This window comes from Pelodiscus sinensis, chromosome 9, assembly GCF_049634645.1.
Source record: "Pelodiscus sinensis isolate JC-2024 chromosome 9, ASM4963464v1, whole genome shotgun sequence".
Lineage (NCBI taxonomy): Eukaryota > Metazoa > Chordata > Testudines > Trionychidae > Pelodiscus > Pelodiscus sinensis.
Window position 1 is genome coordinate 3,268,447 of NC_134719.1, and position 71,831 is coordinate 3,340,277.

The window sequence follows — 71,831 nt, forward strand, 5'->3', positions numbered from 1 at the left end:
ATAACTTGATTCTTTTCCCCCTTGAAAAGTCTTTGTTCCTTTGCAAGATATGTTTGACACACACATGGTTACACTTTGGAGCTAACTGGACAACTGGTCAGTAGCCAAAAGGGCCGTCAATACTGTTGGAGAAAAAATACTAAAAAGTTACGTGAAACGGCAAAGACACATCTAAACGTCAGCAGCTTTATGACAGTCCTTCTCAATAGCTAGACAGGTTATGAAAGGTGTGGCTACAGATAGTACACAAAACATGAGATTAAGTTCCTGTAGGGTTAACTGATGTCTTTGTAAGACAACTTACAAATGGCTGTTGCACTGGAGTATATGTATTGTAGTCTGTCCAGACTGACAGGTCTATTTTTAGTATACTACAAATATGCTGGATTCTTGGGCCACGTTTTGTTCTCAGTTATGCAGATGTGAGTCTGGACTGATTTCCGTGAAATTGGTGGAATTACTCTAATCTTACATCAATACATTTGAGAGCAAAGTCTGGTTCCTCCTCAACTTTTAGAAGTACTAACAGCTTTTGTGCCACACGTCTCTTAGAAACCGATAAGATCTCATGCCACTGGCCTATCCGGAATCTTGTAGAAGCTACAGGTTGATCCTCTCCAGTCCAACACATCGGGATCTGACAGTCCCAAACAAGAGAATTCGCCAAACCACAGGAGGTCAATATTGTTTAGCAACATTATTAACACTTCTACTGCTTACTGGGCTCTTAGAAGATATTTAGAGCTAAGTAACAGCCCAGAACACTGAGAGCCAGGACTGGTGGCTGTAAACAAACTTTATGGGACCGTGGATAAGTGGACATCCAGCTATCTAAAATCATACTGAACCATGGACGTTAATGGACCAGAGAGCTGGACTAGAGAGGTTCAACCTGTACTGGGCATAAATCAGCACAGTTCCATTTCAGTCAGTAGAGATGCAACTCATTTATGAGAGTGGAGAATATGGCCTCTTGTTTTTAAATCAAGGTTAAAGTTTCCCTTGGAGTAGTGTTAGAAATCGGAGAATGAACGGAATGTTTCTGGCCATGCAGTCAGGGACAGAACAGGGGATCGGCAAAAACAATTGTTTCCTACATAGAATGTTCATTGTTACTAGATTGGGTTTTGAATCTGATGGAGAATCTTTGCCTGACTCGTAAATACGCATTCTTGTTTTCCCCCAGTCTATCATTGAGCTTTTGATTCGCGTGTGAGTCACTTAAAAAATAAACAGCTATTTAGATTCATCGAACTACAGGTGCTTATTGTCTCATTTCCAAGTAAAGTGTAAAGAGGAGCAAAGGGCGCACAAAGGGTAGTAAAACCAACGCAGCTTGTAAGACCAAAAGGAAAATTCTCTGCGTTCACTAGGTTTCACTCAATCTCACAGTCATTATAAATAAACCTTCATATCATGGTGACTTTGATTTTGTTTTTCTTTCAGAAAGGTTTTTCTTTTTTAAATCCTATTACACATTTAAACCCTAAAACCCATATTTTTGTCTCCAGTCTTTGTTAAAACTCATGCCAATAGGAGTTTGTCCCAATGCTCAAGGATAGAAAACAACCTCAAATTCCCCACTTATATCCCTGCCACTAGGGTGTTTTCCTGATCCAAGGTGCACAAGTATGTTTGGCTACCATGGTTTCAAGAACCTAGAACTGGCAGAAGTTCTTCAGACATTGACATTTTTAAATTAAAAAGAAAAAAATTGTTACTTTTTTAGCCACCCGTAGACCTGGCTGAAATGTTTCAAATTGGACTTCTGGACATTTTGGAAAAAAATGCAGATAAAATTTGCAACTCCTACCCCCTTTTATTTCACATGCAGGCATTTCAAAGATGGTTTGCAAATCGCCTGCCTTTGCCCTCCCAACCAGCACTAAAGAACCTTCTAGGTTAGCAGGCTCCATGACATTTTCCTTGCATAACAAGAAAGTTGGTCTTACTGCAAACTCTTAGGGTGTGTCTAGACTACCTAGTTTTGTCGACAAAAGTGGACTTTTGTCGACAAAACAATACCAGCGTCTACACTATCGCGGAGTTCTGTCGACATAACGTCGACAGAACTCCGCGGTTTTGTCGACGCTGGTATACCTCATTTTACGAGGCATAACACTTTCTGTCGACAGAACTCTGTCGACAGAAGGTGTTATTGCCTGTAACACTGCGTCCAGACTACGGAGTTCTGTTGACAAAGCGGCTTGCTTTGTCGACAGAACTCCATGTGTCTGGACGCAAATTGTCGATGGAAGTTTTGTCGACAGTATCTGTCGACAAAACTTCTGTCGACAAAACGCGGTAGTCTAGACGTACCCTTAGTCTGCTTTGTTGTAACCCTTTACATCCATATTTTTCTGAGGTGGAACTGATCCTATGAGGCAGAGTCTGGGGCTCTCTTAGGAGGCTCTCGGCAACTCTCAGGATAGGTTTGTATTTGGCAAATATAGTGTGAATGCAGAATTGTAGGTTTTGGAAAATGTGGTGAACTCCTTGCTGGAAGATGTGGTGAAGGCTAGGACTTTAGCAGGGGTCAAAAAAGAGCTGGATAGATTCATGGCGATTAGGTCCATCAATATCTCTTAGCCAGGATGGGTAGGAATGGTGTCCCTAGTCTCTATTTCTCTGGAGGTGGGTGATGGGAGGGATCATGTGAGGACTGCCTGTTGTGTTCCTTCCTCTGGGCATCTGGCATTGGCCACTGTCGGCAGACAGGATGCTTGGCTGGATGGACTATTGGTCTGACATGGGATGGTTGTTCTTATGGTGCAAAGGGAAGTTATGTGAGTAAAACCAAAGGAAAAAAAATCTCATGTCCATTGGGCCATTGAGACAGTCCCCAGGTACATATACTTTTCATGGCCCATGTAAAATAGAAGTTGTGGAGATTCTGGGGGTCCTTGCCTGGTTATCTTTAAGGAAGCCAGCATGTTCATTCCCAATATCTATGCTATGCATTTTGATCGGGGAATGTGCTTCCCCCAATCAAACGATTACAGACAAATTCATGTCTGACAGCTAAGCGTGGACGATAGAACACTGCTAAGTTTAAAAAAAAAATCACTCAGCCACGGAGCAGCATCACAGTAAGAGTGGTGGAAGCAAGGAGCAGCTTTGCTTTTTTATTTTAGGTGCCTGTCTATTGGGAATGCTAGGGAACAAGTGAAAAGCAAGGTGAAAATAGCACCTCTGAAAACAGATGGTGCTGTATCTGCCAGGATCATTATGCGGTCTTCTCCATCAGTGACGTTTTGTGCATTACGTAGCTGTGCTACGTGTGATGTACACGTTATCTGTCACATTTAATGAGAAGAAATGATAAAAGGAGGACAATTGTGACCATTTAGAAATTTCGACCATCTATGGATGGTATAAAATGCAGAGGCAAGAGAGCAAAATCTTTAATTTTTTCCCCACATAGTGGTTGTTTTTGTTTTTGTTTTTGTTTTTTTGAAATTCATCAAAACTGTGAAATTCAGTCAGCTTGGTCTAATAAAAAGAGCCAAAAGGAGAGGTGGTTTGGAACAGGGTCCAATTTATCCAAACACCTGAAATTCCTGCAGGATACAAGACTTGCCTTCCCTACCTGTTTATGGTTGCAATCTACAATGTCAAATTCAGCATGGACAGTCCTGGGAATTAACAAACATTTGTGACATGGAAAGATTCCTCCCCACATCCAGAGTGATGAAGATTTGAGATTCTTGTTTCTCGATCAGTGGCCGTTAAGATTAAAAGACCACGAGTCTGACTCACTGTGGTTTTATCCATGTGTCACTCTGTGGATTTTAATGGAGTGACATTAGCCTAGAAGGGAAGAAATACAACGGTGAGAACAGGACCTGTCTCGTGAATACCAGTACTATCTCCGGAGATAAATAGGATTAGACATGTAACGTGCATGTTAGGCTCATTGGATTTTGCTACACTGGGATTCTGGAAGGAATTTCCTCCTGAGGCAAGATGACTAGAACCTTAGGGAAGTTTCTGCTTCTTCGGGAAGATTGAAGGAAGTTTATTGTAGCGTCAGGTGGGTATGTCCACTCCACTCCATTTCCTGAGCTTGCTGAGGGCTACGGGGAGAGGTTGGATGCTGATAGTTTTGAATCCTTATGTTCTATGGTGTATCCCACAATATCATCTACTGTAACAATAGCACTGTCCTGACTTGCACAAGAATGTTGTTACTTCAGTCCTACAGTATCAGAACTGAAAGTCACGTCACTAAGGCCACCATTCTCAATGTCCCACCCTGTCACCGTTTCTGGTATGCCTGAAACTCTCATCAGGGAAGAGGGAAGAATTCAACATCTTGAGTAGCACATGGTCTCAGTTCCAGGAGCAAAATTTGGCTTTGGATGTTTAAAATGGTTTTCAGTTGCTCTGCTCTAGCAAAACCATCTGCACACCTACCCACCCTCATCCTTAGGGCAGCAGGAGAGCGGGAGGGGAGGAAACAAAATGGGAATGTGGGAGGAAATTCAAGTAAAGCTCATTTTGGGGGTCAGTGGTTTTGCGTGGCAGGCACCCATATGCTAAAAAAAAAAACCAACGAATAGTCTAGTAGCACCTTAAAGACTAACAAAATATGTAGGTAGTATCATGAGCTTTTGTGGGCAAAACCCACTTCTTCAGATGACTGGAGTATAAGGAGTCTAGATCCAAGAATAAATAAGGGAAGGGAGGGAGGAGGGGAAAAAAAAAAGAGGAAAAAAAAGTGTGGGATTTTCCAGAAGGCCTAAGAAAGGGTACCCATATGGTTTGGTTTTATTTGGAAGACCTCAGACAAAACACCCGTTATCGGGCTGCATCTTGCCGTGTTGGTGATGACATACATTATTCTGTCAATCACTTGAGCTGAATGAACATTTCCCATCGGAACGTTTGTCTGAAGTTTACGCACGCTTCTTTCCATTTTTGGTGAAAATGTGTCTTCCGTAGCTCACCTCCCCCGGTGAAAAAAAAAATCGTCTGAAATTTTTGAAAGACATTGAAGAGAAGTTTCCCAATCAGTTCTAGTCACCACTGGTAACTCATTGAGAGAGACTTTTTGCAGAGCAGCTTTTGACTGTTGCAGTAGAGTGGGTTGTATTATTTTTCCCACATTTAGAAAAGTACATTGGACATTATCTTCTGTACTCGTGTAATTGCATTGGTCATGGGACGGGGCTAGGCAAAATAGAAGTCAATGAATGCTTTTAGCTCAACAGATATTCTTGTTATATGTAGATAAACATACACTAATCTCATACAGGCCAGATTTTAGCTGGGGTAAACTAGCATAGCTCTATTAACAGTATCAGCTAAGGATCAGGCTCATAAAGATTTGAATAAAAAATGTATAACATCCCACCGGGCTGGCGGATGGCTGGATCTGGCATTTTGCTTTGGCTTTCCATCAAGAGGAATGGCCATTTGCAAAACTGAGATCCAGATCGCGGTTTGGATTTTAGTCATCTCCAAAAATCAGGAGCGTTCAGATATGGGTATTTGTTTAGCCCCACCTCTAGCCTATCTTTCTCTCGTTAGTCAGTTTCTGAGACAAATCGGGGAGCCCCCAGCGTTTGTGGTCTGAGGACAGAATTTGGCATGGAGACAATTTTCCTAAACACAGCTTGAACTAATCACGGTTTTGATGAACCGCCATATAATGCAAGTGGCGTATGAACGCAGCAGGAGTTCATACCAACTTTTTATTGTTCTTTGTTGTCCAAGTTAGACCAAAATGCTTTTTTACACATCATTTATAAATAGCAGAGTATACACTTCAGTGAAGAACAAAGACGCAGCAACCTCAATTAAAAAAAAGTCTTACGAATTTGACAAAATCTAGTGCTCTCATTTTTCCTCACTTTCTAACCAGCAGTGCAGGGTGGCAAATTCTTTGTCCTCTATCTTTGAAGAAGTGCTTTTAAAACGTTCCTACCCCACAGGAAGTGCTTTAACAGGAAATAAGCCTTTACATCATTTCCTGGCATTTACAAAATCTGTGTTAATGGAGACCTGGAGAAGATATGCTAATGGCATTCAGAAACGTTTCTTTCAATTGCTCTTGTGAGCCTTGTTTAGAACGCCAGTCAAAGAAGTGCGACTCAGAACTGGCAAGTTTTTTTTTTTTGGATTGTAATTTTGCTTCTAGTTACTATACATCTAAATCTGAAATACGTGGGGGAAGGGGAGGAAGCAAAGCAAAATGCTCCACATTTCTGCATAAGGCAACACTGACAGCAACACACAAAGTTGAAGGATGCTTTCAACAATGGAATCTGTACACAGTATGAAACTGGAGGTGGCGTGGGAATGAGGTTTTCCAAAGAACAAAACAAAACACAGTTGGCACTCTATCACAGTATCAACGAAAGAGGGATCTTTCCGAACATGACAGGTTTAACTCCTCAGTCCTCAGGATAGTTTTTTTTTGTTTGTTTGTTTTAAATCTAAGTACACACCCTCTTCCTTTCCTTTTTAAATGTTACCATGGAAGTAGGGCAGTAGCTGTATCTGATGTGAAAATGGAGCTACAGGAGAAGTAAAGGAGTTAAGTTTCCCCCGAAAGGGAGCACCTTGATCCATGTGGAGACCAGAGCTGTGCATTTTCCGTTTAGCTGGGTGCCTTCCCTTGAGGCCGACAGTAGGGTGGGGTTTTCCCTGCTGCCGGGCGATCAGTTTGGTAAGGTGTCAAGTCCAAGGGAGGCAGCGTGCTGCTTTGCCCGGAGCCTTAGATTCTCGATACTCGTCGTTTTACTGTTCAGCGTCGGCAGGGAGCTAGAAGCCTGCAAGATGGGCGAAGACCAGACCTGCTGGGCGTGGGAGAGCGACTGGTAATACGACTGGCAGTGGAGAGAGCTGAGGGGGGCCATGTTGACGTTCATGCCCAAGTAGGGCATGGTGGACGGGGTCCCCATTTCAAAGGAGGAGTAATGGACCAAGTTGTTAGTGGCGGCCATGTGCTGGCGGAACTGCTCCTGCAGACGGAAGAGGCTCAGAGGCGAAGAGGAGTAGGAGTGAGTCGGAGGCATGCCGCTGCTGGAGGAAGGTGTCACCGTGGCACTGATGGGAGACTCTGTGTTAGAAGACAAGATGTAAGGGTGGAAAAAGGGGCGGGGGGAAGAGTTATACTTATTGGGCAGCTGAGTAGAACAACAGCCTTAACGAGAGTGGCACAGCTGTGTTTGTGGCACACAGAAAAGGTGAGAGGAAGGGGTGCGTTGGGCCTTTTCTAGAGTAAGTTCTCCCAAGCAGGGACGGCATAGGCAAATCACCATCCACGTTAATTAACCGGAAGCCAAATTGAGCAAGGGGGTTGATAAATGAATTATCCGGATCAGTGTTTCTGTAACTGCCTCCCTTGATCCTTTCCAGGCAAGGCTCAGACAAAGGCTTGGGGCTATGACTGCGAAGACCCAACAAAACCAGATTTTTCCATCCTGCTAGTTCAGAGGAGACCTTGTTGGTTAAGTCCTAGAGTCATAGAACACTAGAACTGGACGGGACCTCGAGAGAACATCAAGTCCAGCCCACTGCCCTCTGGGCAACACCATGCACCATCTAGACCATCCCTAACAGGTGTCCATCTAACCTACTCTTAAATATCTCCAGTGATGGAGATTCCACAACCTCCCTAGGCAATTTATTCCAGAGTTTAACCCCCCGACAGGAAGTTTTTCTTATTGTCTAACCTAAACCTCCCTTTCCTGCAATATAATCCCATTGCTTCTTGTACTAAAGTGGAGTCTATGGTGGAGAAACCGTAGCAAGCAAGACTGGAGCCTTTTAATGCTCTTCCGAATGGTTTCACTGCAGACTCAGGCTACCTTTTCTCAAAATATAAGAACGGGTGAAGTGTCGGAGGTTAGAGTGGTAGTGGGTGGTAGGTGGTGGGGGAGGGAATGTCATTCCAGGACATTGAAAAGTGGCTCATGTAAATCTGACCCAAAAGGGAATAGTTTCCCAGAGCAGGCACAATTTGCCCTGTGGAACTCATTGCCACAAGGTCTCTCTGGAGCCAAGAGCTTAACAGGATTCCCCAAAGGACTGAACCTTTATAAGCAATAATAATTTAAAAGGGACATAAACTCTCATGCTTCATGTCAGCAACCAATCTCTATCTGATAAACATGAGGAAGAAACTTGCTCCGGGCAGATTCTTCTACAACTACCCATTGTAGGAGCTGGCCACCAGCAGAGTCAAGATTAGATGACACACTAGGGCTACGTCTACACTGGCACCCTTTTCCGGAAATGCTTAAAACGGAACAGTTTTCCGTTATAAGTATTTCCGGAAAAAGCACGTCTACATTGGCAGGATGCTTTTCCAGAAAAGCACTTTTTCCGGAAAAGCGTCTGTGCCAATGTAGACGCGCTTTTCCGCAAAAAAGCCCCGATCGTCATTTTCGCGATCGGGGCTTTTTTGCGGAAAAGAAATCTGTGCTGTCTACACTGGCCCTTTTCCGGAACCGTTTTCCGGAAAAGGACTTTTGCCCGAACGGGAGCAGCATAGTGTTTCCGGAAAAGCACTGATGATGTTACAGTAGATCGTCAGTGCTTTTCCGGAAATGCAAGGGGCCAGTGTAGACAGCTGGCAAGTTATTCCGGAAAAGGGCTGATTTTCCGGAATAAGTGGCCAGTGTAGACACAGCCTAGTTGAATCCAGTCTGGCAATTCCTATATTCCCCAGTAATGCTCATCTCTGTATCCCTGTGCCTTTCCAGTTCAGTCTTAAGAGGGTTTCCATACAAGGATGTATTTGGTCTGTGTATAGTAGGGAGATGCATTATCCAGGCAGGAGCAAACTTCCTGTCATCTTCTCTGAAGACAATAAACCTGGTGGTCTGTCTTGCTGGGTTTGTGGCATACTCACAGCAAGCCCATGTGAGGCTAGGATTAAACCCCTTCGCAAGCAATTGCAGTCCACCAAGAGAGAAGATTGTGATTCCGTAGGGTCACAGAAAGAATTAATACATTTGGGGCCTAAGAGTAAACCCATCTTGTCTCGAGTCAACCTCAGATTGACTTCAGTGGGAGTTTTGCCTGAGAAAAGGACACAGGCCAATAATGTCACAGTTGGGTGGTTAAGGGCAGGCATCGAAATATGGATTTAGGAACCTAACTTTTGCCTCGCCTCTTTGTAAATGTTGGTCCTGGCAAAGGCTGTAATGTTTGCGCTACCACGTCATACACAACCAGCATCTACCTCCATAAAAAGAACAAGATAAATTCATGGAGTTTGGGTCCATCAATACCTATTAGCCAGAGTGGGCAGCAATGGTGTCCTGGCCTGTTTGTCAGAGGCTGGGCATGGGTGACCGGGGAGGGATCACTTGATTCCCTGCTCTGTTCACTCCCTCTGGGGCATCTGGCATTGGCCCCTGTTGGCAGACAGGACACTGGCCTAGATGGACCATTGGTCCAACCCAGCATGGCCATTCTTCTGTTCTTAAAGTGCCGGCCAGACTTGTTCAGCAAGGAGGAACCAGGTTTCTTAGCACGGGCGTGTTCCCAAGGGGGCGTTTAGACTCTTGCCTAGCGGGGAACCGTGTGACCTGTATGCCTGTAAATGACATGCTGCCACTGAGCAGTGTCCTCCTCTAATCTAACAGGGGGATCTCTGCTTTCTTGGCAGTGGGATCCTAATGTTACAACCCAGAGGGACCTCTCTACAACCCACCTAGCCATAAAGAAAGGCAGAATGGTCATTGGACCCAATTTGCTTTCTTCCCAGGGGATTGTGACCTCCCCCTTCCAGGTTAGGGGAAGGCCATCTCTAAAATGTATCCTACAGTGCTCACCTCTGGCTCCAAGACCAGGGCCCTCCACAAGAGCCTGCACCCTCACCTGCTTTTGGACTTGCCCTCTTGCAGTTCAGAGCCTTGTTCTCAGTGCTGGAGCCTTTGTCTGCTTTGGCTTCCTCCAAGGAGTTCTTAAACTCCTCTTCTCTGTCCGTCTGGTCCTCTGCCGCGGACTCGCCGGCTGACTGCTCTGACAAGGTGAGCGTGAGCTCCGTGCTCACCTCACTCGGCTGGCTCGGAGGCTTCTCTACATCCGGGGTGGGGGTCTGGCTTTCCAACGCAAGCGCTTCCGTCTTCCCCTCGCTGTGGTTCCCTTCAGAGTCCTTCTGCTTCTGCAGCTGCTCCTTCTGGAGGCTGCGCTGTTTCTTCCGGAATTTGGCTCTTCTGTTCTTAAACCAAACCTTCGTGTCACAAACAGCAACAGAAGACAGGGTCAAAACCCCAATTAATGCAAAAAAAAAAAAAAATTAGACTGGGATTATCAAGAGAACCCAAGGTTGGTAAGGACCCAAATCCCACGGCATTTCAATGGAATGTATATATCTAACTCTCTTCGATGCTTTACAAATTCTCAGACATAACGCTGGTTGTTTAAGAAAACACAGCTCTGTTTAAAAAAAAAAATCACAGGTAAATAAACCACATTTGTCACCCACAGACATGAGATATTCAATAGGCAGAGAGCACGCTGCTCAGCTGGCTTGCTAAAGCCAGCCTATATTATGTTATTTTGTACCCAAACTATATAGAAACAGTCAGAATAAGACTATTATAGAGGACAGACATATGTGCTAATTATTTCTAATTATTTGACTTGAATGATTTGTTGAATGGACTTAAATAACCTCTGATGTAGAGCTTTTCATCTCAGTGTCTCTCGGAGCTCTTTAAAATTTTGTTCTATAGCCTTAGCCCCATTTTATAGATTGGGAAAACTGAGGCACAGGATGTGACTTACCCAAGGTCACCTGGCAGGCCAGTGGCAGAGCTGGGTGTCATGATTATGAGGGTTAGCCAGCAGCCTGGGGATTAAGGGGTTAACTACACCTAGCCAGGTGGAGTGACCAATAGGAATGTAGGTGGGACTTTTCAAACTGGGACAAAGGAATTTGGGTTTTTTTTTCTTTTCTCCCTTTTGTCTCTCTGTGAGCTCTCTGCAACTACAGAGAGGGACAAGCATGTCTCTCTCTCTCTCCAAGACACCATCCTTCATTTTCTGTAAGTAGGGTAAAGTTTAGGCTTCGTTAGGTTTTATTGTTTTAAGGATTGGGTATGGGATCTGAGATCTGGCACTGTGTAAAAGATGTTTTGGCTTTTCTTTGTAACTAAGTTCTAGGCCCATGGAGTTTCTCCATGAGTATATTTTGTTACCTCCCTATCTAGTCATTATGGTTGCAACAGGAATATTATCGTAATAATAAAAGTTCTTTCTTTTCTTTTTATTAACCTGGCAGTGGTTAATTGTGTGCCTTGATTTTTATTTTAGGGGTAAGATTTCCCAAATGATCTTTCCCCTGATTTCTTTATCAACATTTGGGTGGTGGCAGCGGAAGTTTTATTCCCAAGATCTAGGTTTTTAAGATCTTGGGGGGAAGTTTTATACCAAAGCCTGGTAGATAAGGCTTTGGAGTACACTTGCTGGCCCCCACTTCTGCATTTATCATGCCAGAGTGGGGAAGGAGCCATGACACTGGGAATAGAACCCACCTGTCCTGAATCAGAGTGCTCTGTATACTAGAATACTCTAGACCGTAAGCTCTTTGGGGTTGCGGCATAAAGTGTGTGTGTGCATGCACACATAGTAACTAGCACTATTATCTTGATCCCCGACTCTGATCTCTAAGCACCACCACAAAACAAATGATCAGCTTTGCAATTTGACCTCATTATGCACGTTGTATACAACCCCCTTCTGTGATCAATACAGCTCAGCGATGCTATTTTCTTGTTCCATGGCTGAACTGGGAATCAGATCTCACATGGTTTGTACCCCTGTTGGGCCCAATATGTATTATCTGTATGATGCCATATGTCACATTAAGATAACTGGGCTCATTTTTATATAGTCGAGAATTGTCTGATGTCACAGGCCAGGTCAGGTGGTAAGGAAGTTTCCTTGTTAGGAATTGAATCAATAACCTTCAGGAGCAAAATCAAAAGTTCTTGTTAGAAACAGGAGACTTCCTGTAATTTAATACTAGTATAATCTCTGTTCACAACTCCAAGTCGCTAGAGGGTGAGACCTTTTTGAACACGATACCCCAATGTATCTCAATTTGGGAATAAATTCAGAAAAAGACAACCTACTCAGGATTGTAATTTGTAGACTCCAAGGCCAGAACGGACCATTGGAATCGATATATAGTGCAGATCAGAGAACTCCGGCAAAATAATTCCCACAGCAGAGTTTTGAGAAAAACACCCAGTCTTGATTCAAAAATCAATGGTAGAGAATCTAACATAACTTTTGGTAAATTGTTCCAATGGTTAATTACTGTCACCCTCAAGAATGCCTTGTTTAGTCTGAATTTGTCTACTCTCAAGTTCCAGCTAGTGGGTTGTGTTATATCATTTTCTGTTACACTGAAATTTTATGTCCCTTTCCCATGGGAATGGGCGTCAGGGGAGGGACCGCTTGATGATTACCTATTTCTGTTCATTCCCTCTGGCTCTTCTGGCATTGGCCACTGCTGGAAGACAGGATACTGGTCTTGATAAACCTTTGATCTAGCCCACTCTGGCTGTTCTTATGTTCTTATTTGTCTCAGTTAAGGCTGGCCTGCTATCCTAGTGCTTTATATCCACACTGAGCTGTCTTCTGTGATATCAGTAAGTCATTCAACACATTATTTGCAGGGATAGGTGGGAAATTATTTTTCCCATCCCACAAGAATTTAAGATTTTGAAGAATATGTTCGTCACGAATTGCTACACAAAGTCAAATTCTGATTTTCATGGGCAAAAAAATAAGTTCAGATCAATCAAAATAGAATTGTCAAAAACAAAACCTTATCTTGGTTTTGATTTTTGTCCTTTCTGTTTTCCTTTTTTTTTTTTAAAACGTGCATTTCTCAACAATTTCTTCGTTGCATCTGACAAAGTGGGTCTTTGCCCACGAAAGCTGATGCTCCAATACATCGGTTAGTCTATAAGATGCCCCAGGACTTCTCATTGTTTATTTCTCAACAAGTGTCACTTTGTTCCATAGCTCAGGACTTCATATTTTGTTGCTTTGAAATTGTCCCATTTTGACAATTTCTAAGATTTTTTTTTTATTTTAAAGAATTCATAAGAACATAAGAACGGCTGTACTGGGTCAGACCAAAGGTCCTTCTAGCCCAGAATCCTGTCTGCCGACAGTGGCCAGCACCAGATGCCCTAGAGAGGGTGAACCGAAGACACGATCAAGCAATTTGTCTTCTGCCATCCCTCTCCAGCCTCTGACAAAAAGAGGCCAAGGACACCATTTTATCCCCTGGCTAATAGCCTTTTATGGACCTAACCTCCATGAAATTATCTAGCTTCTCTTTAACCTCTGTTCTAGTCCTAACCTTCACAGCCTCCTCTGGCAAGGAGTTCCACAGGTTGACTACACGCTGTGTAAAGAAGAACTTTCTTTTATTAGTTTTAAACCTGCTACCCATTAATTTCATTTGGTGTCCTCTAGTTCTATTTAGGGAACTAATAAATAACTTTTCCTTATCGGCCCTCTCCACACCACTCATGATTTTATAGACCTCTGTCATATCCCCCCTCAGTCTTCTTTTCTGTAAACTGAAATTCAAACTGAGAAACTCCTCAAACCCAACCTTTCCCTTCAGACAACCTCAGTTCTGATGAACTGGCATTTTCCATTGCAAAAAGGTTTGTGAAAAAATTCCGAACCAACTCTACTTATTTGTTTCACTGGAGGAGAACAGAAAATGTTGGACAGATGGTCTGAGATGTTATAAATATTGACATTGTTGAGAGAGAACAGCTGGAATTACTTGGGCTCCCAGGCCGCGGAGGATGCCAGAAAAACAGTCATCTACGTAAATAAATAAATAAGTCGACTTTTGTGGCCATTTCTAAGATATCCTCTTAAAGAGACTTAGAAACACAAATGAAAGCCAGGGCTACCCTCAAACAATACAAACCCTCAAAAATGTGTGTGGATTCAGTTTATTTTTTTTGTGGTTCCCCAAGTCTGAAGCAAAGATTTATGTCCAGGTTTTGCTGCAGAAAAAACCCTCTTCCTTTGGTTGCTATGAAAGTATCTTTAAAGAGCTACCCCTCGAGCCAACCTAGCGGACCCTCTTCGTATAGCTCTTAACTAACCCTATTGGAGAAAGCAAGGTAGAACATGCTGATACCTGTACTCTGGCTTCTGGTAGGTTGGTGCACATGGCCAGTCGTTCCCGCATGACCACATCTGGATAGTGAGTCTTCTGGAATGTCTTCTCCAGGGCTTCCAGCTGTTGGGCGGTGAAGGCTGTGCGGCTTCTCCTTTGTTTGCGATGCTGGGATCCATAACGGGCCTCCAAAATGATGTCTTGAAATGTACAGCCGTTGGAAGACAAGAAAAGTGGCCAATTTAATTATTGGAATTTGCCTGTGGACACCTGAAAGAAGACCTCCGGCACTGGCACCAAACAAGGAGGTGTAAAGGCAGAGCAGTTCTCTAGATGGCCTTGTTCTTGCTCTTATTGAACAATACTGCAGAGTCAGGCTCTGTATGAACTGATAGGGGAGAATGTGTAACTTGTAAAATATTTTTTGGGGCAGGGGTTAGCTTCAACCATTAGAAGTCATTAGAAGGACTAGAGGTCGCTTTGGCCCTTGTTGTCGCAAAGCACTAACTTGGAGAGCCAGACTTTAAGGAAGTGGTGGACAACCAGCAGACCACTTGTGGCCTATTGGGGTTCTATGTGTGGCCAGCCAAATATTCTGTGTACCATTGTCCAGGCACAAGGTTACCAGCTTCCACTGGTTTCTGTCTACATAGTTTTGTTCCTACCGGTTTTACTAAAGTGACATGCATGTAAAGCAAGCACACATGAAGTGAGGTGTGTGCTAAATGCACACAACATTGGTTGTGAGAGCGGGGTGTATCCTCTGCAGCCAATCAAAGCACTGCTATGGTTCAAATTGGCACATACCCGCAAATTCTAGGTGTGGAAACGCAGAGAGCAAAACTGCCCTATCCCAGGAAATTGTCTTGATTAGGACAATCATGTGGCCTAATGAGATGGAGACCCACTTATGCGACCCACTCACTAGCCGAGGTTGCCCATCACTGCTTTATGGTCATGGGCGCTGATTCAGAAAGAAACATACGCATATGCGTAAATCCCATTGATTTCAATGCACATGCTGAAGTGCTTTTTCTAAATAGGGATGCTTGAGTAAGTGAAAATTATCTTCTATATTTCCTCCGTCTCAGGTCCCTCCAGCATCAATGCATGGTCTTTGACAGGCTAACATGTCTCATGGATTGTAGGGAGCCATAGATGTCATATCTTGACTTCAGTAAGGCTTTTGATACTGTCTCATGTGACCATCTCCTAAACAAGCTAGGGAAATACAACCTAGATGGAGCTACTATCAAGTGCATGCAGAACTGGTTGGAAAACTTCCCAGAGAGTAGTTATTAGTGGTTTACAGTCCAGCTGAAAGGGCATAATGAGTGAGGTTCTGCAGGGATCATTTGGCTCAGTTCTGTTCAATATCTTCATCAATGATTTAGATAATAGAGAGTACGCTTGTGATGTTTGTGGACAATACCAAGCTAAGAGGGGTTGCATGTTCTTTGAAGGGTAGGATTAAAATTCAAAATGATCTGGACAAACTGGAGAAATGATTTAAAGCAAATAGGATGAAATTCAATAGAGACAAATGCAAAGTATTCAAAGGAACAATTAGTGGCATGCATACAAAATGGGAAGTGGCTGTCTAGGAAGGAGTACTGCCGAAAGGGATCTGGGGTCACAGTAAAACACAAGCTAAATAAGAGTCAACAGTGTGACACTGTTGCAAAATTGAACATGATTCTGGATTAGCAGGAGTGTTATGAGCAAGACACAAGAAGTCATTCTTCTGCTCTATTCTGCGCTGATTAGACCTCAATTGGAGTGTTGTGTCCAGTTCTAGGCACCACATTTCAGGAAAGATGTGGACAAACTGGAGAAAGTCCAGAGAAGAGCAACAAAAAAGATTCAAAGTTGAGTACGGGGATTCTCAAATTTCATTGCACTGCGACTCCCTTCTGACCAAATTTACGACATGTCCCTAGGAAAGGGGGACTGAAGCCCGAATCCACATGCCCCAAAATGGAGAGGCAAAGCTGAAACCCCCTCCGCTTTGAGCTTAGCCCACGGTGGTGCATCTTGGGTTTCAGATTCAGCCCGAAGCCAAAGCAAGTCTAAAACCAGCTTTGGCAACCCCATTAAAATGGAGGCACAACCTATAGTTTGAGAACTGCAACGTTTAGAAAACATCACATCTGAAGGAAGACTGAAAAAACTGAGTTTGTTTAGCCTGGAGAAGAGATGACTGAGAAGGGACATAAGTTTTCAACTACATAAAAAGTTGTTATAAGGAAGAGGGAGAAAACATTAAGCTTGTGAGGATAGGACAAGAAGCAATGGGCTTAACTGCAACAAGAGCAGTTTAAGTTGGACATTAGGAAAAACGTGCTAAGTGTCAGGGTGGTTAAGCACTGGAATAAATTGCCTACGACGGCTGTAGAATTTCCATCATTGGAAATTTAAGAGCAGATTAGACACACACCTGCCAGGGTTGGACTAGATCAGTGTTTCTCAACGTGGTCTGCAAAACCACTTTGAGGAACCTGCAAACCGTGGCCACAGAGCTGGAAAATCTGCACACCAGAGCAGCCAGTTAGCAGGTTTCTCAAAGTGATTTTTTCAGACCATCTAACACTGGTCTAGAAGGTGCTTGGTCCTACCATGAGTGCAGGGGACAGGACTAGATGACGTCACGAAGTCCTTTCTAGTCCTACAATTCATGCCCCAGACATATAAGACCAAGTGAGTGCTGATGGAGAAGAGCTAACCCATCTTCCTGGACTTGATGCAAAAGATGAATCAAAAGAGCTCCATGTGCACTTCGGCGTATCCCAAATTTGAGATTTTAATGGTTGTTTATTGAAGGCTGACAGTTCGCTAGAGAATTTCAAGGACAAAAGGAACTCAACTTTTAATCCTGGTCTCCTTTTTTAGGAGCCACGTTTTAGATGACTATCTCGAGTGTCTGTAGAGCAAGACAGGGGGAAGGAGACAGACCGTATCCTGAAGGGCTTACTTTCTAAGTAGATAAGACAAAGAATGGTAGGGGATACTGAAGTGACTTGCTGAAGTTTGCTGCTAGTAGAACCAGCTCTCTTGACTACCAATCCAGAACTCTAGTTACTAACCATATTACCTTTCCAGGCAGGTGAGCTAGTTACGTGTCTCAAGGACTCAAGTTATGCCTTCAATTTTTTGGTGCCCACAAAATTGGGAAAATAAAAAAATAAGGATGAGCTTGAAAAAAATCAGGCCTCCCAGTCCTGCCACAAAGAGCTCGCAAGAAACAAGAGGATTTTACGAAGCCGCCTAGGAGCAGATGTGTTTTTAGGGTTGGTTTTTAGAAAGTCAATGAAAACAGACTGTTTTATTTTCAGTTCTGCAATACTGAGAACCTAAACCCAACACTGCAGCGGCACATGGGAATCAGAGCTAACCGGAGTAGTAGTGATTCATGGTCTAAGATGAAGTGCAAAGAAGGTAAACAAAGAGCCTGAATGAGAAATCATTTGATTCCCCCCTTTTTAAATTCCAGCTTTCATATAGAATCATTTTTAATACAGCTAAGAATGCAATCTTTCAAACAGAGGGGGTACACACACTAGAAAGCAAACCTAATTTTACATAGCTGGATTAAAGCCTTTGTTTTGCAGCCGTTGCTATTTACGTGCACTTTTGTCGTAAGTCCCATGGCATGAATGTAAACAATAAAACAAAGCCGGGCTGTCAGGCCAATCCCAGAACCACACAGTTTGGTTCCAAATATGTTAGCTAACGAGCGTAGCAAATCAGCTTTGCGCTATTTGAATATTCCGGTTCCAAACTTCCAGCTGTTTCATTCTAGGCCAGATTCTTTGACACTTCCCCAGACTTTTGCCAAAGTAAGAGTGGTTGTGGAAACTGAGGGAAGATTCAGTCAGGCTAAAGGTTTCCAGAAGAATACATAACAAAGAAACCTCTGCATTCAAGGAAGCAAGAGGTTATTAGACTCTGGTAGCACAGCCACTTCTGTAGAAGGCAATAAATAGACCGTTTGGCTGCTTTCCTAAGAAAAGGAATCATTTTTGAGGACAAGCGATCCCTAAAATAGTTTGTAAAGTCCTATGGCATCTAACTTTAATTAATCCAATACCAAAACTAAGGAGGAAAAACATTGATGTAACATCAACCGGCAGGGAGAGTCCCAGAATTCCTCAGTGGAGGTTTTGAATGTGCTAGTGTCTCAGAGGCAGGGGGCTCAAATATTTAATTTGGCTCCTAACAAGAGCCTAGACAACAGTTATTTCAGCGCTTTCACAATGTTTTCAGGTTCAGTGCAAGAAGGCGCTTATAAACTGCAGGTGAGGCTTTGCGGTTAAAATTGGAAACCTCGGTGTTCCAATGGAAGGTTGTCGGCTTTTGTGCTGGCTTATTCTGACTGTCCCTGGAAGGCGAGCGTGATCTATCACAATGCACGAAAAGATATTCAGAGGTCACAAAATGTGAACAAAGTAATCACAGTAGGAGCCTGCTTGCTTCCATGTAAACGGGAGCCAGGTTCCTTTTGCTGCTCACCAGCTTGGTGGAAGGTATATTTGGATCCGAAGAGGACAGCTTGACTAATTTTACTCAAATTACCCAGATGAGTGTGTTCTCTCTCTCTCTCTCTCTCTCTCTCTCTTTTTTTTTTGTAAAAACAAGGGTTAAGGAAAAATAGTCAGAAATCACCCTGAATGTTTGCTCTGAATAGCAGGGAAAGGAGTGCAAATACCTACCCCTCCCAGGGCCAACTAATCTATTAGGCACAGTAGGCACAGTGCCTAGGGCCCACGATATTTTAGGGGCCCACGAAAATGTTTTAATTTCTTTTAAAATCAGAAGGAAAAAAATGAACTTTTAGGGTCGAAGAAAATGTTTTAGTTTTTTTTCTCACATCAGCAAAAAATGAAACTTTTAGGGCCCACGAAAATCTATTAAAGTTTGCCTAAAACAGAAAAAAAATGTGGACGTATTTAAAGTTATATCAAAAATAATGTTTAATATTTCGTTTTTTTATGGAGGAAGGGGCCCACGAAGGTAAAAGTGCCTAGGGCCCACGAAAGTCATAATGCGGCCCTGCCCCCTCCCCACTGTTTTCAGCCACCTCTGCATTGTCCTATTGATTGTGGCGGGTCTGTTGACAGGAGGGAAATAAAGGGGGCAATTGTCCTGGGGTCTGGAGATTCAAAGGGGCCTGGAGCTCCCTGCTGCCAGAGCCCTGGGCCCCTTTAAATTGCTGCTGGAGTACCAGCGCGCTGTTCTCCGTGGCTCTGAGGGCTGAGGGCCTGCCACACTCTGGGTGGCACTAAGGCCTGACTGCCAGAGGGCTGGTGCTTTTCATCCGAGGCTCCGCCGTCCCCCACCGTGCCCCGCCCTGGGCCCCACTGGGTTAAAGCGAGGGCCAGAAATGTGAAACTGCAGCCTGTGAGATTTCCTGGACAGAAGCCTTCCTGGAGATCCTTATTCTGTGTCTTGCAGTAGCACCTTGAGGCCTCCAAGTTCACTATGTGCTACATAAACACCTACTGAAACAGCCCCTGCCTCCCAAAGCTTTCGCGCTAAATAGACAAAGGGTGACAGGCAAAACAGGGATGGGTGACTTGCCCTAGGACACCAAATCTGGCCTTCTGTCTCGCAGTCCATTGCCCTATTCCAGTGGTGGGTAACCTCCGGCCCGTGGGCCACATGTGGCCCACTGAGGCTCCACTGGTAGCCTGTGGACCTCCCCCACGTGTCTCTGGCGCATTGGGGCACTGGAGTCCCTCATTGCCTACCCCTCCCAGCGCTTTAGGGGCACACCAGTCACTGGATTCACGCTCCACCCCTGCTCTTACCCCTCTGTCCCAGAGTTTGAACAGCCGCCAACAGCTGATTGGCGGTGAGCCAGCTCTGGAAGGGAGCGGGAGGAGCGGGGACAGAGCGCTAATCAGTTGGCTCTGCTGATTGGCGACAAGCCAGCTCTGGGAGGGAGCGGGAGGAGCGGGGACAGAGCGCTAATCAGTTGGCTCTGCTGATTGGCGACGAGCCAGCTCTGGGAGGGAGCGGGAGGAGCGGGGACAGAGCGCTAATCAGTTGGCTCTGCTGATTGGCGGTGAGCCAGCGCTGGGAGGGAGCGGGAGGAGCGGGGACAGAGCGCTAATCAGTTGGTTCTGCTGATTGGCGACAAGCCAGCTCTGGGAGGGAGCGGGAGGAGCGGGGACAGAGCGCTAATCAGTTGGCTCTGCTGATTGGCGGCGAGCCAGCGCTGGGAGGGAGCGGGAGGAGCGGCAGTGAAACGGGATTCTGGAATAAAGCTCTAAATCGAATTAGGTGGTATTCCTCGTGGAATGAGGTTTACCACCTAATTCGATTTAGGGGCTTTATTCCGGAATCCCGTTTCAATGCCACGTGTAGACGCGGGCAGTTACTTCGGGCTAGTCAATTTCTAAAATGGCGACCGGCTGGGAACATGCAAATCAAGTGTGGGATATTTAAATCTCGGGCTTGATTTGGAATTCCGGTCGCCCTCATTAGCCTCCCTAGATCGATCTAGGGGGCTAGTGTAGATGTACCCATACTCTTGAAACACGGGTCTGGGTGCAATTCCCCAGCAGCAGCCACTCACCAAGCCCCGCCTTTCTGTGCTGACCCCAATAAGATTCTAAATGTTTCAGGGCAGGGCTCTAGAGCTACCGCCAGACCGGGGCATTATTAGTCCTGTCAATGATTTGCATTGCAGCAGCAAGCGAGGGACCATGAGCCTGCAGGGCGTGTATACCACGTGATCCTTCCTCTACAGAGGTCACTTGTCTTATCTGCTTGCCCCTGCTAACTTCAGCCCACACCTCTGGCCATTCTGCCAGGCCAGTGAGTGGGGTGTCTTGCCCTGGGGTTGTCCTGATTGAGTTGGGGTTGGCCCTGCCTTGAGCAGGAGGTTGGACTCGATGACCTCCTAGGTCTCTTCCAAACCGGGTCTTCTGTGAATCTTTGCTGAGCTTCCATTCCAGCATTTCTACGGTGTTCTGAATGGACGCTGGCTACATGGGGACACGGTCCCTTCTCTGCAGCGCTTACACTCTAACATAGATGCCCCAAAACACAGAGCAACACACCAAGGAAGGGATGCTCTGGAGGGATCAGACCAGCCGAGTCTGATTGGGAGAGGAAGGATTTCAGGAGAGCAAGCCCTTGGTGGGGACTAGAAATGAGCGTCAAGTGCAAGAGGCAGCAGAGAACAGGCAAGTATCTAAGTCAGCAGGACCAAGTCACCACAGGCCCACAGGGGCAAAGTGGGTGAGGGAGTCTGGCTCTGCACCCCTGGAAGGGGCGGGGCCTTGAGTAGAAGGGGCGGGGTGAAAAGCAGCACCACTCAGACTGTGGCACATCCCAGCCCTCAGTCACGTGGAACAGCAGTCTAGGCTCTTTTGAATCTCCGGCCCCCAGGCCAATTGTCCTCTACATCAGGCCCACTGAGAGGGTTTGGGGAGCAAAGTCCAAAGGGAGACATTTACTGCAGGGCAGAGGTCAATGCACCATTCTGATCCCCGTTAAGCTCTGCAATAGATTCATAGAACATGAGAACTGGAAGGGACCTCGAGAGGGCATCAAGTCCCGTCCCCTGCGAAAGAGGCAAGACACGACATCCAGGGGGCATGTCCCCTCTGCCTGGGGTGAATTTCACTCTACGGGTGTAGAGGGTTTTTAGGGAGAGCCTATTTCTTTGCATCTGTGCACAGGGGAGGTGTCTCCAATTCAGCCACGTTGGTCCATGCAGCCCTACAGAGTTGGCTACAGCGCGAGCCTAGGCTGGGTGCCAGGCTCAATGCAAAACTCCGTACGTGGGTCTTACCAGCCAGCCTCTCCGCCAGCGTGAGGGCATGCACCGAGGGCCGGTAGTCGGGGGCGTGCTGGGCTTGCTGCGCCGCCTGCTGGTGAAGGTTGTACATGGCGCTCAGGGAATTCATGGCGTGAAGAGAGTAGCCGTTCACTCCGTAGTGCTGCATGGCGGCAGGCACCTAAAAAAACCCCCAGCAGAGAAAGCCTGGTTAGAACCTCACTTGGTCTATCTGGGGAAACATCTATGGGCTGCTGCAGAGGGTCTCGGGGGCCCTTTCTGAACAGTCTCATTCGTTAGCTCCTTGGAAGATTTATTTGACATGGAATAAACATAATGCACCTAGGGCCTGATCCAAAGCCTACTGAAGGACTGGCAGGATATGCTGCCTGTGGAGAGCTTTGGCACCAGAGACCGTGAGACTGAGGCTAACGTCTGCAATGACCAATTCATGACACCTCTCTTGAGGCCTAGCTGCCACCTTAGGAAACAGAGTCTGATTGTGTCCCCTCAAATAGGATTCAGAGATGGAAAGAACTTTTTTTTTCCAAATGAAAGGCAATACGTGTGTGTGTGTGTGTGTGTGTGTGTGTGAGAGAGAGAGAGAGAGAGAGAGAGAGAGAGAGAGAGAGAAATTTGTGGGCTGCGTCTAGACTGGGGCTGCGTCTAGACTGGCATGATTTTCCGGAAATGCTTTTAACGGAAAAGTTTTCTGTTAAAAGCATTTTCGGAACGGAGCGTCTAGATTGGCACGGACGCTTTTCCGCAAAAGCACTTTCTGTGGAAAAGCATCCGTGCCAATCTAGACGCGCTTTTCCGCAAAAAAGCCCCAATCACCATTTTCGCGATCGGGGCTTTTTTGTGGGAAAACAAATCTGAGCTGTCTACACTGGCCCTTTTGCGCAAAAGCTTTACGCAAAAGGGACTTTTGCCTGAACGGGAGCAAAATAGTATTTCCGCAAGAAGCACTGATTTCAGACAGTAGGAAGTCAGTGCTTTGGCAGAAATTCAAGCGGCCAGTGTAGACAGCTGGCAAGTTTTCCCGGAAAAGCGGCTGATTTTCTGGAAAAACTGGCCAGGCTAGACACAGCTGTGGTGAAATTGCAGGTATTTTGGGTGACTCCATTTCCCCATCATCAAGGACATGGTTTGTAGACCCCGCCCCCTTCCCCCCCCCCCACACACATCCCTACTGGTTTTCTCTGATATTTGTTCACTGTGGAACTCCTTGCCAGAAGATGTTGTGAAGACCAGGACTTTAGCAGGGTTCCAAAAAGAGCTAGATAGATTCATAGAGGTTAGGTCCATCAATGGCTTTAGCCAGGATGGGTAGGAATGGTGGCCCTAGCCTCTGTTTGTCAGAAGCTGGGAATGGGTGACAGGATGAATCAAACAATCTGAGGCGTCTCTGCGTTAGTCTGTAACTTTAAAAACAATGACTAGTCCTGTGGTACCTTAGAAACTAACAAATACATAGATTGTATCATGAGCTTTCCTGGGCAAAACCCATTGCCTCCGATGAACTAGAGCGTCTGATGATTGCCTGTTGTGTTCACTCCCTCTGGGGCACCTGGCATTGGCCACTGTGGGCAGACAGGACACTGGGTTGGCTGGACCCAGTCTGGCTGTTCCATGTGCTTACTGAGCAACCTCATAGACTCATAGAACATTAGAACTGGAAGGGACCTCGAGAGGTCATTTGAGGACTTCAGTATCTGAGATCTAGGTGAGAGGATTACTCCAGGAGTGGGTGGGTGAGATTCTGTGGCCTACATTGTGCAGGGGGTCAGACTAGATGATCAGAATGGTCCCTTCTGACCTTAAAGTCTATGGCTACGTCTACACTGGCATGATTTTCCGGAAATGCTTAAAACGGAACAGTTTTCTGTTATAAGTATTTCTGGAAAAAGAGCATCTACATTGGCAGGATGCTTTTCCAGAAAAGCACTTTTTCCGAAAAAGCGTCCGTGGCCAATGTAGACGCGCTTTTCCACAGAAAAGCCCCGATCGTCATTTTTGTGATCGGGGCTTTTTTGCGGAAAATACTACTGGGCTGTCTACACTGGCCCTTTTCCAGAACAGTTTTCCGGAAAAAGGACTTTTGCCCGAACGGGAGCAGCATAGTGTTTCCGGAAAAGTGGCTGATTTCTTACAGTGGATAGTCAGTGCTTTTCCGGAAATTCAAGGGGCCAGTGTAGACAGCTGGCAAGTTATTCCGGAAAAGCGGCTGCTTTTCTGGAATAAGTGGCCCAGTGTAGACACAGCCTATGAGTCTATGGCTACGTCTAGAGTGGCATGATTTTCCGCAAATGCTTTTAACGGAAAAGTTTTTCCGTTAAAAGCATTTGCAGAAAAGAGCATCTAGATTGGCACGGATGCTTTTACACAAAAGCACTTTTTGTGGAAAAGCGTCCGTGCCAATCTAGACGCGCTTTTGCGCAAGAAATCCCCGATCGCCATTTTCGCGATTGGGGCTTTTTTGCGCAAAACAATACTGCGTTGTCTACAGTCTCAATCAATGGTCTCAAACAATACCACAGTGTCTCAATCTTACATGAGATCGTCAGTGTTCTTGCGGAAATTCAAGTGGCCAGTGTAGACAGCTGGCAAGTTTTTCTGCAAAAGCAGCTGCGTTTGCAGAAAAACATGCCAGTCTAGACATAGTCTGTGAGTCCAGTCCTCTGCCCCCATGGTAGGATCAAAAACTGGCTATACCACCCCTGACAGGTGTGTGTCCAACCTGCTCTTAAATATCTCCAGTGATGGAGATTCCACAACCTCCCTAGGCAATTTAGTCCAGTGTTTAACCACCCTGACAGTTATGAAGTTTTCCCTAATGTTCAACCTAAACCTCCCTTGCTGCAGTTTAAGCTCATTGCTGCTTGTCCTGTCGTCAGAGACCACGGAGAACAATTTTCCCCTCTCCTCCCTGTGACACCCTTTTAGATAAATGAAAACCATTATCATGTCCCTTCTCAGTCTTCTCTTTTCCAAACTAAACAAATCCAGTTCCTTTAATCTTCCCTCATAGCTCATGTTCTCTAGACCTTTAGTCATTTTTGTTGCTTTTCTCTGGACCTTCTCTGATTTTTTCCATCTCTTTCTTGGAATGTGGTGCCCAGAACTGGACATACTACTCCAACTGAGGCCTAACCAGCGCAGAGTAGAGCGGAAGAACGACTTCTCGAGTCTTGCTCACAACACTCCTGTTAATGCCTCCCAGAATCATGTTTGCTTTTTTTGCAACAGCATCACACTGCTGACTCATATTTAGCTTGTGGTCTACTATGACCCCTAGATCCCTTTCCGCTATACTCCTTCCTAGACAGTCACTTCCCATTCTCAAAACAAGACCCTTTACCTCTCTGTGCCATACTTCCTCCATCTGTAAAATGGGTCTCAGTAGCAGTTTGATGTCTATATCTGAGGGCAAAAACTGAGCTCAAATCTCATCTCTGCATAGACCTGTTGTGTCAAACAAATTAGCCACCATTATTCATAGAATAACCAATTGCTTCTCTCAATTCACCTCTATCCCTGACAAGTTTTCATTTTCCCTTGCAGAGGATTTATACCACTGGGGAAAGACACTCAGTACAGAGTCAGGTGCAAATCCTCCATCAAAAGTCTCATTAACTGCAACCAGAGACCTTTTGTGCATCTGGAACCAGAAGTTATGTTACTTTCTATGGGACATGGCAACCAAGTAGGATGCTTAAGAGATCCTACGTACTGAGCAAACCAGGAGTTTTTCATTTGTGACCAGAATCAAGGCCAAATTAAGTTATGTAGTTCTTCTCCTATGTCAACGCAGGGAATGTTTCTTACCACAGAGTTATCTCCATGGGTTGGAAACATTCTTGTGGGTTTATATAGTGACAGAGTAATTTTGTGCAATAAGACAAAACAGTACGAGGACAGACAGGATTAACAATCCGTAGACTGGAAATAAGTCTGTTTCCCACCGAGCTCTATCCCTGTTCTCTCCACTGAAGGAAAGGCCTTTCTAATACCCTAGGACATCGGAACCTATATCCTATCCTAGCTGTGTCCTACATCCAGTTTCAGCCTGTATTGTAAGAGCCTCCGTATTCGGCAGTTCAACATTCCCTGCAAAACAGTTGTGTATTGGAAGGGAGTTAGCTGGCAGGTCAGACTATCTTCCACATCCCTCATGCTATGGGGCAAATTTCCCTCTTGCCCGGACAGGGCACACAAACTGTGTGCTATTTTAAGTCTTTCAAATAGAGTTTAAGTGGGACTTAAGCAATACAGATGCATCTTGCTTTTTTTCTTCATAGGGAGAAATTTTCTAGTATGGGCACTAGCGAATACAGAGCCAGACTAGAAGAACTCAGAACCCAATGATGTGGGTAGCAGCATCATTGAGTATTTGGGCCAGATTCTCGGTTGGAGTAAAAATAAATAAGAATTCACATAGTTCCACGGAAGTCTGGGGAACCCAGGTGGTTAGCACCCGCTACAGGATCTGACTTTGGGTGGCTTCTGCATTTGATCATCCAACTTAACATCTTGACCTGTATTTACGAACAGCTGGAAGCCAGGTTCGTGATCTCTATAGGAGGCTTTCAGAACCCTGGCTCGGCTCCGTTATTTTTAATGCCGTTTGTACGCCTTGGGCTGTAACTTAGAATCTCAAATAAATTAGCGTGTTTGGAAGCCATCACTGAAATGGAAATTCCCCCTGGAAGATTGAATAATGCACTCAGATCATTCTTGGAAGATAGCCCCATCAATGGCTGTGAGCCAAGATGGGCAGGGATGTAGCCCTATGCTCAAGCTGTCCCTAGTGTTTGCCAGAAGCTGGGAGCGGATGACGGGAGGGATCACTTGATGATTCCTTGTTCTAATCACTCCCTCTTTGGCACCTGGCATTGGCCGCTGTTGGAAAACAGGATACAGGACTAAATGGACCGTTGATTTGAGCCAGTGTGGCCATTCTTATGTGAGATTCCATAAAAACCCACCGTTTCCAAAGGAAACACATTTTCTTTGGTAAGCTGTCTATTTATATGGGTGTTAAAAGGCTGTTTTCGGTATTAAATTCTTCTTGCTGGCCTGGAGGAAAAGGCATACATTTGAAAAAGGAGATGTACAAATAGATAAGTATCAGACGGGTAGCTGTGTTAGTCTGAATCTGCAAAAGCAACGAGGAGACCTGTGGCACCTTCTAGACTAACAGATTTATTGGAGCATAAGCTTTCGTGGGCAAAGACCCACTTCATCAGATACATGTAGTGGAAATTCCAGAAATAGTTAAAGTACAGTAACATGAAACCAGTCAGGAGATGTCCCAATTTTCTCAATAACTGTCTGGACTGCTGCACTGGTAGATGACAGACGTAACGTCTCTGTAACTGTGCATGGTAAATGCAGAGTGATACGTAGGAGCTGGGCTATGGGTGGTTCGTGTTCGGAGACTATTTAACCTAGCAGACCTGAGTTAACAGAGATTGCCCACAGACTCGCTTGAGCTGTCGTTTACCTCGGTGTGCATTCCAAAACAGAATAAATTAAATATTTAAAAGACACCATCCGGCAATTTTTTTCCCCCGCTGAGAAGGCCATTCATCAAGCCGCCGCTGTGTTTCACAAGCTGTCGAATTGTGCTTACATTGGTTAAAATAATCTTTATATTTCATTAAGCAACCAAATAAGCTGATCCTCTCCACCGGCGGTATAGATGGCTTTAATTTTCAAAATCTGCAAATGCATCTTTTATGTCTCCCTGCGGCTGGAGGGGCTGAGTAATAACCACAGCCAATTGGAGAATAAAAAACCAGCCTTTGATTAGGTGTTACTTGGTGTAAATTAACGCCGGGTGGCAAAGGAACAGCAGATCCTAAGCGGTCATTGATTACATGGGGCTTGGACCTGCGTCCTCTCCTAAATAATCGGGTGTAGCTTGCCTGTCCTATGCAACTCCTGTGTGTGCGGGCCACAGATGCCAAGAGAGGTCTGAGTCATGGTAGAGATGGGGACGTGGGGAGAGGAGTTCTTACAAAGTAGATGTCTGCAGTGAGGGTAAACATTGTGGCTACGTCTACACTGGCATGATTTTCCAGAAATGCTTTTAACGGAAAAGTTTTCCGTTAAAAGCATTTTCGGAAAAGCGCGTCTAGATTGGCAGGACGCTTTTCCGGAAAAGCACTTTTTGCGGAGAAGCGTCCGTGGCCAATGTAGACGCGCTTTTCCGCAAAAAAGCCCCGATCGTCATTTTTGCGATCGGGGCTTTTTTGCGGAAAACACTACTGTGCTGTCTACACTGGCCCTTTTCCGGAACAGTTTTCCGGAAAAAGACTTTTGCCCGAACGGGAGCAGCATAGTTTTTCCGGAAAAGCACTGATGATTTTACATGAGATCGTCAGTGCTTTTCCAGAAATTCAAGTGGCCCGTGTAGACAGCTGGCAAGTTTTTCCGGAAAAGCGGCTGATTTTCCGGAATAACTTGCCAGTGTAGACACAGCCTGTAGGTCTCAGCCACGCATCCAGAACATCCATTGGACGTTAGGGTTGGGTCCTGCTGCTGGGTGTGGTGCATACTGTAGGAAACAGGGGGCATCAATGGGGGTTGTGCAGTGCAATAGGGCTTATTAAAAAAAATGGGGGTGGGCGGTTTTTTTCAAGGAAAGGCAGCTATGTACTTCCAGAAGGTCTGGTTGAAGCTCTCTAGCTAACGGAGGACTGCAAGATGCTCTTTGCTCTCAGCTCAGTGATTTCAGCTCATCACTTTGCAAGACTGGGCCCATGGGTGGTGGATGATGTAGGCCAGGGAAGGCATTTCTTCCCAAAACTGCTTATACGCCCCAACCACCAGGAAAGGCTGGGGCAGCGGCGAGGCTGGGGTTGGGTGGGGCTTGTCTCCACGGGGAGTGGGGGCGGAGAGAGGGAGAGGAAAGGGGCCTCAGGAGGAAGAGGCGGGGCTGGAGTTTGCCTTCCCCAGCTGGGCCTTCACCCACCGTCCATGATTGGACCCTAAGGGGATGCTTTTTGCTGGACTGATCCGACAGCCATTTTTCACCCCATTGTCGCTCCCGCATGCAAGTCCTCCCTTCTCAAGCCACTGGAATGGCTAGTGAGAGTAGGAACGGTGGGGGCAGATCCCATGTATGCAAACGACTATTATAGTAAGTGGTACGGTTTCACATGTCCGCTTCCCTGGAGGGTTTTGAGCCAGATCTGGAGCGTGTGGTTCTCTTGACACCAGTTAAGGATGTAGCCCCGTGTGTTTGTGCAAACGGGGAACTTTGGTCCGTACCTGTTGAACTAGTAAGTAAGGCCAGAGGTTCTGGGGATGTAAGCAAAGCTACACAGATTTACACAAGTCTGGCAAAATGGCCCTGCCTATTTGTTCAGTAGGCAGGGCCAACGTTCCCAATCTACACGGTTTTGGCATTGGATGCAAGTATCCAGGGGGATGCAATTCTGTCCTAAGTGCAAAATGTACAAAGAAAATGCACAAATGTCTTGCATCTTGGTTAAAAGATTTTGCCCTGGATTGTTGGTTTTTTCTTAATTTTGCAAAGTAACTTCTGAGGAGGACAGGAGGGGTAGCCGTGTTAGTCTGAATCTGCAAAAGCGGCGAGGAGTCCTGTGGCACCTTAGGGTGTGTCTAGACTAGAGTTTTGTCGACAAAAGTGGACTTTTGTCGACAAAACTATACCTGCGTCTACACTACCGCTGAGTTCTGTCGACATAACGTCGACAGAACTCAGCAGTTTTGTCGACGCTGGTAAACCTCATTTTACGAGGCATAACGCCTTCTGTCGACAGAGTTTCTGTCGACAGAAGGTGTTATTGCATGTAAACTGTCCTTTGCGTCTACACTACCATGTCGACAAAGCAGCTTGCTTTGTCGACAGAACTGAATGTAGTGTAGACGCGCTTTGTCGACAGAAGTTTTGTCGACAGTATCTGTCGACAAAACTTCTGTCGACAAAACCCTGTAGTCTAGACGTACCCTATGAGACTAACTGCAGTGTAGGAGCATAAGCTTTCGTGGGCAAAGACCCACTTCGTCAGATGCATTCTGGGGAGGAGAGGAGGGATTGCAATAAAAATAAAAGGTCACGATTTAAAAACATAAATACACCGTTCATCAATATACTGTCCATTGATAAATACCCACATTGTAATACAGCATCACTGAGATGTTCTTGAGAGCATGAAGGAAAGCCAGAACGAATGATTTATTACATCACCAGCAAAACTGAGTGTAGAAATATTTTGTACGCATGCATTTATTCATCATTTGAAGTGCCCCCTTTGTAGTCTGAGTGAGCAATCCATATTTAAAGATAATTTACATGGACCTGACAAAGAAAAGTCATTGGCACCTCAAGCAAAAGTTTTGTCTACAGAGAGAAATGGACTGAAAAAGCTATCGCAGAACAAGGCCTTTGTATGGAGACTATTCTGGTATCACAGTTGTGCTGTTTGGGAACAGTTTCTCCACTTAGGAAACACACTAATTATTCTAGAATAGTGGGGAGGTTTATTCCGGAATAGAACGTTCCCCTTTGGAGCTATTCTGCAGCAGCTTTTCTGATTCACTTCCCCATGCAGAGAAGACCTGAGGCAGGAGAAATTTTTGTCATACACCCTAGAGTTAGATGGGAAGGAAGGTCTTGCAAATAAAGCACAGTGCTATGAGTAGGGCAATCTGGCTGTGGAGGGTCTTGGAGCAGTCCCTTTACTTATATGCCTCAGTTTCCCTTTCAGAACAGAGATGGTCAATACTTCCCGAGCTCACAGCAGTGCTGTGGGGCTTAATCCATTGCTATTTGCTAGCTGCTCTCCTGCTACAGTGATAAGTGCTATGTTCACACCTATTTAATAAGTTTTGAACATTACTTTTGGGTGCTCCTGGAGCAATGGCAGGAATCATGCCGGAGTCAGAGGTGGACTCGTGTTTCATTAGTGGTGAAAGCATCTCAGGTGAGTTCCTTTAAAAGGAGAGGAGGCAAACCAGGACCAGAACCGTAGATCTTTGTAGGTTAAAAATGACCAGGCTGGGTTGCACTTCTGAGCAAAGTGCAATCTACAGAATTGAAAAAGCCAATGCTAAGTGTGAACGTACTTTACGGAGCATCAGCAGGAGCAACCGGGTGTAATCCACCCCAGCTGGATTTTCTTAGGGTTCTCCAAAGGAAGTGCAGATCACACTGAAGGATAATATTCAGTAGGTGACAAACAAGGATCGCGTTGGCCTCTGGGAGAAAAGGCTGCAATTCCCTCGCCAGATGGGGATGATCATTAAAAACACCCACCTACTTCCCAGCAAAGCAAAAGCTTCTTGGTTTTTGTTGCTACGGGGGGAATCCAGGAGCAGCCTACAATCCCTCAAATCGGGGACATCACTAAAGGCACAGGTAAATGAGCATTAAAATATGAAATTTCAGCTTGGATCTGTCATCTCTGCCTGTGCCAAAGGCCATTGGAGTCAGGGAAAAGTTTCCATTAGATCAGATCCTCTGTGTATTTATACCATGCTCCTCACTTGGGTATGAGATAATATAGCCACCTGTCCCTGATTAGTTTACAAAACCTCAGCAGTTTCAATAGGAGATCCAGGCGCTGATTGAGGGCTCGTAAGTTACAACGAGAGACAGTCTAAGATGTGCTGTTCTTCCACAACAGAACTGCTCCAGGTGGGAGAGAACGGTTTGCTTAATTCACTGACAAAAATTAGCTCTTGATGGATTTATTTTGGACAGCATTCACACTGCAGGATAAAAGCAGCCATCCGAGAGGCCGTTTAGCTTGACTGGTGCATCGCAGACATGATTCTTAAGATCCCTCACTAAAAGGGCACAGAAAAATCCATTTGTTCACACAGTACTCAATAACCTGATATTCTGGGTCAGCATTGGGACCTGATCCAAAGCCCATTGAAATAAAAAAGATATTTCCATGTTAACGATACTTTGGCTGCAATTGTGACATCAATAAGGTGTACTGAAAATAAAATTATGGTAAGAAATGGGGACTATTCACCCATTTTTTACTAGCTTTGCCTTTTTTAGGGCTTAAGTCAGTGAGACAAATAGTGAATCTCTCTGCTTATATTTTTTTGATAAAATATATGCCAAAAGGCACTTTCTAACCACAGACATACAGTTTTGTATGTCTGCTGCTGGATGCATTATATGTCTAGGGAGCGCTAAATAAATGACCCATGAGAGATATTTTCTGCAATTTCTTCTTTTATTTTTAAAATCTTTCGGATCCAGATGATCCAAAATTCACATCATATAATAAATAAAGTCTTCAGTCAATTTTGTTGGTCTTGTGAGAGTGTACTTGAATGTCTAAGGAAAATTTTTTTTTTGCGGGGGATGTAATATAAATAACTTTTTGAAATATTGCAACACCATCATTTTCTTCATTCAGTCTTTGGAGAGAGAGAGGGTTATGCAGCATAAAAAATGAGATTCAAAGGATTTTGTTGAACTACTGGAATAAAGGTGTTATTGAGGACTGCTCTGGAAATCAAGGCACACCATTCTGATTTACTTGCAATATTTTTACTTCTGTATGAGTCCCAGGACTTCAACTAAGTTAATCTCCCAATGTGCCCTGATGTGAATGATTCCAAAATTAAGCATAGTCTGTTTAGTGAAGTGGAAATGCACAGAAAATAAAAACAGATTTCCACCTGGATTTTTATGAATTCTATTCAGACTTCTAGCTGATGATGTCTGAATAACCACCGCATCAGTTCCCTTTTCATAATCTCTTTCATTCCCAAGGTCTCTTAAAACCTTGATGCTATTTTTCGTTTTAAGAAAATAGTGAGATCTTGAAACATGTTAGTGAGCAAAATTCTGAATTATTTGTCTGTGTCTAGAACAGCAGTTTCTTGCATATAAATATATGGAATAAATTATTAGGGAGATTTTCATCTTAACTATATTGTCCAATAGTTTTTAGAATGTTGACTAAGGAATGCCGTAGCAAATACATTTGTGATGCTAATATTTTTCATTCTATAAGAACTAAGAGAAACTTTGCACAAACCTTACGATACCCTTATGAGGCAGGGGACTCTGATTATATTGATTTTACAAATCCATATGCTGGGATGCAAAGGAATGAGAAAACTCGCAAGGTCGTCCAGCCAAGGTTTGCCAGCCCTCTCAATGGGATCAGGAATCTCATGATTGGCATTTTTTTCAAAGGCCCAGTTCCTGGAGCCATGTGACTATGGAAGAATCGCAGCTTCCATTTAAAGTAGAGCATTTCTAGTGTGCTCAGCTGGGAAGAAACATGGCTGTGTGGCCCAAGGCAAATAAAAGGAATCTACAAATATAATTTTTAAAAGGTTTGATTTTTAGCCAATCTCATGATTCCAGGAGCCGGGTTCCTGACTTTCAAATGTTTATGTTTGGCGATACTACATAGCGAGTCACTTCAGACTAGAACCCAAATGGTATCTTGACATCTACTCTCTGGTTTTGACCACACCCGTTGTAAACTGACTATTTCAATCATGTTCATGAGCTGTATGGAGTAGAAATCCATCAAGCTAAATACAGTATCTTGCAAGTATCAGAGGGGCAGCCGTGTTAGTCTGAATCTGCAAAAACAACGAAAAGTCCTGTGGCACTTCGTAGACTAACAGATTTATTGGAGCATAAGCTTTCATGGGCAAAGACCCACTGCATGTGATGAAGGGGGTCTTTGCCCACAAAAGCTGATGCTCCAATAAATCTGTAAGGGTACAGCTACATTTGCTCCCTAGTTCGGACTAGGGATACAAATGTAGGCGACCGAAATTGCTAATGAAGCGGGGATTTAAATATCCCGCACTTCATTAGCAAGATCTCGCCCGGCGTGCTAGTCCGAATCACAGCTGATTTGAACCGGGAAGCGTGCTCCCGGATGCAATAGTTCAAACCAAAGCCCTAACATTACTCATTTTTTGGTACGAACTACCGCATCCCGGCATGCAAATATTTAAATCCTCACTTCATTAGCAATTTTGGTCGCCTACATTTGCATCCCTAGTCCGAGCTAGGGAGCAAATGTAGACGTACCCTTAGTCTATAACAGGGGTGTCCAAACTTTTTTCAACGAGGGCCAGATTTGATGAAGTGAACATGCGTAAGGGCCGACCATTTTGCCTGACATTCTTTGAACCATTAAAATTAAATGCAAATTAACTATTTTATGCAAAGTTTATTGCAAACGGCATACTTTTCATTTCATCACATGGATGACAAACCTAAACAGGTGTTAAATCACTCTGCCTTTCATATCTGAAGGCCAGATGAAAAAAAAAATCCAGGAAGCTGAAATATATGTCAGGAACATTGTAAAGTACATTACATATTATTGGTAATAAAGGTTGTCTGTCAACTTTTAAGTTCAAAAAATATGAACAGGAACATAACACCAAGTATACACATTGTGTCCAAATATATTTATAACTGATTTAGACCAACTGACATTAACTGAGATTTTACAATGTATTCATCTCAATACATATGGATTCGTTGGGGGCCATAAAAGATAGATATTGCCAAATTACCTGGGGGGGCGTATTAAACCGGAACACGGGCCGCAATTGGCCCGCGGGCCGGACTTTGGACATGCCTGGTCTATAAGGTGCCACAGGACTTCTCGTTGTTATTTCAATCATGTGTTTACAGTTTATATAAATGTGTATTTTATGCCTCCCTTTCCTACTCTTTTATTCTTACCCTAAAAACAAAGCCATATAACTGGGAAAAGGTGTCCATATAGTCTCAATCTTTTTCAAAGCTCTTACAGTCAAAGGAGCAAAGATTCCTTATCTAACAAAGGACACATTTGGAAGTCCTATCTGCTTCCACTGAGGTCAACAATAGAGCAGCCACTGAAGGATCAGGTCCAAACTGAACACTTGAAGACCGTTTTTAAAGGATAGTGGTAAATGTGTCATGATGGAAGTTAGATCGGTAGCTCTGATCTAGTGGGTTATAATAGAGTGCTTGCAACGGAACATTTAATGAAGAGTGTTGTGGTTGAAGTCTCAGGTTTCATGGAGCTAAAACACAAAAGCACCAGTAGCCAGCTGGGTTATATGAGTCACCAGTATGTGTGAAGGACCATAGAACTCAAGTCATGTGTGATGGGGTGTACCAGCCCACCACTGGGCCGGTAAGGGCTAACCAGATCTGCCTGTCAGAGAGCTCCTCCCCCACAACCCTGCTGGGCATGCTCCAACAGGAGGACCAGTATAAAGTCCAGTGGCACAGCTCAGTCAGGACTGACCACTCCATAGGAAGGAGCCGCTGACAGAGCTTGGGAGGAGGAAGTGCTGCAGAGGCTGGTGGAGACCGACTGTGGAAGTGCCCAGCCCGGAGGACACAAGTGGGGAAGCTGCAGACAATGGTGAATTGGGTAGGAAGTAGCCCAGGGCAGGGAGCTAGAGCCCGAGAAGGCGGATTCCCCGCTGAGCTAATGGTGGGACATGCTCACCACTGACAGGGCCCTGGGCTGGGATCTGGTGGAGAGGGAGGGGCCGGGTCCCCTATTCCACCCTCCTTATACCTGAATGGGACATTACCGCTGGGACTATCGTCTTTGGGCCACCAGGCCTGATTACCCTGTGAATAGGGGATTGCTATTGACTTTAGCCACCAGGCCTTACTGCCCCATGAACTGGGTCTGTTATGGACTTGGGCTGCTGGGTCCTACTTCCTGCGCATAGTGGCTTGTTATTGACTCAGGCCAGTGGGCCCTATAGCCCAGTGAACCGGGACTCCCCATGGACTCGGGCGGCCAGGCCTTGCTATTGACTTCAGCCATTAGGCTGCACTCCTGCATTGGGGTACCTGGGATTGGTATCAGTCACGGGGTGAAGTACATATCGAGGGCCGGGATAGACTCCATGCCCTGCATCAGAGGGAGCTGTGCGTACCCACCACGTGACACCACGTTCCATCTTTTCAGCTTGAAATACGACCTTGGATCACAGCTATGGTGTTCTTTAATGTTAAAGCACTGTGCAATCAACTGACAGACAATGTATAAGCAGTTTACACATGTAACCTGACAGCTTATATGCAAAGAACCAAACCCATCAATGGGTTTCTGGCTGGTGTTTCACAAGTCTTGGTTACACGTGGTTTTTCTGGCTCAAGCCTGTCACGCCACGGATTTCTGTAAAATGGGTTTATTTAAAAGGCAAGCGATGTGACTGGTAGCGCTTTCAAAACATAGGTAGGTCTAGACCTTTTCAAAGCTGGCAGTTCTATGTGGCGACTGACATCCAGCATGGGCAAAGCTGTGGCTAATTTTCCATCTGTCCAGCAGTTGTGGCTGGAACATATTTGGTTCTTGTTAAATGGAAGAGCAAACCTGAGTGTTATCTTAGGGTTTGATCCTTTGACATGTCATCCTGATCTCCATGGGAGTTCAGAACGCCCTGCCAAGATCAGTACCATAAAGAATTGGGCCCATAGACACTTGCGATTTAGATGACTGGGTACTCACATTTGTCTGTTTCTGTGCCACACTCTGGTATGGAATTCGGTGCTCTGCTTGAAACTACAGCCCTCATCTGTGGTAAGATAGCTCCTGGAGAAAAAATTCTCAGGGCTGCAGACTAGGGGTTCTGATCTTGCAATCATTTAGGTAGCCTCACTGATTCATTGTATTACAGTGGTCGTGGTAGGGATCTTTTTCCAGTTGTTCATAGCATCAGAAAATAAATTATTTGTGAGTTGACCCTTCTGTCAACAGTCAAAGAGGTGAATTCTTGGAAAGCATTTGGACATGAGAATTCAGACTGTCTACTTTGAATGTCTAGCTTTCCAATGTACAGGTTCCCCATACGTTTGAGTTAGCGGACGTGTGCACAAATGACTCACCCAGAACTGAAGCAATTTTGTTTAAACTTGGCTTGTTTTCTAGATCTCAATGAGATCTAAAGAATATGCCAGTTTTGAAGAAATCTGGTTCCGAAGCCTAGAATTTAATGAGCACAGAGATGATTTTTTTTTCTCCCTGCATGTTCAGCAGAGTAATAGGCTTAACACTTTATTTTGGTCTATAACTTCTAATAATGAAATTGCAACGCACAAAGAATGTTTCTGTTTGATATTTCTGCTCATAATAAGGCATTTTGAATGAATTGGGCGTGATTAAGTGCTTTACCTTATTCTAAACTTGCAAAGATGTGCCAGGTACCAGGTTACCTAGGGAAGCAGTGGAACCCCATTTTCTCCCCTTTTTAGAAGATTTTTAAGAGCAGGTTAAACAAACACTGGTCAGGGATGGTCTAGGTATAATCCTGCTCAATAAAGGGAGCTGGGCAAGAATGAAGTCTCTTTTATCTCTACATTTCTAGGACAAAGTCCAGCAATGCTTATGACTCCAGGAAAAGGAGCTTTCATACGTAACTTCTTTCTTCACTTTTTGGGGCTTGATTTCACAGTCTCGAGGTTGGCTTAATACTAGCTTCCCTCTTGCCCATGGAATAATCTTTCAGCCATTTCGGCTATGGTCAATACTCCAGTTCAAGAGGGGGGAAATAAGAAAGATTGTGGCTATTTGTGTGACCTTACTTATGGGAATAATACTTTAAAAGAGAACAATCTTGAAATGGAGAAGATGGAGATAACAGTAACTTCATCTCATGTGTCCCATTCCTCTAAGCACTCACTGGGGTGAACGCAATATAAGAATCTATCACAGGAGGGTAAATTCGACCCATCAGTAGGCAATTATGTAAGACGTAATGTATACCAGGCATGACGGTGCTATGACATTCATGTCTTACAAGGAGATGCACGGTGCTGCTTTCTCCTTAACAGATACGTGTTTGGTTTCTTTAGCACTACTGAATTTAGGGCGGATCTACATAATGGGGCAATGTCAACCGGAGGTACGTCTACACTGCACGGCTATTTTGGGATATCAGAGGTATTCCGAAATTGCTAACTCCATGTCTACACAAGCTGCTTGGTATTCTGAAATATTTTTCAAAATAATGGGCACATTATTTCACCATCCCGGTAAACCTCGTTGCATGAGGGTTAAGCGATGGCTCGAAATAGTGTGTTATTTTGAAATGTGGTGCTCTGTAGATGCACCACATTTCAAAATAAGCTATTTCGATATAGATTCAAAATAAGATATGCAATTTGCATAGTGCAAATTGCATATATTATTTTGAGTGTAGGGTGTTGAGTAGACACATCCTGAGGTACACAACTCCAGCTACATGTATACTATAGCTTGAGTCAATGTACTTTAAGTTGTGTTGCTGTGGGGTGTCAACTGCGAGGGGGTCAACAGGAGAACTTCCCTTTCACTTCTTGTACTGGTGGAATACTGGAGTCGATGGGAGAGTGATTAGTGGTCAATATAGTGGGTCTAGTAAAGATCAGCTCAATCAACCCCCGAGAGGGGATCGATCACCACAGGGCCGATCTCCCGGTAAGTATAGACATGCCCTTAGAGACGGAATAAATTTGAGACCCATCAGTGCAGTATTATCACTTACAGAGCTTTTATACAACCTAATTTTAGAAGATTTAAACCTATGGGGTTTTCACACCACTTCCTTTGGGAGACCATGCCAGGGCCTAATAGACTAATTTGTTAGGATAATTTTCCCTCCCTACCCTCACCTCGTTCTTCTACTTTGTATTTCATAGGGTCTTTTAGGTGATTGTAAAGGATTCCTGTTTGTGCTCTCCAAATATTAAGAAAAGAAAACTAAGTTAAAGATCAAAGTGATGCTACCTGCCACATTCTTCTCCCTGGCTCAACTCATGAGGCCAAGTCACATCAGAGATGCATCGCTGTATAATGGTGAAGTGGTATTATAAAGTACGACCCGACACACATCAAAGCCAATGGAAAGCCCCTCATTGATTTCAGAGTGCTTTGGATCAGGCCCACGGAAAAGAGAAGAGTTCGGATTCACTCAACATAAACCCAACAGTTAAATTAATGTAATAGAGATGTAATTGCTTTTAAGAAATGGCAACACTGCACTTCTGGGGTTAGTTTTTTAGGTCCCTGTTTTTCTCTTTTTATAGAAGCAAAGCGAAATGGTTTATTTCCCTTCCTCTGTTTCTTCACAATAATCCGACTCCAGTGGATCTCAGAAAAGTAGGTCTGCCTTTACACTAGCTATCTAACAAGGGAAACATTTTGGCTTCTTTCAGTCTCCTAATTTTGGTCTGCATTTTCTGAGTAACCAAGTCTCTCAGGAGTATGTTTTAAAGGGCTTTAATAAGTGAAAGTGTAACTGTGTACGCAGCTAACCAATGAGTCTAAGCTCCTTGGTTAACGTTCATGCTTACATGAAGGCTCCCGGTTTGCATGGGGAGGCGGCTTAAACACCAGCTCCTGGTACACACTGACTCCTGAGGAGCTGCCTGCCACTATATTCTGCTGCCTCTGTGGGGCAGCGGGCAGGAGCTGGTGCACACCAGGAGCTAGCTTAAAATCCAGCGCCCAGAGCACACTGGCTCCCATGGAGCTGCCTGCTGCTCTGCATGTAACCATGTGTCCACTGAAATTTACTTAATTATATACATTTTAACATCCCTAGGAGGTAATGATGTAGCTGTGACTATTCCTATTTCGCACACCCTGATTTTTTTGGCATCTAAGTTCATCACTGAAAATAAAATGTTTTATTTACCCCCCAAACATAGAAAAGTTTGGTCTAATACTATTAATGGGGGAGAAATAGCTCAGTGGTTTGAGCATTGGCCTGCTAAACCCAGGGTTATGAGTTCAATCCTTGTGGAGGCCATTTGGGGCAAAAATTTGTCAGGGATGGTACTTGGTCCTGCTGAGAAGGCAAGGACTGGACTCAATGACCTTTTAAGGTCCCTTCCAGTTCTAGGAGATAGGCAATCTCCATTAATTTATATTGCTGATACATTTTTTTAAGCTTGTCTCAGCTTTGATCTGTGTGGTCTCAACCCACAGGCCAAAGCAGAAGGCAAGAGAAGTCCCCATTTAGGTCTGAAGTCGCCTGCCCTCGTTCACCCCCTTTGCCTTGGTGCGCTGGATGTTCAGGCACCATCGGTGGCTTTGGGAACTCCATCCATTGCAATCCTCCACCAGCTACAAAACCAAATGCTGTGCAAAACAGGCCTGCCCTGCCCTGCCACACTCCCTACGTTCCTCTCACGCACCAGAGCCGAGGGGGGCCGAAGTTAGTAGATTTTGTGTGTTCCAGCCCTGCGGTGGAACAGCAGAGGGGGGTGGAGCTTGGCTCCCCCAGTGCTGGGGGACCCCTGAGCTTTGGGGGCTGGATCCAGGCAAGCTGGAGGCTGCATCTGGTCCCACCTCTGCTTTACAGCAATGGAGAACGGGGCTAGTGCCAAGGTGAGAGTGTGCCAAACTTCCATATGAAATGGACAGAGCTCTGGCTGCCCATTGACTACGGTAAGATTCATTGGCACATTATCGCAGGTACCACGTGACTCTCCCGAATGGTAAGGAGGACTCCTTTTCGGGACACTTGACGATTTAGTTAGATCGATGAGCTATTATGGGAAAGAGCCACTTTGCATAAACTCCAGGCATCAGTGACAACACACAAGCCCAGCAGAAATCACACCCTAACTGCAGCAACACAATATAATCTCCACATCTGTCAGCAAGGTGACTTAAAACCTCCAGTCCAGCCTTTCCCACCTTACATTTCCAGTTATTTATATATTGGTGAGGGGGGAGAGCGTGGGGATTCAGAGAGATTCAGGTCCCTGATCCTTCTCTCTCGCAAGGCAGCATCAAGCATCACTCCATTGAAAACAATCAAGCGATACAGCTAGAAAGCTAGTGCAAGGCAGCGATCTCTCCGGCAACACCACTCCTGCCCTGAGCTTCTGGGTACTTGGGTGACAACAGTCACCTTGATTTTGATCAGGGCAATGTGAGCCATTACGTGGAAATAAGATCGGTCACACTAGGTCCATCTGGGCCAGCAATCTGTCTTCCAACAATAGCTGGTACCAGATGTTATAGAGGGAATGAACAGAACAGGGCAATTACCAAATGATCCCAACTCCAGTCGTCCAGTTCCAGTTTCTGGCAGTTGGAAGTTTAGGGACAGCTGTGGCATGGGGTTGTGTCCCTGGCCATCTTGGTTATGAGCCTATCCTCCATGAACATATCCAGTTCTTTTTTGAACATATTTAGGTTTTTGGCCTTCACATCATCCTTAAGCAAGGAGTTCCTCAGGTTGACTGTGTGTGTAGGAAGACATACCTCTGTTTGTTCCAAAGCTGCTGCCTATTAATTTCATTAGGTGACCCCCTAGGTCTTGTATTATGAGAAGGGGTAAATAACACTTCCCTTGTCACTTTCTTCATGACATTGACGATTTTAGAGACCTCTGTCATATCCCCCACCTTATGTGTCTGTCCCTTTTCTAAACTGACATGTGGTTTTAATCTCTCCTCCTCTGGAAGCTGTTCTATTCCTCGAGTTGTTTTCGTTGCTCTTTTCTGCACCTTTCCCCATTCTAATGAATCTTTTTGGAGTGGAGTTGGTAGAAACACATCAAGAAACTGCCACCGGATTCTGGTCTCATACTAGTAAAGGATGGCAAGCAAACTCTCCAGCATGTGTACAGCAGTTAAGCGTATGCGTAACATTAAGCATCTGCTTTAGTTCTACTGATTTCACAACCCAGGGTAGGAAAACAGTTTCAAGAGGATGTATGTCTGCTTCAGTGTTGTCCCAAACAGACTCCAAATGAGTTAAAACTCCACTAAAAAAAATCAAAGTAGTGCAAACAAACATAATGAAAGTAAAAAAATCAGATTCCGTTCTTTGTCATATAATCTGGCCTTTTCTTTCCTTACCTGGAATTGTAAGATTTGGAGTGTGATGGAAACAATGTAAAATCAGGAGAGGGTGACACTAAAATAAATTTAGGGAAGGGATTTTTAAAGGTCAGGAGGAAATTGGGGGAGATGAAATCCAAAAGTGGAAGCAGAATGAATTTCCAACAGACACCTTTGACGATCCATTGTAGAATTTCTAGCTACAAGGAGTCTGATTACAGCCAGCAAACCTGCCAGTGCCTCTAATCTGTGTACAGCCTCTGCGGATATTTGCTGTTAACCTGGTCACGTCTGACTGAAATAACTTCACCCAGTGTTACAGAACAGCCAGGGTAGCCAAGTGACTTGGAAGATTTGTTCCTGCAATTTTGCCTTCGTATCTTTCTCGCTCCCTGTTTACATCCGACCTCTCAAACCACTAACTCCGCCTTGAAAGAAATTCCCCCAAGCCTTTTCCATTATGATTGATCTCACTGAATCAGCTAATAACAGATTTATTTCCTCATTTGCTTTGTGCTGCCAGCTGAAGTAAGAGAAAAGAGGGGAAAAGACACCCTCCTCCCGCCTCCAACCCTGCCTTTGGGGAAGCTGGAAGCTACTTCCAGACAAAACTGTTATCCATTAACATCCAATTATCACTTGGTCCAAGCCATTAATTATAAATCAGCCTCCTAATTGGGATAATTAGCTCTCTGCTTCTTAATGTGGTGTGACTGATGCGTTTGGAAAGAATGTAATCACTCCATTTGTTTAGCGTGAGGCGGAGAAATCCAACTCTCATGGTTTAATTTTAGCCTGATCCTTCTCATCAGCAGCATTAAAAGCTCTTTACGGCCCTATTAATTGGTGGAGAATCATGCCTGGGATGGAGACCTGCCAGTGTATTGTTTTACACCCGAAGGCGATCGCTTTCCAAGTACTTTTAAAATCGGCACTTCCGAGCGAGTGTTTCACACTGCAGCTCCAGGTGGTCTTGTTTGTTGTGCGTTAAGCAAAAAGGGGGCTGCTTATGTTTTTCTGCCTCTTCTGCAGTGGACCTGCGCTGTTTTGTCTAGCCTGATTTTATTGTGTCTACTCTCCCCTTAATCCTTCGCTTACCCCGTTTGCAAAAGAAAACCGATTTCCCCAATGTGTTCCCAGCAGATGGGGAGAGTATCTGTAAATCTTCCTCGAAAAAGAAGTAAGGTCTGGAGAACTGGGGATAAATGGATGTGTTAGAAGTTGCTTGCTGTGCAGGTGTTTCTAAGAGTCCTAGTGATGATCTATAATCTAGTTTTTATCAAGGCTGCTTCTCTGTCTACGCCCAAAGAAAGCTGCTTTGTCTGCATACTCGGTTCCTACTCTAGAAGGGGAAACGAGCCACGCACCACAGTCCCACGTGAGCACTTTCAGGTTAAAAAATAAATTAGGAGGCACTGCCATTCCGGGCCGTTTTCGTTGTCCTCCTGTGACTTTGCAAACGCGGTTTCCATCATGTCTCAAAAAAAAAAAAATCGTTTACCGGAGCTACAAAACTTTTCCGTGACTTGATGTTTCATTAATGAGGGCTGCGCAGAGAAGCGACGATAGCTGGGGGGCATGATTAGATATTTATTACTGTCATTTACATGGAAAACTTGAGCAGCCAACCAAGTGGAACCGAAAGGGGTTTGTTGATTATTATAATTGTTACGTTTTAACAATAGAAACCGGTGCAAAGCTCAGGAAAGTGCCCGAATGTTGCGTCACACAGCAGGTGTGTACGTGTGTGGATTTTTGGAAAGGGTAGGGGCTTTTTCAGAGGTGTTTTCATATCAGAATAAAACTTTGGGAGCTCACCCTCAAATCGTCACATCATTATTGTTTTCCCCCATTCACCACACGCTTTCCCCTGAATTTAGTGAAACAAGGAGAAAGGGGGAGTTTTTTCTGCACAGATTTGCATCCACAAAATGAAATTGACATGCTGGGGGTCGAGGGGGTGATGGACCCGAAACCATCCGCTAGTCACATTCTTCTTTTTCCTTCCCCAAGGTTTTATTTTTGTTTTTAAATGGCAACAAAGTCGGAAGTTAACCTCAGTTGAGATTAGTTCGGAGGCTTTTGTTTTAAAAAATATTATAGGTGTGTCGTTCTGCCTTAACTGGGCTCCTAGCTGTAAGTCACACCAGAGGATTAATGGGGATATCAAGTTCAAACACGCTAGCAATAAAGCGTCCTGTTTTCGTTTAAAAATGAATCTGACTCTCGAGTGAAATCGCTTTAAAATAGTGTCTAGAAATGTGTGTATCCATATTTTGCATCCGTTTCCGATCATTATATAACGCCTCCATTTCGTCTTACTTCCAAATCGATCTGCCCAGAAATACGTACACAATGACAGATGGAAATAGGGGTAGCTGGAGAAAGATTAAGTATATTCGAGCTTATGGGTATATGTCTACACATTCAGATGAGATATTTGCGGCTGCATTGTCCAATAGACAAAACGTGCCCCAAAAGTCTTTAGTTGGAATGCTTGAAACCCATCGCCATAATACAAGGCTATATTACAAAGACTTTTTTTCCCTCCCTATTGGAAGAGGATTCCTTTAAAGCAGAAATTCCAATAGAAAGCGTTTACACACACACCGTCTTTGCCTCCTCCTTTCGAATTAATGCTCAAGGGTGGGAATAACTTACGCCACATTTGGCCTCTGTGGGTGTGTTAGAGGTTGCAAAGTTGTGAGCTCTACCGTCGATTTTTTTTAAGTCGTTCCAATTTTGAAGTGAAAACAGAACTCAGGGTCATAGATTCATAGACTTTAAGGTCAGAAGGGACCATTATGATCATCTAGTCTGACCCCCTGCACAGTGCAGGCCACCGAATCTCATCCACCCCTCTTAGAATAATCCGGATCGGCGTCTCCGGGGGCAGCGATGTGTCCTGGGAACAGCCAGCCAGCGCATGCCCTTTGATTAATAATGGTCTGATGGCTATCGCCTCAGAGGGGAACCCCTGGCTGCCACCTGATAACACTAAAGCAACGCAGGTAACAGGCTGCCCTTCAGAGGCATCCGGGACCTCTCGCAAGACTCTCTGAAGTTTGCCAAAGTTTTTCGGAAGTCGGCTCACCTCCGCAAGCCGCTTCCCCTTAGGGACAAGGACACAGGGACGAGATCTCCAGGCATCTCCCCCTTCCCACTTTCAGGATTTGCACCAAGAGAGGCGCGTTAGCTGCTCTTCGGTACCCCATTTTCCTCCCCATTGTTACTTCCCACGCTCGCATTCAGGTGCTGCAGTTGCAGTTAGAGGGGTGCGGGTGTGGGTGTGTTGCTCCTGTGTGCCGGTGGTGTAACGTGGCTTGCAATCATCACACGTGGTGTGTGTTTGGGGAGAGACGTGTAAACACCTTCTCTTCCCCCCTCCCCCCCTCCCTCCCCTCCCCCCCACATATGCATCCAGCACATTTTGGCTGTGCGGAGCGGGCTTGCATGGCCGATTGTCCAGGCAGAAGGGACTTGGCTAAACATTTACTTTCCTGCCTAAGCAGGGGGCGATACCCGTGTCCCTCCCCCTCTCCGTTATGCCATGGCCTGAGGGTGGAGTCTGGCGGAGATGCATGAGGTGCTTTCGCGGTTAAATATTCATGCGGATCCCCATTTGGGGCGCGGTATAATGGAGGGGCAAATAGGTTTCGACAGCAGCGTCCTTCATGTATCAGCCCAGCCTGAGCATGCAAGTCCTGCGTGGATGCGCCCCCACGTAGGAGTCAACTGAAATTCTGTGCCGGATAAGGCAGGGAGAGCTTCCCCTTTCTCCCCCGTCGGTCTCGCTAGAACCTCATTCAGTTGTGCAAACCGGTACGGAACAGGCGTGGGGGGAGGGGGAATTTGGCGCTGAACTTCCGATCCCTTTTTGTGTCTCATCTAATGTCAGTCTAATCCGTATTTTCACTCCCACTCGTTTGCCCGCCTCCCAGAAGATGCCCCCTCCACTCACCGCTGAACTTTAGTGGCACTGGCCTATGGGATTATGTATCCAGTATCAGGAGCTTTCGTGGGCCAAGCCAGGAAGTGGGTTTTGCCCACGAAAGCTCAGGATGCTCTCTATATTGCTACAGTCTCTAAATTGCTACAGGACCACTGCTTAAAGTTACAGGCGACCAGGGCTACCTCCCTCGGAGACTTTCATTCACCTATGGATCCTTCGCCCTCTTTTCTTGTGCAAAGGTCTTTTGTCTCTTCCCAGAATCGGTCTGATTTTTGCCTCCGGCTCTCTCTCACTCTCTCTCTCTCTCTCACCAGGCCGTTTGGCTTATTAAAACATCATTATGTAAATGGCGTGAAATTTACAGCCTCCTACTTCGATGCGCATAAAGGGAGAGATGCGTTGTTAGCTACGGATGCCCTTTGGCGAAAGAGAAGAAAGGGAGGGGCAAAGAGAAAAGTGTGTTGACAGCCCCCGCCAAACCTAAACCCACCTCTGTCCCTTTTTCTGATCGTGTATCCGGAGCGCTCGAGTGGGACCGGCCCGAGCAGGGAGGTTGTCAGAAGTTTGGGGCTAGGAAAGGAAGCGTTAAAACCCTCAATGGGACACTCTACTTGCATGCCCAAAACCCGAACCTTTCGCAAAACGAAGCAGTGTGCCTGCCTGTTATCCACGTTAGCCATCTGCTCAAAGTTATATTTTCAACTCTATAAGACGTTTTTTAAACAAAACTTTTTTTTTTTTGGAGAAAGCTAATCTCTTCCAAATGAAGCAAAACCAGAACAAACAGAAAGCGGTTGTCACTCACAGGGGGAAGCGTGAAAAGACTCCGAAACAATCGGCCAAAAGGCCATATGACCATATGGCCAAAAAGGGTGGGCTGGAACTGGAAGACCGAGGGGTCCCCCACACCCTGTTTTCTCAGCCACACATCTACAGTGGATTGGCTTCCTTCGAAGGATTGCCGAGGGCCCACGATACAGCGGGAGGGAGTTGAAGCATCTCGAAGGAGAAAAACGGTGCACTTGTCCTAAAACTGCATTGCAAGAGAAAGGAACCAACAGCCGGGCATCCTCTGCCCTGTATAAGGCTCCTTGCAAGGGGACTATCCCGTTCCCAGCCCTAGCCAAAAGGCCTCCCCCCAAACAAACTTTCCGCGCGTACTGATCGCCCACGGAGGCAAAAACCAGGCGCTCTGGGCAACTGCGAAAGTTAACGCGCCTGGTGCTGTTTCCTTTTCCTTGGGGGAGCTCAGAAAGCGGCTTACCTTGGGCGGGCTGGCCAGGGCTCTTCCGTAGAAGCGGTCAGGCAGAGGGTGTCCAAGGCTCCCGCTGCCGTGTGGACAGAGCAAGCGGATTCGGAGCGAAGGGGCTGAGACAGCGGAGCGGAGTAGCCAGGAGTCTGAGCGCTTCCCTCGCCCTCCCTCCCTCTTCCCTCCGGTCTCCTGCCTTGCTCCCAAGTTGTCTGCGGGTCCAGCGAAGCTGCCATCTACCGGGGGAGAGGATTGAGGAAGGATTTTTAAAAGGAGCTTCACACAGACCTAGCTGCTACCCTGCAAGATTGTCAATGGTCCTCCATCCTGTCAATCAAACTAGGGCTTGCTGATCCATTTCTCTCCCCCCCCCCCCTTCTCGCTTTTTTAATAAGACTTCTTACCAGTCATTTACTCCAAGTCTAGTCAGGTGTAAACGCCTAATTAAATCACTGGGAAATAATGGGAAGCCAGTCGTGGGAGGAAGGGGGGGCGCCCTATCTTGTACAGAGTCTGAGAGCTGCCTGGGGAAAAGATGGGGCATAGATGTGGGGTGGAGAAGAGGTGTACACATGTATAAACGTGTCTCCACACACTCCCCCCCGCCCCACTTTGGGCTGAGGGTAGGGATCAAAGGGACTTCGAAGGTAGAGTCCGGCTTTATAGGGATCAGTCCAAATCTAAATCTGCAGTGTGCACGGCCTCCGATCTGAATTCGGTTTCTTTCCTGGCAGGATCGCAGTGGAAACCACACTTGCGAATACTTCCCTAAAACCCAATGAACCGCGTTTCTCTGGCGTCCCAGATCGCGAACGCATCGGCCGTGGTTACTCTTTAAAGCGAAGCCGATGCCCGGATAGGCGCTGGGGTGTAAACCTCTTTGCTAGAACCCAGGCCCGAGTCTGTCCTCCCATGGATCTGGGTCCACAAGAGCTCAGGAGAAACCAACCGGATTTCTGCTAGCGATGTGAAAAGCGAACGATCCAGCGTATGTGGCTCTAAACTCCGCACCCTGTTACCCGTGCAACTTTCTAGCTGCCCCATGGCTCAGCAGGGAACCCCCAGCCCCCACCCCAGGAAAGTTTGTGGCTACGTAGATGTGGATCTGTCCAGGGTGTAGTCCACGTTTTTAGTTTTGAATAGTCTTTCTTGCAAAGGAAAACAAAAGGGTGTGGGGGAGAAGGGAATGAACGAGCACACTCGAAGCAAGGTGAAGGATGTGTGGTTTAAATGCAGGCCACTTCAACGCAACTCCCCGCGTAAGGGAAAGAAAACCAGACTGAGCGCGCTCTGGTTTTCACAACTCAGCTGTCCAAAGTGGGGGAAGAAATACGTGAAACAGGAGAGGCTTAAGGGACTGGCTATGAAGGAATAAATCCCAATGAATATTTTCTCCCCCCTGCGTTTTACTCCCGGTTTTTTCTGAACCCTCCTGAACTCCAACTTCGCAGGTAACTTCCACTCTGTCTGCAGCCTGGAGGCAGCCCCGGGTCCCGTTCTTTGGCCGAGTTGACTAACTGGAGCGTTCGTTCTATTTGCTTTTCAGCTTTGTCATGCCTTTGCAGCAGAAAAGAGCAGTTGAAAGCCTGCAGAGGGATTGCTAATAGACGCCAGGGTACTTGCCTTTAGAGTCGCTCCCAGCCCCGAAGGATTTAGGATGGAATTGAGGAGACAAGACGCCATTTCAGGCCCCCAAACACCCTGTTTTAAAATGACTGCGGGTAAGAGGATTAAAACAATAATGCTCCTCTTGAAGAGTTTTCTCCCCCCGCCTTCCCTCCTATAGAAAAGATTTTTTCTCCCAGAGCAAAACCGTTTAGGCAAGGGAATTAAGGGAACAAGAAAGAAGGGGTGTGTGTGTGTGTGCGTGGGGGGGGGGGTACCTTTTAATTTAAGCTTGCATATTTTGTGTACATTCTGTCAAAAATAGGGGGGGGATGTCTGTTAGTATATGCAGAGCCACAGAAGGGTCATTTTTGCCGGGAGGTGGGAAGGCGAGTGAATGCCCCAGAAAGAGGGAAAACAATCTATTGCAATGCGGCCACATCATACAACCCGTGCTGGAAGAGGGCAGGAGATGAATGGTGCGTAAAGGCAAAGCAAACCGCAGCCGGAGGTGTGTTAGGTGGGACACTGGAGTTTCGCCTCTGTCCTCCCTCCCCGTCGCAACTTCCAACTTGGGGAGGGGGGGGGGGGAGGAGGGAGATGTGCGAAGAATACATCTGTCCCGCATGCCTCGGATGCAGAGTTTTGCAGGGGAAAAAGCTCCACCTTTCCCATAGGATTTACTTTTACATTTTTCTTCCTGGCCAGGCGGATTCCGAATGCGAAATAAAACTGGGGGAGCGCTTGGGAGAAGCTAGTCAATTGCATGTCAATTTCACTCTTTCATACACGTGTCCCCCTAGAAGGCATGCCGGGCGGGTTTGCATTTGACAAACAGTTTTCCAGAAAAAGAGAATCAAACCACGGGTTTTTGTGTGTGTGTGCTCTTATTCATGATCACCAGCTCCTATGCTGTAAACCGATTAAAAATATAGTTTTAAAAAAAATGCGTGTCACGCCTCATGTTCGACGAATGGTATAATAAAGCACAGGAACTAATCTATACCCGCCACCCCTTATAGCTAAGGTAGCGTTTAGACAGGATCTTTACATTCTAAGGTGAACACGACAAAACATTCTGGCCGGTTTTCAAATCACATTCTCCTCCAAACGCCATCGAATTCAGCTCGGTTCCTAAAATGCGCTCGAAATAGCGTCAGAGATGATTCTTCCCAAAACAAGCGTTTTCTTCCCAGCGACACACATTCGCCATATACCTCCCTACCCCCTTCCTCCACACCAGCCCCAAACTCTGGTGGTCTGGAAACCTGTAGTTACTGGGACTTGTGGCAGGTGTATTTAGGAGTTGGGAAAACATTTTCCTTCTCCCCTTTTCCCCCAAACCATCTTCTCTCCTGGGCATAACAACACCAGGAAAGTTTGTAACAACTTAAAGTTTTCGGTTCTCCTTTATTTGATATCACCCCCCTTTTCTCCTCCTGTTACTGAATATTGAGGGTGAAGTAGGGAACCCTTGGCATGGTTTTAATTAGTGGCGGCAGAACTGTTGCATATGACCATGATCAATTTCCAATTTTCTCTGGGTACGTCCCTCAATATTCTCTCTTCCCTAGCTACCGGGATCCTGACAAAAGGATCTTTTTAGCTGCCTTTACGTTTGTTTTTTCTTGCAGAAGAATGACAGAAGGATAACCGAAAAGTTTACGTTACAAATCAATAGTTTTCTGCTTTTTGTGCAAACCTTCACAATTAACTAGCTCCACTTAATTCTTTGTGTGTTTAGAGAAATAGGTGAATTATTTATCCTAGACTGGAAGGAGTAACTTGACTTAAGTAGTTCTTTCTGGTTACTTTGTCCTAACTGATCTATTTATACCATGCTTTAATGTGTAGACACGGGCAATCTATCAACACACAAATAAACTTCCAGGAGAGTTATATTGAAAACACATTTTGCCTCCAAAACGCTGGTAGAGTATAGTTCGCTAGGGATGCGATTTATGCAAGAAAGAAGAACACCATGCCACAAATTCTTGGTCTTCCTTTTGAAAAATGGTTTCATTTTGGTGGAACACTTGGTAAAACATTTCTCTCCCTCCCTCTTTCCTTTACTTACCCAATGGGTACAAGTTGTTCCACAAAGATGCAGTTTCAAATGCATTCGATAGAATATTTGGTTTTTTTTTCCTGGGGAAAAATAATATTTCAAGCATTGTAAAAATATGAAGTGGAGCAAAGATTTGCAAGTGTTCATTTAGAACATTTTCATTCTGCAACCCAGAGTGATTCTATACATCCTCCAAACCCTTAGCGTTAGAGGAAACATCTCTTAATTTACCAGCTGGAAATAACATTTCATTGACATTATTTGGAATGTTTCATTGATATTAACTGATTGGGTCTAGTCATTAAAAAAAAAACACCTTTCAAGACGACTCCTTACATCTTTGCTAAGTGATTCCAGCCCTCTAGGTTTCTTTTTTTGTGTAAATATTAATCAACACCCACCCAAAGAGCTATCAGTTAAATACAACTGATTCTTTTCAATTTGAAATTGCTACATTTAAAAGTTGCCTTGGAATAATCCCAGCATGATGTGGGAGGAAATTGAAGTGCTCCTCTCCTATTTTGTTTTTAAGTGCATTTTGACACAAGTTTCTATTTCTTGCTGGTGGTTTTTTTTTTTTTTCAAATGCAGCAAATATAAAAATGATATGAGAAAAAAGAGAAAATTATTTTGTGTGACTGGTTCTGCCCCACACCAATCTGTTAAAGCTCTGAACACAAACACATTAAACACAAAACTAACTAATTTACTAACTTTCTCTCTCTTCCTCTTTCATAATTTTGGTAAATTATTTGCATCCTAATCACAAAAGCAAGAGGTGCTAAATATATAGACACATTTACTTTTAGATTGACAATTTTTTTTGTCTAATTCTTTGGACAAACAACCGAAGAAAACTGCAAACAACTGCCACCTCTCTCCCTTCGCATCTATGGCAGGTACAGTTTTAAATGATTTATAGTCACCTCAAATTATAATGGTAACCAGGTCTTAAAATAGCTACTTAACAAAATCAAGGCTGCTATGGGTTGGTTTTTTTTTTTTTTTTTTTTGGTATGGGGCATCTTTTTTTTTTGGTTTGAAATGTCCCAGACATTGTCCAGTACTTTGTCCTCCATGCCAACTGCATTCGTGAAAGACTGAAAGGGGATTAACTTGTGAACTTTTAAAAATCAGAACTTAAATGAGAAGCAAATCTAGGCCACAGCTCATTGTGGGAACCGCTTCTTAAGCAATTAAAGCGAGAAGAAATTCCTCTCAGCCTTTTTCCTTAAAGCAGCTTTCTGAAGGATTTAAGGAGGACTAATGTCCAGTCCATCAAGAAAGATTTAAACTGCACAGTGATATAGAAAATCTCCACTTGCTCTTATTTAAAGGGCCACTATAACCATTTCCATAAGACCCTTGACATTGTTTCTTTAATCTTGTTTATAAACTTAAACAGATTTAAAAAGTTTTTTTCCCCCTGCCTCCTTTTTTCCCTCCTCCATGAAGGCATTGAAAATATATTTGATGCAGTATTTGAAAGAGACCTAAACAGGCTCTTTTTAAAGGATTTTCTGTTGCTAAAACGACTGAAGCTCTAGCTGCTGTATTTCTCCTCTTGCTCAGGGAGGCTTGAGGAAAGTCCAAGATTAGTGGGGAGGAGGGAAGAGGATTTATATTTCCCCTGGGTTCACACTGCCAGAAATGTTCCTAATTTGGGGAACACGCCACATCCCCTTAGAAAAGAAACCAAACAAAAACTGCGCCCCCCAAACAGCTCCTGCATCACTCCCCACGCTTGCTTCACTTTTCGTGTGTTCTGAATATTAGCTGTGAATTGATTTTTGTTAAATAAAAGCCCCCTGCCATGTTAGATTGAGTCCCTTTATTTTCCCCTTCCAATGAGTCCCAGGAAGATCACTGTAGTTCCGAGCCTGTACTGTCTTTTTGTGTCCTTGACATGCATTCTGGACCTATTATTATATATTTGGTGTTGCACGCTATACAGTTTCTCAGAAATGAGCAAGGTTCCCTTGCCCTATTCCTAAAATCGGGACAATGTAGCACTGTGGGAAACACCTGCCAGCATATCCCAGCTAACCAGTTCTCCCTTAAGCTTTTTTCTTCATGTGAGCACCTTGGAGTCCCCAAACCTTTGGTGCTTATAGCTAATTAATAGCCCTAATGATATTTTCCCAACTCCATGAATACATTAGGTTCTCAATCCAAAAAGGCTTTAGCCTCTTTGCCTCCATTCAAGGGTACTTCAACATCTGCTCATTTAAGGGCAATTAATCATTTTGATATATGGTTTAAAATTGACTGCTTCCGAGGGACTTTTTTTGACAAGAATAACAAAGCAATTTGCCAGGAGCCATCTTCTGGACATGTTATTAGCAAAGCCTTCATCTTAAAGATTTTTTTTCCCTAACTCAGTTTTAGGTACCTCTTTTTAACACCTCTTTTGAGTTTTCCAAATCCCTTTATTTAGGACCAGCAATCTCTCCAATCTCGAACCTCTCTACAGAAAGTTTATACCTTGATTGCAATGTCATGTCTTTTATTATTTTAATGCTCCGAGACACAAGGTGATCTGAATGTCATGAAACATGGCGAAAGCTTGATTCCTACTGACTTTGTCTTGATTTTTCTGTTTTTTGCTTAATTTTGGCTATTTTTTGTTTTCAACTAAATCCTGCATTATTAAAAAAAATCCGGTTATGTGCCCAATCCTGCTCCCAATTGAAGTTAGGAGGATTTTTGCCATTAGATTCAGTTTGGAACAGAAATAAACCACTTGCTACTTACTCCTTTTCTTTTAAGTACCTGTAGGAATCAAATATGCCAAGAGTATTAGGAGAAACCAGGCAAAGAGATCAATTTTTTTTTCAGCCTCTGGTTCCTGGTTAAGGGGGTTAGTAGCTAGAATGCAAAGGGAAGTCTGGAGCATGGCTAGAATATACAATTTTATCTTCACAAGTAGATGATATTATTGGTGTGTGTGTGTGTTTTGGTAGCGGTCAGAGGCCTGATGCAAAATCAAGGCCCCTTTTTATGTTGTACAAATCGTGGGAAAAGAATCTCTGAAGCACTTTACACACACAAGCCAGACCAAGGGGAATAAGAAGGACAGAAAAGTGAAATGATTTGTTTGAGATGCCCTAAACCAGAACAGGCTGATCGCTCTTCCCTCAGCTGAATTTATCAATGGTACAAGTCCATGAATACCATTCCTTGCAGTAGATCCCTGCTGATCACAATACATGATGTGGGGGAAAATGTTGCAGAGGGAGCTAAAATCTATCCCTTTCCTTATGGTGCCATCCCCCAACAACTAGCTTGCAATGGGCAATGTAAGTTCCGATCCGCATCCTTGCAGCTCACCTGGGAGACATACACAGCTAATAAAGATTAGAAATGGATTCATTTTCTTTAGGATAGTTTTCACACTTGATAGATCTCAAAGAACTCCTGAAGGTTAATGTAGGGGTTTGGTCCAAAGCCTGTTGGAATCTTGCCATTGACTTCAATGTGTTTTGGAGAAGACTTTGGTGAATATTTGCTGATTTTAGCTGTTCATTGGAACCTCAACCGTCTATTTTTCATGCAGGCTGAAGCATCAAATATTTCCTTATATTAAAGAGAAATAGTCAAGCAATAGATTTCTCCCATAGAAAATGTTAGTTTTCATTGCCCATTTGCATACCAAAAAATCAATGGAAAACGGAAATATTTTGATTTAGATGTGTTGCTGCGGTGCAGCCTGGGAGTTGTAGTTTGACTGTCATGAGTTCTCATTCCCTTCTATAAGCTTGGATCTCTGGATGGAACTACATATCCCATGATGTACCATGTTCTCCTTTCTTGGTGCATCCTGGGAGTTGTAGTTTGATTGCCACAAGTTCTCTTTCCCTTCTATAAGTGCAGATCTCTGGATGGCACTACATCTCCCATAATGCACCATGGTCCCTTCTCTTGGTGCGTCCTGGGAGTTGTAGTTTGATTGCCACAAGTTCTCTTTCCCTTCTATAACGCAGATCTCTGGATGGCACTACATCTCCCATGATGCACCATGGTCTCCTCTCTTGGTGCATCTTTGGAGTTGCTGGTGAGGGTGCAGCTTAGCAGATGGAATCTGACGGAGGATCCTGGTCCGTAGAAAAGAATGGGAACATATGAAGCAGCAGAACTGCAACTCCCATCAGGCCTAAGGGCAGCATTCCCACAGAAAAGAGATTTCAGTTTTGGAGCATTTGGGACCTTTGATAAAAATCAGACTTTTCCATAGGCAGCAGATGGTTTTTGTGAAGACTTCTATTTGTCAGAAAACTCACTCTTCTATTGAGAAACAACATAGAAAGAATAATTTTGACCAGCTCTAGTGTTAAATATCATGCCAGCCAATCAAGCTATGGTTCAATTGGACTCACGCATATGTGTAAAGTTAAGCATGTGCTTTGTCAAATAGGCATGGCCTTAAATGCATGCTGAAGTACTTTCCCGAACTGGTGCCTGCCTGCCCGGTCTCAGTGGTGGAGAACTTTGTTTGAAATTCACTTGGGTGGATTAATTTAGTGGGAAATAAACCTTTCTGACTTCACAAGTGTTCTGCTTAAACCCACAGCGAACAAATCTATATACCTGCCTTCCTCAGATTCCTTTATGGCATGGTCTTCCCAGTGATTTTCACATTCTCTCTGCTCATTGGAAACACTGTGGGATGCTAGCTGACTTGTGAGAAGCGTTTCATTGCTGGAAAATGATCCAGCTACTCCTTTTAAAGGCCGGGAGCTATACGCGTGGGTGATGATTTTGATTTGCACATTGAAGAGGCTTATCAAAAGGGAGGAGGATGCAGAAGTAGCCCATCATGGGGGTACTCCAAGGCACAGGTCTCTTGCTCCTGGGGTAACGTAAAATATCCCGCTTTCTTCTGTGTTCTATCATCTGTGCATTGTGGGGGGGGGGGGGGGGGATCACCCTTGATGGTCAGTTGTTTCTGTCTCCTCCATGTCTCCCAACTCAGCTTTGTAAAATGCATTTGCAAAGGATTTCAGACTCACTTATCTTTCCTTTTGCCCTTCAACCACCTGGCTTTAGGTCCTTTTGAGTACACTTCTATTTACTGGCCTTTAGCAGTATAGATCCGCTTCTTTGGTGGTTCAGCAGGGTTGAATTCACAGCTCTGCCACAGATTCCCTGACTGACCGTGGGCCAGTCACAGGATCTCTGTGCCTCAGTTTCCCATCTGCAGCAATGCTCCCCTGTCAGACTGGCTGGGCATGAAGAGAGATTCATGTGCACGTAGCTTCCTGCATATAAAGCCGACACACTCCCACCCCTTTGTTAGATGCAAAAGTTTTGGACCGTGGCTTTCAAGCTCGACTCCAGGACCTGATTGAGTGCAGGGAACTCAATTCAAAAGCTCCCATTGATTTCACTGGACTTTGGATCAGACCTTAATTGAGCATGGGATTAAGAGCATCTTTTAATCCATTGACTGTTCTGACATATTCCATGTGCACTACAAAAGCCACCGTATGCGCCATGCCAGCACTGCAGAAGTCATGCAATGAGTCTTAGCTTCTAGACTTCACCTCTCACAGTGATTTCCATTCATTTTTGTGAAGACCCCAAAACACATTTTGGCTATGACTAGACTGCAAGCCTCATTCAAAAGAGGCTTTTTCAAAAGATACTTTCGAAAAAGCCTCTTTAGAAAAAGAGCATCTAGACTACAACTGGTACTTTTGAAAAAGCAAGCCGCTTCTTCGAAAGAGAGCACCCAGGCAGTCTGGATGGTCTCTTTTGAAAAAGCACAGTTTGCATTACATAGCGCCTTTTTTTGAAAGGGCACTTTCGAAAAAAGGCGTTCTTCCTCGTAAAACGAGGTTTTCCGCTGTCGAAAAAACTGCCGCGTTCTTTCGATTGACTCTTGAAAGAACGCGGCAGCAGGTGAAGTTTTTCGAAAAAAGGCTACTTTTTTCAAAAAACCTGTAGTCTAGACATACCCATTTGAGAGTGTGTTTGGCAGTCCCCATTCATTCCCATTTTAAGGAATTTGGGAAAGGGGCTATAATATTTTTGGGTGGCATGGGTTGTGAATACAGTACAGTCCCTAGTGCAATAGGATCTTGATCTGAAATGCAGCTTTTAGATAACACTGAAATACAAATCTAGAAAGAGAAGTCTCCTGGAACTCTTTAGGTTTTCCAGTAGCATCGTCAGAGGACCGCCGATGTTTTGTTCTTGGAAACAGTCTATGACAGTAGCTTAGAGCAGTGTCTCTCAACCTTTCCAGATGACTGTCCCCTTTCAGAAGTCTGATTTGTTTTGCATACCCCAACTTCAACCTCACTTAAGCTCTATTTGCTTACAACATCAGACAAAAAATACAAAAGTCTCACAGTCACTATTAGAGAAAAATGGCCGACGTTCTAATTTGTGCCATATAATTATTAAAATAAATCAATCTATTGATATATTTTAGAAACGTGCGTCTGTCTGTCTGTGAGTCTGCTTGCTCAAGAACTCTTCCTAAACGGTAAGAGCTAGATCCACCAAATGTGGTATGCCGCTTCCTCTTCTCCTAGGTCTGGGTTTGGTTGTGCCAGGAAAACAGGAAGTGTGGCGAATGGGACTGTTTTCCATGAACTGGATAGGGAGGGGCTTTTTGTAGGGATGCTATCCTCACAGTGGCCACTGGGGGGCAGCGAGTGCAGGGGAGAGCTGTACTGCAGAGTAGCCACTGGGGGCAGCAGTATCACTAAGGGGGTGGCTGGCGGGGCTGGTATCTGATGTTGTAAACAAATAACGTTTAAGTGAGGTGGAACTTGGGATAAGCAAGACAAATTAGACTTCTGAAAGGTGTACAGTCATCTGGTGCCATCTTGCCTGTCACCAGATGAGGAAGTGGAGCCAGGACCACCTGGCCTGGTCCCCCTGCCTCTGGAGGGGCCAGAGAGAGGAAGAAAGACCCCCGGTGGCTGCCTGCCCTGGGAAGGGCCAGGGGAGAGGGAGAAAGCCTCTGGCAACCATCCCCATCCTGGTAGGAGACCAGGAGGGAGAAAGAGGGCTCCAGCTAGCCCCCACCTCATCCTGGGAGGGAGCAAGGGAAGGGAGCCTCTGCTGACCCCTTCTGCACCCCCATGATCCTGGCCTACTGCCCTGAGCCACCCACATCCCCAAGGCCCTGCTCCCCCCCACACACCGCCAGCCCCTTGCCCTGAAGGACCCAGGCAACTCCAGGTTCGTCTTCTAGTTGGAATATAACCATTGTATTTGCATGCCAGTGTAGAGCGTATAGAGTAGCATAAACAAATCATTGAATGCAATTTTAGTTTGCACTGATTTCACTCCCATAGCCTGTCTTAAAACGAGGCAAATATCTAGATAACTGATGTACCCGTTGGAAGACCTGGGTGTCGTTAGGATTCACTGTTTTAGAGAGACAACGTACGTGAGGTCATATCTTACTGCACCAACTTCTGTCGGAGTGCGGGAATATGCCAAAAATCCACCCTGTGTATGAAGACGGTGATTTTTACCATCTAGCAATATTTATGGCTCATTGAAATAATCGGTAGTACCCTACCCCCCTTTTTGTCCTTTGATAGCAGGAGTGCTAATGGAGTTACCGCCTTGCCGGAGCTCGTAGAATACACGCTAAGTGCTTAGGCGAGACGATCTCTTCTGCCTTGTTATTTAGCTGAGATGCTCCCTTACTCCTTCACAGCTGGCCCATTCATAGGGCGGTTCGGCGTGGCCACCCTGGGCCCTTTGGCGACCACCCCCATTGTCCTATGGATGGGATGGTCCTCCCGTATAACGGTTAGCCTGCAGGGCCCAGGGCACCCTTGGGAATTACCTGGGGGGGAGGGGCCTGGCACAGGTGGCAGGAAGGGTCACCCCTCTCACCCCACACAGCGGTGGGAGCCCCGGAAGTGGAATGACCCAGCAACGTGCTCTGCTTTGCTGCCCGTGGGATCGCTCGGCTTCACCACGACGGCAGGAGGCGGAGGGCTTGACACCTAACCCAGGCTGAACTGACGAGGAGATGGGTGGCAGAGGGGAGCAGGGCCTCTTGGGGGAGGGGGTTTGGGGACCGGATGGAACGGGGGTGGGAGGAGGCGGAATGCGGGGAAGCAGGGGCGGGGCTTGGGAAGAAGTGGGGGCGGGGCAGGAGAGGAGCAGGGGCGGGGCCTGGAGGAGAGAGGTATTTGCCCCTGGTCAGCACCCACCTAAGGACGGCCCTTCACTCACTCGAAGAGCTCGGTGCAGCACGTCTCTCTCCCCCACAGAAGCTATTGATGGATATTACCTCACCCACCTTGTCTCCTGGGACTGACAAATCTACAAGAAGACTGGTCCCCATTTCCATAATATCTGAGTGCCTCAAAATCCATCATGCACGTGTCCTCATGACACCCTGGTGAGGTGCTATATTGAATGGGACCTCCCATACCAGGCGCACAGGGAGCTGAACCCCGGTTTTCCAAGTTAAAGGCATGTGCCCTAACCACTAGGCCCTTCTCCCTCAGTTGTTTGGCTTTGAATCATAGAACTGGAAGAGATCTCAGAAGGCCATCAAGTCCAGCCCCCTGCTCTAGGCAGGACCAATCCCAACTAAATCAACCCAGCCAGGGCTTTGTCAAGCCGGGACTTAAACACCTCTAGGGATGGAGACTCCACTACTTCCCTAGGGGACCCATCCCAGTGCTTCCCCATCCTCCTCGTGAAATAGTTTTTCCTAATATCCAACCTGGACCTCTCCCACCGCAACTTGAGCCCATTGCTCCTTGTTCTGCCATCCGTCACTACTGAGAACAGCCTCTCTCCAGCCTCTTTGGCACCCCCCTGCAGGTAGCCGGAGGCTTCTCTCAAATCCCCCCTCACTCTTCTCTTCTGCAGACTAAACAAACCAAACTCCCTCAGGCTTGTATCCGACTTGGCTAGGTCTCCACTCCCAGCCCCGTGAGTGGCTGGGGTCCCAGCTGCCGCATGGGGCTTCACTGCCAGCCCCATCCTCGGAGTCCTGGCTTCTGCTTGGCTACTTTCCCACGCAGCAATGTGGGAAGAGTAGGGTGGCTTTGACGTCCAAGGTGGGAACCCTCAGTCTGCACAGAGCTGATAGTGGGGCACCCCAAATGTAGGGGTGTCCTGGGCAGCCACATGCTGCTTGTGAGGGACTTCAAGCAGCAGGTCCAGTCCACATGGGCTTACCTAGGATTAGGCTGGAGAGCATGATAGAGACTCACACCAATTGCCTAGGACGGCTCCTACTGCTGCCCTATCATGATTGAGCCTTGGGTGTATTAATTTACAACCCTGCCGCATTTGCGAAATAAGACTCTACACCCCTGATCTCCACAAAGCTCACCCTTCTGAAGTTCCTTTCTATGAAGGTTTAACAAACACACCAACAAAGAGCGTTAGGTAGGCCAGGCGTGAGATGAACTATGTGGAGCCAATGCCTTATTAAAAAAGATTTGTCATCCCTCTCTTTCTCCCAGCTGCATATAACTCTATCTCCAGACTATTATAGTATAAAATATAGTTTACAAGAGTTTTACCTACAGGTGACTTGCTCTTTATTACTGGATGTGGACAAAATCAATACTTTTGTAACTAGAAGATCATTTATTTTGCTTTCTGAAACATTTTTCAACAGTGGGAGGGCAGCTAAGCCCTGCAAAGCTATGATTAAGAATTATAGACTCTACTTTTCTCGTCCTCTCCTCCCCCTAACCCATTTGTTGACTCGAATATATGTGACTTTTCAAGCCCAGACTAACATAGCACGGAACCAAGGCCTGTATTATCCACGGAAAGCATTTTTTTTACTCTTGTGATAATTTCAGAGGGGGAATCAACTGAATATAAATGTAGCTGTCAACATTTGGCATATGAATAGATTCTGGTTCACTACGAAGGCCACGTCTACAATTCCACACTGGGGATAAATCAGAAATTGCTGCTGACTGATAATGCATTTCTAACGCCATTCAGCTCTGGATGGAGTCAATGAAACCACCATGCCAGCTGGGTTTTGCCTTCCGATTTGTTTTGAAGGTCGTCTGATGCAAAAGAGGTGTTAGATGAAATGATGGCTTATAGGAGGGTCATAATCAACTTCATTTCTTGCAACCGTTTATTTAAAAAAAAACCAACCACACACCACGAGATTTATACAGGGGTCTTTTTTAAAACCAGAGTGAGTTTGCTGCCTCGGATTTGTAATTCTTTCTGAAGTAACCGGGGCTGCTGTAAAGCTTAATCAATCATCGATAATCTTAGGGAGATGAAGTGTACATGCATTATGGGGTGTTTGTGAAGGAACAATCAGAACACACCAACAGAAGGAAAGGTCGGTTGAAAATGCATCAGTCTTTTGATACAGTAAACTATTTCTAGCTTGATGCAAAGTCTGCTCGGAAAGAAAGCAGTTTGCTTTCAGATGCATGCGAAAGAAGAAATAAATGGCATCTGTATTCCACATTAGCACTGGGTTTTATTCACTGTCATAGTCGACTTATGCCGGCCAATTGTTAGAACAACAGGTAACAATATGTAATTATGACAAATGGGAATAGAGGCAGCCTGCGTGATTCATAGCAGATGAAAGCACTTTATTAGCAGAGCCGCAAGTGAGAACAGTGCGACCTACACCATGCAGGCAGCTCCATCTAACCGCAGCCGCAGCATTTTGATCTGAGTAGAAGAAAAGAAAAGCCAGCTCCCAGTGAAGAGCAGTGAGCTAGAGGTGAAACCAGGCCTTTAACAGGGGTCCAAAAAGAGCTAGATGAATGCATGGAGGATAGGTCCATCCATGGCTATTAGCAGGGCTGACGGGTAAGGCAGGAGGAGGCGTTGCCTTTCCAAACGGCCAGGCATAGCTGTGCCCACACTCCGCCCCCAGAACACCTACTGTAAGCACACTGAAGGGGGAGTATTGCTGCCTCCAGCCCCCACCCTCCCCATGCACCGGGACCGGGGAGGCTGGGGCCACATGCCTACCCCAGGCACGCGGCTAGGGGGCGGAGCCTGAGCAGAAGGGGCAGAGCTGGGGGCGGGGCTGGGAGCTTACCTCCCACAGCCCTACCTTCACCCCCAACCCATGACTACTAGCCAGGATGGGTAAGAATGGTGTCTTAGAATCATAGAATACTAGGACTGGAAGGGACCTCGAGAGGTCATCGAGTGCAGTCCCCTGCCCTCATGGCAGGGCCAAGCTCCGTCTACACCATCCCTGATAGACATTTATCGAACCTACTCTTTAATATCATGACAGATGGAGATTCCACAACCTCCCTGCGCAATTTATTCCAGTCTTTGACGACCCTGACAGCTAGGAACTTTTCCCTAATGTCCAACCTAAAACTCCCTTGCTGGAGTTTAAGCCCATTGTTTCTTGTCCTGTCCTCAGAGGCCAAGATGAACAAGTTTTCTCCCTCCTCCTTATGCCACCCTTTTAGATATCTGAAAACGGCCCTCAATCTTCTCTTTTCTAAACTAAACAAACCTAATTCCTTCAGCCTTCCCTCATAGCTCATGTTCTCTAGATCTTTCATCATTCTCGTTGCTCTTCTCTGGACCCTCTCCAATTTCTCCACATCTTTCTTGAAATGCGGTGCCCAGAAATGAACACAATTCTCCAATTGAGGCCTAACCAGCGCTGAGTAGAGCGGAAGAATGACTTCTTGTGTCTTGCTCACAACACACCTGTTAATGCATCCCAGAATCATGTTTGCTTTCTTTGCAACAGCATCACACTGCTGACTCATATTCAACTTGTGGTCCACTATAACCCCTAGATCCGTTTCTGCCGTACTCCTTCCCAGACAGTCGCTTCCCAATCTGTATGTCCCTGGCCTCTATTTGTCAGAAGCTGGGAATGGCTGACGGGGGAGGGAATCACTTGATAATTCCCTGTTCTGTTCATTCCCTCTGGGGCACCTGGCTTTGGCCACTGTCAGAAGACAGGACTCTGGGCTAGATCAACTTTTGGTCTGACCCAATCTGGCCGTTCTTATGTTCAGGTGTTTCATAGATGATGCTAGGTGGGCAGAAGGACCCTTCCCCCGACACACACTATCTGCCCACAACCTTGGCCTCCTTTTGGACTCTTCAATGCTATTACATATCCAACCAGCCACAGAATCCTGAACCCCATCGTATTGGACACAGACCGGCCCATCGTGCTCCCTACATTCATGACTTCAAGGCTTGCTTCATGCAGGATGTCAGTGGGACGAAGGCAGCATCCCATGGAAAAGCTTAAGTCCTATCAACCTGAGCTTGGCCACACGTCACGCTGGGCACATCTGTGTTTCAACATTGCCAAACTCGTTTTGTTTCTTTGTTTTGAATTTGCATACTCTGGAAAGTGTTGGCATTTCAATGTTTCTGTCTTGTTTGGGGAGGAAGATGCTTGTGGAAATGTCCAAGTTCCCTGCAGGAGGGAAATGCAGGACTTGGCTCAGTGCTAATTGCTGTTATTTCTATTTTAAAAAATTTGGGAAGCACGTGGAGAAAGCGGCGATGGGGCCCGGCGAGCACCTGGGTCGATAAAATCGCCACTTTTTGGTCCATCAGAGAGCCTTGGGAAGAGTTAATCATGTGGTGGAACCTCCGTCCCTAGAGGTGTTTAAGTCCCGGCTTGACAAAGCCATGGCTGGGATGATTGAGTTGGGATTGGTCCTGCTTTGGGCAGGGGGCTGGACTTGATGACTCCTGAGGTCTCTTCCAGCCCTGGGATTCTATGTTTAGAGTATAACAGTGAGTGGGATGCGTTTTATTAACGTAGCCATCCAACGCGATAAAGGCCTGAGCACCGTTGATCAGAGCTCATCGAGGGATTTGACCGTCAGCTGGTCCTCCATTGGAAGGATGGCTCTGGGAATGTCATACCAGCCTCTCGGATCTATAGCTTTTCCCAGACATTGGTTGCACTGGGTTGCTTGGAGGGCTGAGATGAGCTGTCTGGGTAAATTGGACACTGGGCAGGGTTGCTGCTAAGGGGGCACCTGCCCTGGGGCCCATCAATTTAAAAGGGCCAAGGGCTTCAGGTTGCCTCTGACACTCGGACTATCCTTAGGATTTACGGGGCTCTACGCAATACTATTACTATGGTGCCCGGATGCCAGCTGGGGGGGGGGGGCAATTATGTTTTAGAGCTGTGATTTTTATACTCCTCAGCAACACACTAATGAAACATTCTTAAAGCAAATTGTAAACTGGGGTCTTGTCGACTCTCACAAGTAAATTCAGAAACTGACGGGATGGAGCTGGGGTGGGCAAATGCCTGTGAAGTTGCTCCATGATTTCCTGAAAGGCTCTTTCGCAGGCTCTGCTAAGAGCTCCAGCCGGCTTTTTCCCTTTTGAGTTACCTAGATCCTCTCCAGAGGGAGGAGAGCCCCAGAACAGGGAAAGGAAGAGGCAGGTGGGTGGATACTAAGACCCACACATTTTTGGGTGCTCTATGCAGCTGCGTATTCTGCATAGGGATAAGGATGGCTCAGACTGCCACTACTATGGCAGTGGGCCCTTTAAATCTCCGCCGGAGCCTTCTAGACGTGTGGTCCGGCTGGCGCTGAGGGCTGTGGGGGGAGGCTACTTCCAACCTCACCACTTCTGCCCTAAGCCCCATCTCTTCCTGAGGATGGGGAGGACTGAAGTGGACCCCTCCACACACACACACGTCTTGCCCAGGGCCCAGCAAAGTCTGTTGCCATTCCAGATATTGGGTCATTGCTGGATAGCTCCCCGAGATGACAGACTTACAGCGGTAGACTCAACTCAATCTATTTAGATTAACTATGAGACAGTTAAGGTGACTGGCTCATAGGCCAGGGATATCTGCATGGGGAACAAATATTTAAAAATCGGCCCTTCAGTCTAGCAGCGGAAGCTCTAACACCACCCAGAGGCTGGAAGCTGAAGCTAGACCAATTCAGACTAGAATGAAGGTTCAAATTGTTGACAGCGAGGGTAATTAACGACTGGTGCAATTTGCGTGTACGCTGCAGTGTTATTTTCAAATCACGGATGTGATTTTGAAATAATAAAGTGCACGTCTACACAACAAGCCGTTATTTCAAAATAATTTCGAGATGGCAGACTTCTTACCCTGTAATCCTCATTTCACGAGGAGTAAGGGAAGTCAAAGGAAGAGTGTTCTTCCTTTGACTTCCTGCTGTGTAGACAGCACCAAAAGCCAAATTAAACTATTTCGATTTCAGTTGTGCAATTGAAGTAGCTGAAGTTGTGTATCTTCCCTCGACTTTTGCCCTGCAGTGTAGATGTGCCCTCAGAGTCATGATGAGTTCTGTGTCTGAGAATTTGTAAGTCAATGCTGGATGTTTTTCTAAACCATCAGTTTTCAGAATAATTTTGGGGTAGCTTTCTGGCCTGTGATATACAGGAGATGAAACTGGATGGACATACTGGTGTTGGATAGATTCATTTAGTTTGAATGTAACAATTATTGTGATTTTTTTTATCGGGGTTACATTGAAAAGCCCAAGTAAGGAAACGACATGTCTCTGTCCTCACAGCCAGACTGAACTTTATCTAGGGGTATGTCTAGACTACAGGCTTTTGTTGACAGAAGCTTTGTGGACAGATACTGTCGACAAAGCTTCTGTCGACAAAGAGCGTCTAGACTACATCCAGTTCTGTCGACAAAGCAAGCCGCTTTGTCGACATGACAGTGTAGATGCAAAGGACAGCGTAGATACAATAATGTCTTCTATTGACAGAACTCTGTCGACAAAAGGCGTTATTCCTCGTAGAATGAGGTTTACAGCCGTCGACAAAACTGCTGAGTTCTGTCGACGTTGTGTCGACAGAACTCAGCGGCAATGTAGACGCAGGTATAGTTTTGTTGACGAAAGTCCACTTTTGTTGACAAAACCCCGTAGTCTAGACACACCCTAGGAACGACCCTCAGGAAGATGCATCTTTTCATATAAAACTGAGAGGCCATCTTTCTCTCTCTGGCTATGTCTACACTGTGGGTTTTTCATGTGCATATCTTCTTCCAATTCTTTTTGCGGAAGAGGTTTTGCCGCTAAAAAACCCCGGGTAGACGGGACCATTTGTCGGAAAAGATCCCTTATTCCTCAAAAATCGAGGTTTACAGGATCTTGCGAAAAAGGGTTCTTTTTTTCCCGACAAATGGTCCAGTCTATACAGGGCTTTTTAGCAGCAAAACCTCTTCCGTAAAAAGTATCGGAAGAAGATATGCAAATGAGCGTTCCATTTGTGTATCCTCTTCTGCACAAAAACCACAGTGTAGACACAGCCTCTCTCGTTCATCCAAGATGACAAAGGAACCAGGCCTCTGACTTTGGGAAGAGATGGAGAAACCTCACCTAGAGAATTTGGTCAGCCCTATTCCTGGGACTATATGGTAAGGATTTTACACAGAAACAAATCTAGTTGAATTTTAGCTATCAGGAAGTTTTATCTTCATTTCTCTTGCAACCCTTTCTGACCTAAATACCTGCACTCACTTAAAATCTCTCCCTTGGTAATTCAATACACTTGTGGTGTTCTTCAATCAAAACTAATCCAGCGTCGCAGTGAAACTGACCTGTTCGGGTAACTCCGGGGGAAGTTGAAAATTGCTCCCTAGTCACCCTAATAATGCCACGGAACCCTAATAATGAAGTGCCCAAGACAATGCAGAGCACACAGTTTGGGGAGAACTTGGCCCTGGGAATGTGCTGGGGTCACTCGGCAAGGGGTAACCCAGGCTGGCGGAGGGCAGTGTGGGACTGGAGTGTGGCTGACAGGCTGCTGGGATGGGAGTTGCTGGACCAGGGCTGTGGCTCTACACAGCTTAGGGTGTGACCTGCTTGCTGTCTGTGGGTGGCCCAGGTTGGGGGCTGGATTCAGTTCCTGGCTCTGCTGCTGATTTCCTGTGTGAGCCTGGGCAAGTCACTTGGTTTCTTGGCACTTGGTTTCCCCAGCTGTAACTCCAGGGTGGCTGGGGATTGCCTCTTGTAAAAGTCTCTGCTGAGCCGCAGGGATCATGTACCTAGCTAGTGAGGGCCCCCCCCTTTGTAATTCTCTATGGGCTACATTGCAGTTTGAACTCCTGACCCACACGGATACATACAAGGGGGGCAGGGATTAGATGGCACTTTGGCCTCATCCTTTCTCTAGTGGTGGGTCAGTGCAGCCGAGTTGCTTTAGGGTGGGGAAGGGTGCAAGACTCTGTGCTGGTATAAGGCAGCCTTTCTATGGGGCAGCAGTTCTCAAAATTCATGATGACAAAATGGGTGCAAGAGGGGGTGAGGTGGGAGGTTGGGTGCAGGAGCAGGTTCGGGGTGGGAGTGCCTGTCTGGGAGGTTGGGACTATTTGAGGGTGGGGGCCTAGTTGGAAGGGAGGATGCAGGAGCAGGGTGGGGGGTGCAGGCTCTTGGGGGGAGGGGATGTATGTGAGGTTGATGGGGGTCAAGATCTGGCATGAGGGGTGTAGGAGGCACTTACCTGACTCCGCCCCTCTACCGGATGGGCTGGCACCATCCCTTGCTGTTCTCATTGGCCAGGATTCCGGCCAATGGGAACAGCAGGAAAAGCCTAGGCGGTTTGCTAGCTACTGTCTGAGGCATGGGCCTGGACAAGATGGAAATTCCCACAAGCATGTGCTTAAATTACCAGACCAGACCTCCAGGGGTGTGGTCCCTGTGTGAAAAAGGCCCTTCAAGTCCTTGCCCACACTTCCTGGCAGAGAGACTACAGGTCCCAGCATGCAACACTCTATCCAGGGAGGTGGAGCCTAGAATCATGGGATGTAGGCACACCTAGAGTGCTTGCAGATTTGTCTTTGGAAAACTCACTCCCTTTCTTCTCCCTTGTCCAGTGACCTGGCTTCCAATTAGCCCCTCATTAGTTCATCATAGCCAGGGCATCATCTCTTCCTCCCAGGTAGCTCTGGCATTTGTGAGAATATTTACCCCATTCCCAGCAGTCTCTGGACACAAAACAAACTGAGAAACATTACTGCCTTCTGACGGGTGGGACAAAGTCCTTCCTCTCCAGCTGGGAAGGATGCACACGCCATTTCTGAGCCACCATGGGGCGGGAGGGAAACACTTTTGTGATCTAGGTTCTTGTGACACAGGGATTTCCAGACAAACCAAGCATGGGTTTGGAGAGGGGGCTGCATGCAAGGAGGGGCAAAGTCTGTTCTCTCCCTTCCTCATGCCCGTATTGTGTGTGACTCCATCTCCCAACATCGCAAAGAGTTATGGGCCTGTATCGCAAAGTGGGAATAGACCCTTTTCGGTGTGATTCACAGGTCGATCTGTTGGAATTCGCACACATCTCTGTGTCATAAAACAGTCGTATAAGCACTCCGTATCCTGGGCTCCCTCGGCGGCAAGAAAGCACTGGCAGTACCGACGGACAAGGTCAAATGTAACTTTCAGCTGGTTTTGAATTGTATGCTGTGTAAAAAAGTGTAATCAATTTTTTTTCCAGAAGTAGCACGGAAGGAGCAGCATCGGGAGGAAAAAGCCAGAAGAATCAAAACAATATTCTTATAAAACTGCTAATAAATAATAAATATTAAATAATAAATAATAAAGTAATCAAAATAGCATGCCAGGTTGCTACGGCAAAACACCGTCTCTGTGCAGGTACCTCTTTGCCTGATATACTAATGGGCTGCCATCTTTGTTACACATAGGAATCCGAATTTTTAGACGTGACTAGGATCTTGAAGGCCTCCAATTTTGCGGCACCCTATTGGAGACACCTTAAAGGGACTTGCTTTTCCAAAAGCCTGCGCACCCCATCTCTGAACATCAGGCTCCTTGCAGGTGTCTCACGCTGTGTCCCCAAAAACCAGAAACATCCAGAATGTGCCCCAGAGAATTTACATCTCCACAGGCCCTGTGACTCACCCGAGAGAACACTGTAAAAATGGGACTGAGTGATGCAGAGAGGGAAAAAAATCCTACAACTCTGTTGACATGTTATTGCCATCCTGAGGCGACTGTAATTTATGTGCCTCACCTTACTTTATATTTAAAATCCATTCCTTAAGGGAAAAGGGGTTGAAACGCCATAGACCTAGTTCTTGTTTTAAAGCTGACGGAATGCCTTTTTGCAAGGAAATGTCTGATTTGCACTGCTTGGGAGTTCTTCAGTCTTCTCCTTGTGAATTCATGAAAGAAAGAAAGAAAGAAAGAAAGAAAGAAAGAAAGAAAGAAAGAAAGAAAGAAAGAAAGAAAGAAAGAAAGAAAGAAAGAAAGAAAGTGCCTGTTATGTGGCAAAATGAGAATTTGTATTTGGTTCGTGCAGGAAGCCAGTGACTCACTCGGAAGGCGTCTGAGTCCAAGTAACCTTAGCAATGAACATCACAGCTAAGAGTCCAGAGAACGCTTTAAAAATTGGTTTTGTTTTTTGTACAATGGCTTCGGGTTGGCGAGGAGCCCTACGACAGCGCTGCAAATACACCGCAAAGCATCGTTGTACAGCTAGGTAGCAGCAAGTGGAATTGTCCGGGAGACCAAATAGCCCAGATAAGCCCAGGTGTGATTACATGCAAGAAGCTAGGTCGGGACCCATTTATGACAAACATGGCCCCAATATTGCTGCCTTGGCTTGCGGGGCTGTGCATTGGCCTCCGGGCTGTGTATTGGCCTTCGGGCTGTGTATTGGCCTTTGGGCTGTGTATTGGCCTTCGGGCTGTGTATTGGCCTCCGGGCTGTGTATTGGCCTTCGGGCTGTGTATTGGCCTCCGGGCTGTGCATTGGCTTCAGGGCTGTGTATTGGCCTTCGGGCTGTGTATTGGCTTCAGGGCTGTGTATTGGCCTTTGGGCTGTGTATTGGCCTTCGGGCTGTGTATTGGCTTCAGGGCTGTGTATTGGCCTTCGGGCTGTGTATTGGCCTCCGGGCTGTGTATTGGCTTCAGGGCTATGTATTGGCCTCCGGGCTGTGTATTGGCTTCAGGACTGTGTATTGGCCTCCGGGCTGTGTATTGGCTTCAGGGCTATGTATTGGCCTCCGGGCTGTGTATTGGCCTTCGGGCTGTGTATTGGCTTCAGGGCTATGTATTGGCCTCCGGGCTGTGTATTGGCTTCAGGACTGTGTATTGGCCTCCGGGCTGTGCATTGGCTTCAGGGCTGTGTATTGGCCTTCGGGCTGTGTATTGGCTTCAGGGCTGTGCATTGGTTTCCAGGCTTTGTATTGGCTTCAGGGCTGTGTATTGGCCTCCGGGCTGTGCATTGGCCTCCGGGCTGTGTATTGGCTTCAGGGCTGTGCATTGGCCTTCGAGCTGTGTATTGGCCTCTGGGCTGTGCATTGGCCTTCGGGCTGTGCATTGGCCTGCGGGCTGTGTATTGGCTTCAGGGCTGTGCATTGGCCTGCGGGCTGTGCATTGGTCTCCAGGCTGTGTATTGGCTTCAGGGCTGTGTATTGGCTTCAGGGCTGTGCATTGTCCTCCGGGCTGTGTTTTGGCCTGCGGGCTGTGTACTGGCTTGCAGGCTGTGTATTCCCAAAGTCATACTTCCCTTCTTCTGCTTCCCTTGACCTGTTGCATTGGTTCTCAAAACATGGTGGGTTGCAGGCTTGGGACTCAATCCGCTCCCCTCCCCCCCGTGGAAAGCCCACGCTGGTGTTCCAGCCCTGAATCACACCCCCTACAAGGCTGGAGCACCAGCGTTGGCTCTCCACTGCAGGGCGGGGGACCCTGAGCTTTGTGGGCCAGATCTGGCTGTCGGGGGGAGGAAGCCACTCTGTGTCCTGCCACTCCACTACCCTAGCACTGGGGGAACAGCAGGTAGCAAACCACCCAGGTCTGACCAAAGAGGGGTCAAGGGTGCCGGCTTCTCTGGGAGAGGAGGCAGGGGACAAGTGGGGACTGGAATGGGATCCTTGCTTGGGGGATGCACCAGAGTTCCTCCCCCAAGATATCTGAATTATCGCCAGAGAATTACAGGCCTGGAGGCGTGAGGCTTTGCATCCTGGCCAGAGCTCTTACTTACACTGGGTAATCTTGTACCCAGATAAATGTCGATGCTCTTGAAATCTGGCTAAACTCGTGGCCTCAGTGAATCATGGAGCAGTGAGTTCCACAGGTGAATGTGTCGTGGAAAAAATATTCCCTGCTCTCAGTTTAACTTGCCACCTTTCAGTGTATTGAATGTTGGGTTAAGAAGTGAGGAGCAGGGAAGTTTCTCATCTACCTGCTCTAGACCATTCATTATTTTGCAGCCTTTTTTTTTTATCATGTCTTATTTTCCACTGGATGAAATCCTCTGGGCTTTCATTGTACAGACTGGATAATCAGAATGGTCCCTCTTGGCTTTTAGTTCTATGAGGGTATGTCTACACTTGCAACCTATTTTGGAATAGGGCTGCCAATATAGGCATTCGGAATTGCAAATCAAGCCCGGGATTTAAATATCCCGCGCTTGATTTGCATCTTCCTGGCCGGGCGCCATTTTTGAAATTTACAAGCCCGGAATAGTGCCCGCGTCTACACACAGCAGTGAAACAGGCGTTCAAAATAAAACCCTATTTCGAACTGCCTGTTATTCCTCCTGCAATGAGGTTTACCAGCTAATTCGAATTAGGGGATTTAAATCGGAATCCCGTTTCACTGCTTGTAAATTTCAAAAATGGAGCCCGGCTGGGAAGATGCAAATCAAGCGCGGGGTATTTAAATCCTGGGCTTCATTTGCAATTCCAAATGCCTGCATTTGCAGCCTTATCCCGAAATAGGCTGCTAGTGTAGACATACCCTGAGTCTATGGATGTGTCACCTCTCTAAGGGAAACATTCCCAGTCTTTTCAAATTCTTTTCACTGGAGAGTTTCTCCAGGGTTGGATTTCAGGTGGTCCTGGGTTTTGCTCAGTCTTAGTAATGTCACACCTCTGGGTGATTAGCCCTTTAAAGACATCACAGCTGGCTGCTCAGAGTGACCTTTAGATAAACTCTCTCCAGTAGTGACATCCTTCAAAAAACAAAAGTGCAGAGGAAACTGCACCTATACCCGGGAGCCTTTGGAGGGACAAATGAAATGTGTCTCCGATATTCGAAAGTATCAGAGGGTTAGTCTGATTCTAAAATTAGTCTGTATCTTTAAAAACACAACATATGGCCCTGTGGCACCTAAGCCCTCGTCTACACTAGAGAGTTATTTCAAAATACCTCCCCCTTATTTTGAAATATTAAGCCGAGCATCCACACTCCCAAGCCTGTTATTTCAAAATCACGGGTGGGTTATTTTGAAATCTGTACTCCTGCTTTCCTG

At 45.7% G+C, this 71,831-nt stretch overlaps 1 protein-coding gene across 1 annotated transcript; it reads right to left on the reverse strand.

Moving 5' to 3' along the window:
- Positions 1-5,550: 5,550 nt before the first annotated feature.
- DMBX1 (diencephalon/mesencephalon homeobox 1) lies at positions 5,551-47,087 on the reverse strand. The gene is made up of 5 exons (XM_075937121.1): positions 46,956-47,087; positions 21,929-22,092; positions 14,147-14,342; positions 9,838-10,192; positions 5,551-7,066 (listed from the first exon to the last, which is right to left on the reverse strand). The coding sequence occupies exons 2-5, from the start codon at positions 22,078-22,080 to the stop codon at positions 6,666-6,668; spliced, it is 1,104 nt and encodes a 367-aa protein (XP_075793236.1). The 5' UTR covers positions 22,081-22,092; positions 46,956-47,087; the 3' UTR covers positions 5,551-6,665.
- Between the last annotated feature and the right edge of the window lie 24,744 nt (positions 47,088-71,831).

Bases quoted from the DNA above. Each gene is read 5' to 3' on its own strand.
- DMBX1 (XM_075937121.1), bottom strand. From the start codon at position 22,080: ATGCAGCACTACGGAGTGAACGGCTACTCTCTTCACGCCATGAATTCC. The intron at 14,343-21,928 runs TGGTAAGACCCA...CTTGTCTTCCAA, and splicing joins ACGCTGGCGGAGAGGCTGGC to CGGCTGTACATTTCAAGACA. The intron at 7,067-9,837 runs GTGAGGGTGCAG...CTTCTAACACAG, and splicing joins GAGGGCAAGTCCAAAAGCAG to AGTCTCCCATCAGTGCCACG.